Source organism: Abramis brama, assembly GCF_963993115.1.
Source record: "Abramis brama genome assembly, chromosome: 15".
Lineage (NCBI taxonomy): Eukaryota > Metazoa > Chordata > Actinopteri > Cypriniformes > Leuciscidae > Abramis > Abramis brama.
This window is the reverse complement of record NC_139977.1, coordinates 35,979,313-36,040,492: the sequence shown is the minus strand read 5'-3', so window position 1 is coordinate 36,040,492 and position 61,180 is coordinate 35,979,313. Positions and strand designations below refer to the sequence as shown.

At 39.7% G+C, this 61,180-nt stretch overlaps 2 long non-coding RNA genes across 2 annotated transcripts; both read right to left on the bottom strand.

The window, feature by feature from the left end:
* Positions 1-2,628: 2,628 nt before the first annotated feature.
* On the bottom strand, positions 2,629-7,717 carry LOC311096848. The gene is made up of 4 exons (XR_014609152.1): positions 7,684-7,717; positions 4,225-4,431; positions 3,757-3,803; positions 2,629-3,658 (listed from the first exon to the last, which is right to left on the bottom strand). It is a non-coding gene; the product is annotated as an uncharacterized lncRNA (long non-coding RNA).
* A 13,405-nt stretch (positions 7,718-21,122) lies between these two features.
* On the bottom strand, positions 21,123-24,420 carry LOC311097687. Its single transcript, XR_014609300.1, has 4 exons — positions 24,262-24,420; positions 23,873-24,081; positions 21,868-21,916; positions 21,123-21,769 (listed from the first exon to the last, which is right to left on the bottom strand). It is a non-coding gene; the product is annotated as an uncharacterized lncRNA (long non-coding RNA).
* Between the last annotated feature and the right edge of the window lie 36,760 nt (positions 24,421-61,180).

Here is a 61,180-nt window from a genome sequence, read left to right as displayed (position 1 = left end):
AGACACAAACAGAGTGACCCAATTCCTTCCATAAGCTTTTCCACTGTCTGTCTGTCTGTCTGTGTGTGTGTGTGTGCGCGTGTGTGTGTGTGTGTGTGTGTACTGTGTACCCCCGCAAGTAGCAGTGGCCACCCCCTGGCCACCCCATGTATAAAACTCTAGTTCCGCCACTGTTAACCTGTGATTCTTTTCTTCCCGGTCTCTTTATCTTTTCTTCTTTTACTTTATTAATGATCATGTATTATGTGTAAACTATTCTAGATTCATTATGTTGGATGTGTGTGTGTGTGTGTGTGTCAGTGTGTCACATCAAAATTGCAGGCTTTCTAATAAAAATCAGTGTTTTTTGTTATTGTTGCTGATCATTGACTGTTGAAGATCTATTTCTGTTATGTATTTTAAGTGAAAAGGATTTGATGGATAAAGATTCAGACGAACACTGATCACAGATCACTCCTCACACACCATTGATCTGCTATAAGAGAGTCTGCATTCAGCTCTAGGATCAGAGATATGAACATTCATAATAACATGTATGAGGATCTGTATCATATTCCTGTAGTTCTGATCAACGTCAGTGTATCGACCTTTCAACTCAAACTCATTTTCATTTCCACTCTAAATCCTCTGCTGTGTTGAGTGTGAGAGTGTGTTTAGTTGCACAGAGACACATCTGAGAATGGTTTCATAGATTTTATTTGAATAACAAGTGTTTCTGCATCTCCAGGATTCAGTTTTAATGCAAACTGTGAGGAAACAGAACATTTAAACAGTTTAACAGTAAATCCTTTTCATTTTCAAAACATGTACATTTATAACACTATACTTTATTAAATTTGCATCAAATTACAAGAAACTAGTTAACGTTGGGAGGGTATTTCTTTCTACTGACTGGCTTTATCAATCTCTCTCTATTAATATATATATATTTTTTTTTTATTATATTTCTGAAAGCTGTGAAAACACTATTGTGGAGTTTCTTTTGCTATTTGAGCAAATCAGAATACAACAAAAAATACAAATTAAATGTAGTATTTACAGAAGCTTACCCAACTATAACGACTTATGCTTCTGAGAAATGTGGAAGTGTAACAAAAAGGGTCAATGGTGTGTATAATTATGAACCGGTCACACTAAATGCGTCTCTATAGCACACATTGTTTATTGTGCTATTTATACACGAAAATTAGTTTGAATGTGTCTTATACGTTTGGTTAGGATTAGTGATGTGTGGGGTGCGTGTGTATTACATGCAATAAAGTACATATCATATGCGCGCGAAAAACAAATTCATGCTTTTGTAGTTTACATGGAGACAATAATGGAATCATTATCAAAAACTTGCTCTTTGAAACCTGTTTTTAAAAGTTTACATTTTCATTTTGTCATTTTTAAGTGTGTACCAACCAAAAGAGTTTACAAGAAATGATTTTATTTTTAGTGTAATCAGTGAATGTTCAAACATGAGGAGAAATGTGAATAAGGTAAATATTTCTCTGAAACTTTGACAAGTTAATTTGACTTGTCAGAACAACTTCCAGTTAAATGTATCATGTAAAAGCATGTTATGAGTGATGAGTCGAAATGAATTTCACCATATTCTGGTTACTTTTGATTACGTACTTTTTTTCTACGTAAAGCCCGTAAAGCAGTGTCTGATGCTGTGGGTGTTTAATCCATCAGGGCGACACACAGCAATCCCGGTAAATTACTGTTGCAATAAAATAAAATAATAAAAGCTGCAAGACGTGTCTTAAATGTCAAAATGATCATCTAGCGCATATTTAAACAGATAAACTAGCTTACTGTAAACAGCACAGAGTAATCTCGTCATCTCCATAAGAACTTTATGATTACATCAGCGCGATCTGACTCGTACGTGATCATACCGGTAATCTTCATTCTGCGTTCACACACAACACATTACTGGTAATTAACCGGTAATGTTACAACTCCCCTTACTGGTACACACATGATCTCCTAGTGGTAATTTACCATAAAGACTGTGTGTGTGAAGGGGTTAAAGTGACGTGTTTTCACACTCAGATTCAACAGCTCTGTGTGTTTGTGACTGTGAATGTTCTGCTGGTGCCATCAGTGTCATGTTGATGTCAGTCTTCATTAAATATAGCTCACATCCTCAGACCACACAGATTTGATCAAAGGAGCTTTTGATGTTCATAACCATTACTGAGTTGCAACCTTACAAATTCAACAATGTCAGTGGAAAAAATGAGTGAATATCTCAGCATATTTTCATATTTCCATAAACTGCACAGACATGAGAAGTGTGTCGGTCAGCGGTGTCCAGTTCTGCTGATGAAGGATCAGTCACGCAGTGTTCATCTCCACACCTCAACACACGGGTTTCTGGTCATGAAGAGATGATTCACTGGTTTAGGTGTGTTTGATTAGGATTGGTTAAGCTGTGTTTTGAAAATGTGTCTTTTCTAGTTCTTAGGAATTAGATGTGGAGAGATGTGAATATATAACTTTTAGTATTATATAATAATATAATAACAGTGCCTTGAACTTGATCTTTCTTGATATTACATTATTATTATAATATCCCTATGCAGAGATGGGCATAAATACATGGAAATGCATTTAAAATACAAATACAAAATACTGTAGGAAAAAATGTATTTAAATACAAATACAGTATTTTGAAAATACACAAAATACATGTGAAATTGACCATCCAGTGCAGTATAGGTCACAGTGAATGAAGAAACTACACAGACCTACTGACTTATCATTCCTTATCACATCTTTCTTTCTTTCTTTCTTTCTTTCTTTCTTTCTTTCTTTCTTTCTTTCTTTCTTTCTTTCTTTCTTTCTTTCTTCCTTCCTTCCTTCCTTCCTTCCTTCCTTCCTTCCTTCCTTTCTTTCTTTCTTTCTTTCTTCCTTTCTTTCTTTCTTTCTGGCAATTACAAATAAACTTATCCATCTCTTATTTGCTGCCCTCACCATATGGATTTAAGTAGGGCTTAATCTCCCTGTGATTGTTTTGGGCTATTGAGCCTGGTTTAGGGGAAACTTTTGGGCAAACCACAATTCACCAAATTGCACAATAAATCAAACAGTGGAGAAAACAGTGATGTCATCACCTCAATCCGGGTCTCATCCAATAGTATAATAAGCTCTGAATATACAAGTATACTATACAAAACATTTCAACATTTCTGTTGTGCTGCATTATTCAGTCGAAACTCATTTACCTCGCTTGCTGATTTTGATAAAATATATTCAAATTTACACATTTGGCAGACACTTTTATCCAAAGCGACTTACATTGCATTTCAATCTACACATTTACATTCTTATCAGTTCTTGCTATCCCTGAGAATTGAACCCATGAAACCCATCGTACCACTCTACTGTTTTAGCCACAGGAAAGCATATTAACACACACAACCAGCAGTTTCTGTCAGGTTACAATCAAGATTACTGTAAAACTCAGATTCAGGTCAGATGTGTTCAGGAAAGGCTGTCCTATATTCATGCAGTCCAAACATGTACTATATAAATATAAAATCCATTCATACACATTCATCTTATATACAGTAACAGTGCATGTCTTATGAACTTATTATTTGTTGAAAAAGGAACATGATGGAGAATATTTATCAGGCTAGATGAATCACACTGCTGCTTTCTGAAAGGAGAAACACAGAAATATAACACAAAGATCAATATAACATCAGATTTCTGCTTCAGTTTCTCTCTATTTCTCTGTATTTGTGTGTGTCTTACCATTTCTGTGACTAAAACATCACAATGAATCGGTGAATCATGAGAAACTGTGAATGAAGAACACAAACATCAGATTATAGCAATTCCTCAAACAGCGACAATTAATAAATCAGTGTCACTGATGGAAAGATCTGCCAAAAGCTTACAGTTGTGGATATACATCTACTTACAAGTTGTAGAATCTCAAAATGTGAGTATTTTTAATGAAATTAATAAGAATAAGCTTAACAGACCTTAACTTAATTTCACGTGTGCTGCTAAAAGATGGTTTAATATATATGGTGAAATAAACAAAATAACTATATAAACTCATGACCACAACTGTAATTTGCTTCTTGCTTTTCCAATATAGAGTTAATGAAAATTCATAGTTTAGAATTGATTTTACACATTTTAGACACCCAGAGAAAATTAAAACTGTTGATGATGAAATATGACAGTTTGATATTAAACATCATAAATACTCACAGTTTGGTTTTCCGCTATTAATGCTGCTTTGTCTGTCTAGACTCGGCGTCTTTTTCTGTTTTGGCTCATTAGATTGTAACGTTTTGTCCTTTTGGTTCCCCATTCTTCTCTTTCTCTGTTGTCATGTGTAATTATTCTGTAGTTTGTGAAGCTCCATACATGTCCTCCCATGCTGTAATTTCTCATATATTTTGAGAATATTATTATCTGTTCAAAAGAATACAGTAGTTCAGTTCAGAGTGAAGTTTGACATTATTTAAAGCTGCAGTCCGTAGTTTTTCCTCTGTCGCCATCTCTGTTCGAAATCTGCAATTGCAGTTATTTGCGGAATTATGAACTTTACGAGCGTTGTGCATCGGCATGAAACAGCGCGGATGAATCCAATGTTTTGAGGAGAATGAGCGGCTGTCAGTCGCCGCGCCGGTGTGGATACGGGCATTCACAATCACAGAATATACTTTTTGGAAGTATGACCAATATTAGAATTTTCAACGGAAAATGACGTCTGAACAAGCATAACATCCACTTTTGGGGGAAAAAAAGCATTGCAGTAAATCGTGCTGATTAAATCTAACGATCGCTTATCATATCATGTCAAACCGTGCATATCATAGAAGAGCAGTTATTTGGTGCAATCATAGTGCTATGAAATAAACGGTGTATGAACTGTTATGCATAATATATATATATATATATCACATACATATACATTCTTTCACTTTCTTTCTGGCAATTACAAATAAACTTATGCATCTCTTATTTGCTGCCCTCCCCAATTATTTATAGGGGTTTAAGTAGGACTTAATCTCCCTGTGATTGATTTGGGCTGTAGAGCCTGGTTTAGGAGAAACTTTTGGCCAAACCACAATGCACCAATGTTCTCATTTACCACCATTAATATAATATACACTGCTCAAAAAAATAAAGGGAACACTTTTTAATCAGAGAATAGCATCAAGTCAGTTAAACTCCTGGGATATTGATCTGGTCAGTTAAGTAACAGAGGGGGTTGGTAATCAGTTTCAGCTGCTTTAGTGTTAATGAAATAAACAGCAGGTGCACTAGATGGGCAACAGTGAGACAACCCCCAAAACAGGAATGGTTTTACAGGTGGAGGCCACTGAAATTTTTTCCCTACTCATCTTTTTGGACTGTTTTTCACCAGTTTTGCATTTGGCTAGGGTCAGTGTCACTACTGGTAGCATGAGGCGATACCTGGACCCTACAGAGGTTGCGCAGGCAGTCCAGCTCCTTCAGGATGGCTCCTCAATACGTGCCATTGCCAGAAGGTTTGCTGTGTCTCCCAGCACAGTCTCAAGAGCATGGAGGAGATTCCAGGAAGACAGACAGCTACTCTAGGAGAGCTGGACAGGGCCGTAGAAGGTCCTTAACCCATCAGCAGGACCGGTATCTGCTCCTTTGTGCGAGGAGGAACATGATGAGCACTGCCAGAGCCCTACAAAATGACCTCCAGCAGGCCACTGGTGTGAATGTCTCTGACCAAACAATCAGAAACAGACTTCATGAGGGTGGCCTGAGGGCCCGACGGCCTCTAGTGGGCCCTGTGCTCACTGCCCAGCACCAGGGAGCTCGATTGGCATTTCCCATTGAACACCAGAATTGGCAGGTCCGCCACTGGTGCCCTGTGGTTTTCACAAATGAGAGCAGGTTCACCCTGAGCACGTGACAGACAGGAAAGGGTCTGGAGAAGCCGTGGAGAATGTTATGCTGCCTGTAACATCGTTCAGCATGACCGGTTTGGTGGTGGGTCAGTGAGGGTCTGGGGAGGCATATCCATGGAGGGACGCACAGACCTCTGCAGGCTAGACAATGGCACCCTGACTGCCATTAGGTATCGGGATGAAATCCTTGGATCCATTGTCAGACCCTATGCTGGTGCAGTGGGTCCTGGGTTCCTCCAGGTGCACAACAATGCCCGGCCTCATGTGGCGAGAGCATGCAGGCAGTTCCTCGAGGATGAAGGAATGATACCATTGAAGGGCCACCACGCTCACCTGACCTACATCCAATAGAACACCTCTGGGACATTGTGTTTCGGTCCATCTGACATCACCTGGTTGCACCTCAGACTGTCCAGGAGCTCAGTGATGCGCTGGTCCAGATCTGGGAGGAAATACCCCAGGACACCATCCGTCGTCTCAGTAGGAGCATGTCCCGACGTTGTCAGGCATGCATACAAGCACGTGGGGGCCATACAAACTACTGAGTACCATTCTGAGTTGCTGCAATGAAATTTCAGCAAAATTGACAAGCCTGCTGCATAATTTTTTCACTTAGATTTCCGGGGTGTCTTTGAATTCAATCCTCTGTAGGTTGATTATTTTCATTTCCATCAAACAATGTGGCATCCTTTCGTTCATAACACATTACCCAGTCCATATTAGTATAGATATCCAGCATGATTTTTTTCCCCATTGAGATCTGATGTGTTTTCAAAGTGTTCCTTTAATTTTTTTGAGCAGTGTATATATATGTATACATAATATACATAATATAACATAATATAAACATCTTATGACAGGAACATTTTCACTTTACCGATCTGATTCAGATCCAACACTTGACAACGGAGGAGGCGGGTTTGATTTTCTTGGAGTAGAGGTGCATTGCTCTCTCTCATAGCTAGCACAAAATAATATATTTATTTATATTTATTTATACATATTTACCATAATAGCAAAACGAGAAAGGCACAACAAAGGAAACTCCATAACTGTGTAAATTAAGCGAACAAGTGCTCTACTGTTACGTAATTAAACTATTGAAATGTCTTACCTATCTAGTAAAAATAAGCCGTATCTGCGTCCGTTGTGAACCCCTTTAAAACACGGAGTTCAGTGACACTGGTGGATTTCCATCTTTCAAAAGCCCTGCCGATGTCGATCCTTGTTTTCGCATGGGCCGGTTGCAGTCTCTTTTTTTCTCTAGCCACTCCGAAGTCTTTTGGGTTTTACAACGGGTGAATCTCCAGTTTGTCACTGGTGATTGTCGTTTGAAACATTCTGGATCCGCCATAAGTTTAATTATTTCAAGTGTTGTGAGAAAAGGTTATGAATCTCCACCTCGAACATCCTCACACTCATAGTCTACTAGCCGAGACTCTTCTTTATGTGTACAGATGTAACGTAATGACGCAAAGACACGCTCGAATTTCCCTCAGAAATCCACCAGTACCACTGGAATTAAAAACATTATTACAAGCTTACCGTTTTGAATCGAGCTATGGCAAGCAGAGAGTTTTGAACACTGGCTGGTTATGTTTTTTATTATTATTATTATTTTGGATAATTTTTAACACAGAAAAGTTAAGGACTGCAGCTTTAATGATTGTTGAGCAATACAGGTTTACATTTCAGTTTCACTATAATAGAGGATTTAAATTAATTAATTAATAAAAATCTCTTTACAAAACAATTAAAGATAAAGTGTTTTAGTTACCTTGTGATGAGCAGAAGAGAGGAGACATCAGTGCAGATCTGAGATCACACAGCTCAGCTTTTATAGTGTGAAGGTTACACTCCTCTTCTGGTGATATAGACTCTCAAGCAGTTTCACTTTCAGTATCAGCATGAGTTATTATAATCACTGGAATGTTTGGGAACTCATGCACAGTCACAGTCATATGTCAAAGTTATTCAAGCCACACACTCTCACCTCAATACTTTCTGTTTTATGCTATACTTTATATTTCTATTCTAAAAGAACATAATCTCTTTTTCTTATCTGAAGTTCCTCCACAGAATATCACTAAAAAAAAATAGTTTCATATCTGTCCATCACAACCTTCATGAAGTCCAGAAAATGATACTTGTTGTATCCAAAATGGTCAATGTTTATGATAATATCTTTATTCATATAATTTATTTTATTAGTTATACCTTATATATTATTATTATTTTAGATATTGATTTCTTTTATCATATATTGTCTAATATATGCTGTGATATGTTTGATTATTTCTTCTGTGCTGTAAGATTGATGTGTATTTTAATTGATTACGTGGTGCACCTGTATCAAAATATGTCTGTTTCCATCTCTACATAATGGATAAATCTGTTTGACCTTTTCTTATTAGACCAAAAACACAAGCGTTACGTCCCATGTGATTTGTGTTTTGGAGTTCCCTTTCGAACTTGCACTCCTCGATGACTCTTTGGGGAACGCCTCGCGTGAACCGGTGTCTGAAACGCGTATCTAATCACGACTAATCCTATAGGCCGGCGACAGCCTATGACGTCATCACTCGTGCGATCTGGAAGTATATAAGGGGAGTCTGGAGAACACGCCAACAGCTTTTCTTCTTCAGGGACGGTTTTGTCTTTACGCTTCAACCTGAAACTTTAAATGGTATTCATGGCTATATGAAAAACGTGTGTGGATTTGTGTCTAAGATATTTGACACCTAATGACACACACAGCTTGTGCGTTTACTGTTTGGGCTCAGAGCACATACGATCAGATCTCGGGGAGCTGATGTGCCACTGTGGGTTTTTCCCTTGAGAAAACTCCGCTCTCGTCTGCTGTCTTCTCGAGGGAACAGGACAGACCAGTCTGTACCAGTCGATTCAGGTCCCGCTCGCACTGAGCAGAGACTGGAACCGTGGGGTTTCAGAGGGAGCTCGCCGAAGAGTTTGAGAGAGTTGTTAATCTCCCACGCCACTCAGAGACTCACGAGTTTGAGCTGATGGATGAGCATGTGTTGTCACTAACATCCTCTGATCTGACAGCGAGTGCTCTACTGGATATAAACACAACCAGTCCAAGAGAAAAGGAGATGATGATGAGGATGAAGAGGATTTATAACCCGAACCCCCACAGCCTCCCTGCCCATGGCAGACTTGTTTCTTTCCAGCCATAACACTCCAGCTCTCATGAGCCTTCCATTCCATTCCTGCCCGATCTATACAATCAGATCGAAAAGGCATGGAAGAACTCGTATTCAGCGAGCAAACTACGCTGTGTCGATGCCCCAGTTGACAAGATGTTCACAAACTATCTTTCCATCTTGCATTAGTGCAGAGTTGTAACTAAACCTTGACTGAGAGACTAGATAATCATCGTCTTGTTTTATGAGGAGTGCCATCACGGCCATATTGTACTGGTGCCCACAGATGTTTCTGCTGGAAAGTGCGCGTTTCATTTCGTGCATGTGCATATGAATGCATGTTAATGCGCAACACGGTTCTTTCCCGAGCTGCAGTTTATAAACAAACACCGTTGTTCTTTGTCGTTTATCAAACATAAATATTCTATAGTTGTATACCATTCTCAATTTTTTGTCAGGCACAAAGTCACAGAGCACATCCCTGGAAGTGGCCGGCGTTAGCAAGCAAGACACAGACAGACTAGAGAGAGATGCACATCAACTTAACTTCACTGTTCTTTGCTGACATCAAACTTTGAGAGGAGAGAACACAAGTTTGCCTGATCACTGTTCCCGCAATGAACTATTATGGTGTTTTTTTTCTCTCTCTTTTCGTGACCAGCAGGATAGTTCGGTTTCATTTTCTCATCGATATTGTAAACATTGATTGACGCGCTTTGACATGACGGGGAGGCGGGGCCTTGAGTTAGTAGAGTGCGTATAGGGCTGATCGCCTGTTTCCCCTTTGCCCTGATCCTCTTGCTATTTAGATCTCATGTTCTTCTCCCATCTGTCGGTTTATTGTTTGTTCGTTCATGCCCGTTACAGACGCCTCTTCATTGTGATTTACCACTGCTTATACCATGGTCTGGGTGAATACTCGATTCTGATTGGCTGCAGGGTGTCCATTAAAATGTGATAATGTACACCTAGGAAAGGCGTCCCGTCAATTTGCCTGATGACAGTTCTAAATGACTGCGCTGGCTCAAACTCACTGATCAACTGCTGCGGTCGGGTCGCTGTGGCCACGCTTGGCAACGCCTGTATACGGGAGATATTAAATAGTGCGCTCGACTTAATAAATAAAAACCCTCACGATTTTTACTCTAAAACACATTAAAGTATTATTAATTGATTAAATATTTCTTTATTTCGTAAGTGACCATCGTAAGTGACCGTAAGTGATCGTAAGTGACCTTCGAGGTGTCCATTAACAGAAATGAATGGACTCCGCTTCGCGTCGGACGGTTCACGCCTCCGCGTCGTCCATTAATTTCTGTTAATGGACACCTCGTCGGGCATAATCCCTTACTTAATCTTGTCCTGTGTGTGTATGTCAGACGAGAGATATCACCTGTTATCCTGGGTCAAGCCTGCTAGTCTGTGCTGCTGTTTCTGCCAAGTGGAGTCAGTGCTTGTCGTTACCAGTGTACCAGTGTGCACTTTCTGAAAGCAACTACCTGTGCCTTTCACCCCACCTGTTGCAGCCTGGTCCATCTGAGTTTCTTTATCTGGTTCTGCGTCCGCCTTGACGGCTGGTGACCGGCAGACAGCCTATTTGGAACTTTATCTGCTTTTCAATAAACCTCTGTAACCAGCTTTCACTTTTGGTTCCTTACAAAGGAAAGTAAATATTTGAAAAGGAAACTTCCGGTGTATTCCTTAGATTTCCATAATCATTAATGTGGGGGTTTCCTTGCTAAAATACCAAAAGGTTCAACAGGGTTTCCCCAAAGAGTCACACTGCAAACATTTCAGATGATTCATTTCTAAAGTGCTTTCACTCCTTGTTTGGAAAGCAGTGTCAATAGAGTTTGAAGACATATCGCTAAAGATAAACATAATCTTCTTACTTAACTACAAGAGATACACTGCAGAAGCCAGATCAAATCAGGCAAAAACTTCTCCCAATAATAGCAACGATAAAAAATATGACAAAAATACATTAAAAAGATAGAAGAATATAATGATAAAGTCACAATTCACTTAAAACCAATGCCACAAAAATGATCAAACTGTCTTATTAATTGCTTAAAAGTTCATGAGGAATCCATTTAATTTGTATTTGTTTATTGGGGTTTATATCACTCTAAAGGTGTCACGGCTCCACCAGATCTACAGACTCCACCCACTCGTTCACTCTCCCCTGATTACTAATCACCGCACCTGTACCTCGTCACCTGTTCACTATATACATTCACTTGCACCACTCTTCATGGTCTGATCTCATCTCTCCATGGACACACAGACTCTACCTCGATCCTTACCTGTTCCACTTACCTGTTCCACTCACCTGCCATCCTTATCTCTCCTATCCCGTTCCACGAACCTGCTATTAGTGATGGTGAAATGAAGCTTTGTGAAGCACTGGGGCTTTCCCCCTCGACTGTCTCATAAAATGGTTCATTATTCGAAGCTTTTCAACACGTTGCACACTAACGACATCTTGTGGTCAAAAGGTGGAAAAGCTGCCTTTCTGTCCCAGAAGACCTTTTTTTTTTATTTTTTTTTTATAAATAACTTTCTGCTCTGTAAACCACAAAGCAATACAATTAATCCTCATAATTCAAGTGTTAGTGTTGATGTAGTTCTTATACAATGTATGAACAAACAACTGTATGAATTAACCCTTTCATGCATGAATTATGATAACCTCAGTCAGGATTTTTTTTCCTATGTGTTTTTATTGCTCTTAGGGCATGAAAAACAAGAATTGATTTTTATTTTATTTTTTTACAAATTTTTCAAAGAGATCTTCAGATGTCCACTTGAGTGGACAGCATGCGGTTGGTTTAAACTGAAGATATACTGTATTAAATATAAGACAATAATCAAACAGATAAAGTATGTGAATTTAACAAACTAATCAATGCAGTTATATCAAATAATGTGAAAACTATAAAATATATACAAAAAATATAAATGCAAAATATTGCAAAGGCTTCATACAACTTCATACAAGTTGCACTTCGCGTATCTATGATATCAGAACATGAGGACGTGATTCCATCAGAATTTTCTACAGTCTGTCAAGGTACAACTGTGGAAACCACTCAGATGCTCCCTCCAGTGCACCAGAGTATGGAGATTTACCCTTATTAGCTGATAATTCTGATTATGTTCAAGATGGACATGCACATTTCTATCATAGCCCTCCTCTGAGAAAACCTAGCGATACGTTTTTTCAATCTCATCTGAAATGATCAGTGTTGGATGTAATGCATTACAAGTAACATGCATAACCCATTCAGATTACTTTTTTGATGTTACAAGTAAAGTAATGTGTTACAAGTAACATGCATTACCTAATCAGATTACTTTTTGATCTAACAAGTAATTAACTACAAGTAATGTGCATTACCTAATCAGATTACTTTTTGATGTAACGAGTAAAGAAACGCATTACAAGTAACATGCATTACGTAATCAGATTACTTTTTGATGTTATGAGTAAAAAAACACATTACAATAACGCACATTACATAATCAGATTACTTTTTGATGTTATGAGTAAAAAAACACATTACAATAACGCACATTACATAATCAGATTACTTTTTGATGTTATGAGTAAAAAAACGCATTACAAGTAACATGCATTATGTAATCAGATTACTTTTTGATGTTATGAGTAAAAAAACGCATTACAATAACATGCATTATGTAATCAGATTACTTTTTGATCTAACAAGTAAAGTAATGCATTACAAGTGTCATACATTATGTAATCACATGGCTTTTTTCGATGTCAATGAAAATTGCATTCTAATAATACAAATACATTTATTTACAGTAGAAAAAGTCAATGCATATTAAGTTTTTAAGTTTTAAATTTCAAAAACAATATTCACATTATAATTATGAATTGTAGCTGAAATATAGCCATTGCATGCATGACGTCCACTACAGTGGACATGTGATTAATCAGAGTTTTCTCTCAATCTAAAATCAAAACTTGGAAAATTTTACTGTGATATGACTCATTAGATATTGCTTTATGCTGCAATATTTTTTTTACCTACAAGAGTCTCCTAGGATAGAAGGAATGGGTGGATATTCTGGAGCAACTTGGCAAGTCTGACTGACCCTTGGCCATCTTGGTTTGGAGGGAGAAAAAATCGAAACACAACGGCTTGCCACATGGTTGCAATTTATAGGATGATGCACCAGGGTCCAATGAAGAGATTGATGTGCCACTCTGCCATAAAACCCGTGCAAATTCAAGAAAATGCTTTTTTAATAGCTGTCCACTGTAGTGACCACTATGCGTGAAAGGGTTAATTTATGAAAAAATAATAATAATAATAAATGGGACTAATTCACTTCTGAAACAATTCTTATGAATCTGCTTTGATCTACAAATGCAGCCTTATTCACATAAACTTTAGCCTCAGTCCTAATCCTACGAGTTCATATGCAAGGCTCATGTAGGCATGCAAGGCCTAATCAAAAAAAAAAAAAAAAAAAGTGGTGGAATGGTGAAGTGCTTGTGAACTGGGAAGTGAAAGTGCTTGTGAACTGGAGAGCTGACATTTTATTTTGTGGGTAATTTAATAAATTAATGTTTTTTATTAAGGAACAGGACTTGTTCAACAGTCCAGAGGGCTAAGTCTATTTCTATTTAAGTGTGAGGGCTAAGTCTATTTCTTTTTTTTTTTTACTATTTAAGTTCAATCTGTCTTTGTCTTACATGACCTTTCAGTCGTCCGGTGTTAATCCCTTGTACTGGTCCCTTGTACTGGTAACTGGTCCCTTGCACTAAATACGGCACAGAATACAAATGTTGAAGATAGTGTGACATGGTAGACAAAGCGCTGTGATAGTCCATCATAAATTTCTTTTTTAAAATATTTAAACATTTATAAAAATCTCTCTCTTGAGTGTAGAAGTCAACTACTTCATCAGGGTTATAACATATCAGAGGTGTTACAAGCTGCTCATGTCTGATCTGATCTAGTAATGGCAGAAAGCTCATGTCAGTTTTAAAGGTGCCCTACATCGGTGAAGGAGATTGTGCTATAGTTGCTACAGCTCATTTAATAGAGATAAAAGAGTATTATAATTGCTCAAACAAGAATTGAGGAGAAAATGTTCAATACACTTTCCCTCTCTTGATCTTTGTTCATCTGCTTTTAGGTTTATGATCTAGTGGTTTCATTTCAGTTTGTTTTAGAGTTCTATGGAAGAAGGAACTATAACTATCTTAGATAAAAGTTTTTACCATGAACTACACACACACACACACACACACACACACACACACACACACACACACACACAGATTGTTTTAGCTGTACAGTACACAAGATCAAAGATGAAAGCTGTTATTCTGCCTCTTCTGAACTGCAGTGCATTTACTGTACAGTGTTTTTACACATGTTTTTCCACTATACTGTCTGTCTGTTTAAACATGTAACTTAATATCTTTATCATGTAACTTTGCCTGCAACCCAAATTGGGTTGTTTTTAACCCAGTGTTTTTTAGTGTTCATATAAAAAAAAAAAAACTGAATTCTGTTTAATGCAGTTGCTATTCTGTAGTCTCGATTTAATAAAATCTTCAGAATTGACCAGAATTCGCTAATTATGTTCCAAATACAAACTTAATAATGCAGGTTAATTGGATTTTTTTTTTAACCCTAATTAAAACGAAGGCGAAGGGATGTACGTCTCCGTTCCCTCCTTCAGGGAACGAGGGTTAAATGCATAACAGAGACGTTCCCTTTCAGTCGTTCACTCTCTACGTAAGTCGACGACGACTGAGGGAATCCCTACCAAAGCGCCACAGCTGCTGCCCTCTTCCAGCGCCTGATGCATGTCTTAGCGCAGCAAGCTGACACAAGCCGGGTCCACTCAGTGTCTTCTGCCCATTTGAGGCGAGATCACAGGAGGAGACCGACTCGACATGTAGGCTATAATTTCTAGCGAACGTGTTAGGTGTCGCCCAGCCCACAGCTCTACATATATCTGTCAGAGGATGCAATACTCCTAGTAGAGTGAGCTCGCAACCTGAGCGGGCAAGGCACGCCCTGTGCTTGATAAGCCAAGGCGATGGCATCCACTACCCAGATCCACCATCCTCTGCTGGCCTCCGCAACAGACGAAAAGCTGGTCTGAGGTCCTGAGGCTTTGAGTTCTGTCCACGTACAGACGCAGGGTGCGGACGGGACAGAGCAAAGCCAGGGCTGGGTCTGCCTCCTCCATGGGCAGCACTTGCTGGTCCCAATGTCTTTAGAGACATAATTCTCAAGTCTACTGATTGCAAGGGCTCAAATGGGGCATTCTGGAGTGCTCTGAGCACCAGAGACAAATCCCAAGAGGGTGAAGAAGGAGGGCGGTGGATTTAATCTCCTCGCCCCTCTAAGGAACCTGATGACCAGTTCATGCTTTCCAACTGACTTACCCTCCACCAAGTCGTGGTGAGTTGAGATGGCGGCAGCATAGACTTCAGGGCGGAGGGAGACAGCCTTCGCTCCAACCCCTGCTGCAAGAAGGAAAGCACGGCTCTGATCAAGCACAGAGATCCAGGTCTAATATCATCAGAAAAATCTTGTATTAAAATGAAGAATGTTTTCCATGCCATTAATATTCCAACATCATTCTAATATGTCTGTGTAACCGCTCAATGATTCCTTCTGTCGACCCTTCCGGAAAGGACCACACAGAGACGTAGCCTGAGCTCACCCATCGCGTGTTTACTGGGAATATGTGAAATGACACCAAACAGACATGAAATACAGCTCATCCGCTCATGTAACTGTCAAAAATAAATATACAGTAAGTTTCTTGTGAAAATAAGCAACGAGAGATACAACGGATACCGTGTGCTCCTAATGTACTCAACAGTGAGTTCGATATAAAACATCAATTATCCATCAACTCTATATCTCTTATGACTCAAATATGAAATAAAATAATTTTAAAAGAACAATTTTGACCTTAAAGAGAAATAAAATCATCTCTGACAACATTTTATTTCTGTTTGACCGGAGAGAGATTTTCCACCTACCATTCTCCTCGACAGCTTGCCTGAGACTGAGGAGAAATCCCTTTCTTTTAGATGCACTTAATACATTATATTTAGTGAATATCTTAGTATTAATCTACAACATGAACAAACATTTTGGCACAATTCATTACAAATTTATTTTACCCGTTACATCTGGATGTTTTACTTGCCTGTTTTTATTTTTGAAAAATATGCATAAACGCAGTACAATAAATAATGCCATGATATAAAAAAAAATAAAAAAAATTACATTAAAAAATAAAATGTAGGGGTCATCACTATGTCATAATGCAAAAAATGCATTTATTATTATTATTATTATTATAATTATTATTCATTTTGGTTTTTAGGGTAAATTATAACCTGGACACTCTTTCTATTAATTTCTCTCACTCTTTCTATTAATTTTTCTCACTCTTTCTATTAATTTCTTTCTATTAATTTCTCTCACTCTATTAATTTGGGTCTGGATCTGTATATTCAGTTAAGTCTAGTTGGGCTTTTTCTTCAGCGTGGCGTAGTCTACATGTGACATCTTAGGTTGCATCGCCAATGATTATTTGTGTGTGTTTCAAGGTTCAAGGAGTCTTTATTATCCCCGAGGGGTAATTTGTTATGCAGCAGCATGTGACAAGTAACACACAGATTATACAAAACAGCAACCATACAATCAGTAAAAAACAAAATAAATACATACTACACAGAAGTCCACAACTCACATTGACTTATTAAAACAACCTATAGCAGCAGATTTTTTATGTCTATTTGTCCTGCATTTCGGCAGACTGAATTTGCGGCCCAACGGCAACAAAATTAAGCAGCTGTTCATGGGGAGACTTGGGTCAGCCAGGACTGATTGTGCCTTCCTGAGGGTCCTTGTCTCATATACAGAATTTAAGTCAGTCAGAGAGTTGTGGGAAATTTTGCCACACACATTAACTATATATTGCAGCCTATTCTTGTTTTTAAGCGTAAGGGGGCCAAACCAACTCACAAGGGCAAAAGAAAGAATGGATTCAATAAAACAACAAAACATCCTCATGAAAGTCTTATCAACATTAAAATTGCAAAGTTTACGATAAAAAAACATGCGTTGATGTGATTTCTTGTGGCTCGAAGGTGAGTTTGTCATCGATTATAATACCAAGGTATTTATATTGCTTCACCACCTCTATAGCTTGATCATTAATAAGGGTAGAAGAGAGGGTGGGGTGGGGGGGTTCTTTATAAAAATCGATCAACATTTCTTTTGTTTTTTCCACGTTAATGTTAATAAAAGACGACTTACACCACTCTGTAAAATCATTTAAAACAGCGCCATGCTCAGGGTCCTTGTGTGTCAGCAGCGACACTATTACCGAGTCGTCAGCAAACTTAATGATATGACGCCTAGTGTGCTGGCTTTGGCATGCGCTTGTATATAAAATAAATAAGATCATGGAGAGGACGCAGCCCTGGGGGGAACCAGTGGAGGAAAAGAGGACATCAGATTAAATACTATTCAGTCTCACGCGTTGAGACCTGTTAGTTAAAAACTTCATCAACCAACAGATAAGACAAGGATTGATATTAAGGTACTCTTTAAAATCCCTGCTAAGATATGTGGTTGGATGCAATTAAAAGCTGAAGAAAAGTCAATAAAAAGCAGCCGCACAAAGATGTGTATAGATCAGGTTAAAAAGAGTACATGCTGCGTCTTCCACTCCGCAGTTCGGTCTGTAGGCAAATTTAAACGGATCTAGTAGATCCTGGGCAGAGTTCAAAAGTTCATCCTTCACAATCTTCTCTAACGTCTTCATAGTGAGGGACGTGAGCGCCACAGGCTTAAAGTCACTAAGAGACACTGGAGCTTTATTTTTAAGCACCGGGACAATTATTGAGTCTTTCCAAATGCGAGGAACAGTGTGGAGATGTATGGACATTTTGGAAATAAAACAAAAAATGTCTACCAGCTGTTCAGCACAGATCTTTAATATACGGCCTCCAATGCCATCGGGGCTGGGACTTTTCCTTTCCTTTATACCTCTGAATATTGTCAGGACCTTGTTAATGTCAACCTGGACTTTACCTTGCCCAGAGGCAACGTTATTAAAAACTGACAGCTCCTCACTAAAATCATGAATATTAAAACAATTATAAAAAGTGTTCAGGTCATTTGAGAGGGCAAGGTCTGACTTGCCGTTTAGGGAAATCGGACACTTCTTAGGCTGCATCCCCATCATGGCCCATCAGTTACCTGTGCTCAGCATGTTCTCAACTTTGTCCTTATAATTAAGTTTTGCAAGCTTGAGTTCCTTTTTAGCTTGTTTTTGAAGTACTTTGTATTGAGTCATGTTACCTTGATTGAAACTAATATTTCGATGATTAATTATCACACCTGCAAACTTGTCGCTTTTTGGCGACAATCGCCGTTTTCTTGGTCAATTGGGTCATTTACGTGAATCGCGTAGAACCGGAAAGTTTCTGGGGGGGTTACTGTTACTCACAGTAACATTCCATGCAGGCTAGAATTGCGAAACATTATTGGATAATTCTTATAATTTATATTTCTCTGGGCCAATCGGATTCTTAGCACTTTTTCTCTTGGCCAATCGGAATCTTAGCACTTGTGTCAGAAGCACACAGCGTCAACTGAGCTCGCCATTGGATGAGACGCCTGGCTACTGTGCGAGTCTAATGGAAACTCACGCATGAATTTTCCTGCATTGAACTTGTTTTAGCGCCCGCCAAAGTTAAATTTTGTCCCGCCAAAGTCTTATTTGATCGGTGAGTAATGTAGATGAACTGCTGCGCTTGTGACAGGGCGCATGTTTAACTGAAAGAACGAGCAGAGAGAGAGAGACGGTCGCGCGAGCGCACTCTCTCTCTTCGGAGCCAGGCGAAAGTGTAAACAAGACTTCACCGTCTCCAAACTAAGCGCTGTCTTGCTCTCTCTCCCTCGCACATATTAATCAAAATAAATCGACACGGTGGTAAAAGGTCGGAACACCAAAGTTTCATGTGGAGCATTCGGAGATTTTTTTTCCTGAATTACCGCTGGTGTGAATTGTGCTAAATAAGTTGCCTTATCTTCTCTGAAAAGCATTCCGGACATTCAGCTGACATAAAACAACACTTTAATTAAACGAAAAAACTATCCAGTGATGAAATGTTTTCTGTGTTGACACAAATCTTGGATGTCCACATGTCCTAACTGCTGGGATAATCACAACGCGCACGACACGTCCGATTCGCGAACTAATGACTCATTTGAACTGATTAATTTTAATGAATGGTTAAAACAACTGATCTTTCCAGTGAACAGTGAACTCAGGAGACGTCTGAATCGGTGTATAACTAATCAGTAACACTTTACAATAAGGTTCTATTTATTACATAAATTACATAAAAAGTACAGTTTGCTTACTCAAGCTTAAGCTTTAAAATAAATAAAACCACTTGTGTTTTTTGAAAAGTATATGACTACATTCTTCCACACAGTGCTATCAAGAATCTTAGCTGTGCAGAATGTAGGATTTGTAAGCACCTTTGACGGATCCTTAACAGAGGTCCAAACTTTTGGTCTGTTGTGTTGCGCAGGTGACATATTGATAAAAGTTACACAGGGACTTCCCTGGTTTACAGTTATTAAAATCGCCCATGGTGAAATCCCCTGAAGCCGCTGCACGCACTTCGCCATTGCCTGAGTTGCTAAATCTGCATTAGCCTTCGGGTGAATGTAAAGAAGTGTGACGAATATCTGTGGGAATTCCCTGAGTAGATAAAAGGGGCGCAAAGACAGACAAAAGTTCTATATCAGAGGTACACAATGTTCCTCTGATGATCACCGTATTTCACCATTTCTTATTTATATAAAGACATAAGCTAGGGCAGTGGTTCCCAAACCTGTCCTGAAGGACCCCCAACACTGCACGTTTTCTTTGTCTCCCTAATCAAACACACCTGATTAAACTCATCAGCTCATTAACCCATGTGATAATGAGCTGATGAGTTGAATCTGGTGTGTTTGATTAGGGAGACAAAGAAAACGTGCAGTGTTGGGGGTCCTTCAGGACAGGTTTGGGAACCACTGAGCTAGGGTGACCATACCTCCTCTTTAACCAGGACAAATTGCCCAAAATGTCCGGGATTATGCTTTTGCTTTCTACAGTCACCATTCATTATGTTTACATTGTTACATTATTTGGCACTGACACATACGTGTCAGCTTTGCAGGTCATGCATTCTGCTTCACACGGATCCCGACCGAGACGAAACGCACATCAACCGATCACTTGTTTAGCGTTCATGTAAACACTACATTCAGATTCACCAATCGGAATTAATTCAGTCCTATTGAATCAAAAGGTGTGCATGTAAACAAAATGAATGGCGATGATAGAAAGCAAAATATGAATCCCGGATATTTTGGGCGATCTCGAAATCCCGGCCGGACATGTCCTGGAAAAAGAGGACATATGGTCACCCTACATAAGCCTCCACCGAGTGATTTTCCCGTCACTGTGGAGTCTCTGTCAAGAGGGACAGGTTCCCCAAACCCAGCTCAAGATCAGATAGTGGATCCTGTTCTTTAAGCCATGTCTCTGTCAAAGCAAGGAGACAGGCATTTCTATATTCCGAAAGGAACTTTACTTTTGCCTGGAGCTCGTCCACTTTATTACGAAGAGACTGGACGTTGGCGAGGATGATTGAAGGAAGAGGTATCCGACGATGGCCTTGTCGCTTCAGTCTTTGCCGTACGCCACCGCGTCTCCCCCTTTTCCTCACTCCAATGATTATCGGTGTGCGTTTACACTTGCTTTAGACACCAGTCATGCTGATGGTGTTCCCCATAGCAAATCATATAGTTGGAAATGATGCAACATTTACTTTAATTACAAGTTTGATTTTTGTCTCTTTGTATTAAAAAGTTTTGGCGCCTCTGCAGGACAAGACACAGATCGTTTTAAAGCTTCACAGTCATAAACAGCAAAGTAATGATCAATGATGCAAACACAATTCAAATCTGCTGTAGATCAGCTTTAGACATATACAATATTTTAGTTGAATTCAGTTCAGTGTTGATTCAGTTCGGTTCAATAATGTGTAAAGATCATCAATTATAGTTCAATAGTTCAAATCAGCTCTGGAGAAAACAGTGATGGCATCATCAGCTCAGTCCGGGTCTCGTCCAATAGTGTCATAAGCTCTGAATATACAAGTGTACTATACAAAACATTTCAGCATTGCAGATCAAATATATTTACATTTACACATTTGGCAGACACTTTTATCCAAAGTGATTTACATTGCATTTCAATCTACACATTTACATTCTTATCAGTTCTTGCTTTCCCTGGGAATCGAACCCATGACCTTGGTTTTGCAAGCGCTAACACTCTGTTTGAGGAAAGCATATTAACACACACAACCAGCAGTTTCTGTCAGCTTACAATCAAGATTACTGTAAAACACAGATTCAGGTCAGATGTGTTCAGGAAAGCATGTCCTATATTCATGCAGTCCAAACATGTACTATATAAATATAAAATCCATTCATACACATTCATCTTATATACAGTAACAGTGTCTGAACCATGAACTTATTATTTGTTGAGAAAGGAACATGATGGAGAATATTTATCAGGCTAGATGAATCACACTGCTGCTTTCTGAAAGGAGAAACACAGAAATATAACACAAAGATCAATATAATATCAGATTTCTGCTTCAGTTTCTCTCTATTTCTCTGTATTTGTGTGTGTCTCACCTTTTCTGTGTCTCTAAAACATCACAATGAATTGGTGAAACATGAGAAACTGTGAATGAAGAACACAAACATCAGATTATTCATACTCAAACAGCGATAATTAATAAATCAGTGTCACTGATGGAAAGATCTGCCAAAAGCTTACAGTTGTGGATATACATTTACTTACAAGTTCCAGAATCTACAAAATTTGAGTATTTTTAACAAACTTAATAAGAAATACGCAGGGGTGATTTTTTTATTTTTGTGTGCCTCAGTCCCCAATGAGGGTAGGCTATGATAAAAAAAAAAAAGTAACATTTTAGTTTATGGTCTAATTTTAACCTGCATATTAGCATATGGGAGAGTTTTATAATCCCTGAGGTCCCGAATGTGAGGTAGTCAGGGAGTAAGGGGGTTCCCCAAGAAAATGTAGATTTTTCTGATCTACATATGTGCATTTTAAGATGTTTTTGAAGGCCCCCAAAAACTGGCTAACAATAGCTTTCAAACAAAGATTTAAACCATGTCAGGGGGACGAAGATTATTTCTCTCCGTCACTCTCTTTTTCTCTTTGTTTTTCTCTTGCTCTGTCTCTTCCTCTTAGAGGGATAGTTCACTTTGAAATTAATTTTTGATATGTTTTAGCTTACCTCAAGGGCATCCAAGATGTAGGTGTCTTTGTTTCCGCAGTAGTTTCAATTTTGATATTTTTAGGTCAAACCGTTCTTGTCTGTCAGTCATATAATGCAGGTCGATGGTCACTGTCTCAAAGAGCATGCACAAAGTCCAAATTAAAACAATTCCCCATCGTCTAAATGAAACAATTCCCCATCGTAAGTACACATTGATGGCCTAAGACACGAAACGAGCGGTTTGTGTGAGAAAACGAACAGTATTTATATCGTTGTTACCTCTTGAACACAGCCGCGTCCAAATGATCTGACGGCGCGGGCGGGTATAGATATATACACTAGATGTCGCCTTCGCTACTGCAGTTCATTGGAACGAAACCGTAGCCAAGCGACATCTAGTGTATATATCTATACCCGCCCGCGCCGTCAGATCATTTGGACGTGAGCTGTTATCAAGAGATAACAACGATATAAATACTGTTCGTTTTCTCACACAAACCGCTCGTTTCGTGTCTTAGGCCATCAATGTGTACTTATGATGGGGAATTGTTTCATTTGGACGATGGGGAATTGTTTTAATTTGGACTTTGTGCATGCTCTTTGAGACAGTGACCATCGACCTGCATTATATGACTGACAGACAAGAACGGTTTGACCTAAAAATATCAAAATTGAAACTACTGTGGAAACAAAGACACCTACATCTTGGATGCCCTTGAGGTAAGCTAAAACATATCAAAAATTAATTTCAAAGTGAACTATCCCTTTAAAGCTGAGCTTTTTTAATTTACTGAAGCTACACATTGTATTATATTAATTCTCAATATGTACATATTCACTATTAATCTTCTTATGCCTAAAATGATGAAAATGGCTTTGTTAATGTTTTTTGTCCCTCACAATGACAGTAAACTAATTATTACATTATACGGAGTTCAAAAAAAAGTTCAGTTCAAATGGCGAAATTATGACAAATTAAACAAATTTCATATGTTTTAAAGGGTGCTGAAGCGAACATGAATTAGTGTAGCCTACACTTGATCACACATGTTTAAGGGAAGGTAGGCAGAAGATGGACCCAAGAAAGTGCCTATAGTGACGCCCATGAGAATAAGCATAACAGGCTTGATCTGAATTTCACGTAGGCTAATAAAATATGTTTTCTTAAAGTTTGGTGAAATAGACAAGAAACAAAAATTAACATCTTTTTAATTAAAAAACAAAAACAAAACAACAACACAAAACAAACTTATATGACCACAAAGTTGCTTGTTGATTATATACTGTGTAGTGAATTAAAAATCATAGTTTTGAATTGATTTTACACATTCAGACACAGAGAAGATGAAAACTGTTGATGATGAATGATATTAAACATCATAAATACTCACAGTTTGGTTTTCCGCTATTAATGCTGTTTCGTCTGACTAGACTCAGCATCTTTTTCTGTTTTGGTTCATTAGATTGTAACGTTTTGTCCTTTTTATTCCCCATTCTTCTCTTTCCCTCTCGTCCACATGTGTAATTATCCTGTAGTTTGTGAAGCTCAACACATGTTCTCCATGCTGTAATTTCTCATATATTCTGACTTTGGTAATTTCTGTTCAAGAGAATACAGTAGTTCAGTTCAGAGTGAAGTTTGACATCAGTTAATGATTGTTGAGCAATACAGGTTTACATTTCAGTTTCACTATAATAGAGACATAAATGTCTGGATTTAAATTAATAAATTAATAAAAATCTCTTTACAAAACAATTAAATATAAAGTGTTTTAATTACCATGTGATGAGCAGAAGAGAGGAAGCATATCCGGCAGATCTGAGAGATATAAACCACATATAACCCGTCAACACTGGCTCCTGCTATAGTCTCTGATGCAGAATCATAAGTATCAGTCCTGCATGAGCTGATAAACACTGGAATAAATCTGTCACAGTCACAGTTAATCAGGCCGCACACTCCCACATCAATACTTCCTGTTTTTAACTGACAGTGCAGAATCTGTTTGCTTATTATCCTGCTTATCTAATCTGTTTGTGAAATGAACTTATCATTATCTGCTCAGGCCATGACCACAAGTAAAATGCTGAACACTCTTTTCTGAACAACACAACATTAAACTAAAAAGGCACTTAAAACAACAAATAAATCTCTATATTTCTCCTCTGCTCTTGCTTGTCTCCTAATAGCTTTCTAATAAACCTGATATTATATTCTATAAATATTGTGGCTTTGTGGCAAATTACTCGTCATATTCTCATTTGTTAGTGGATAAAAGCATCTGTTAAATTAATAAATGTATATCTTATAGTACAGTATATTTACAGTATTATTTCTGTGCTGTGTTTTTATTTAGTATTTTGTTGTTTATTTTATTTGTATTTGTATTTACTCAGTTGTTCATCTTTAGTGTGTTTGTAGTTGTGTGTATCATGACTAACTGATCTACAGTAAATATTGATTTATTTCTCCTGTTTTAAGATATAACCAGATGCTAAAAGAGTCAATAATGTGACACAAATAAGTCATTTTATTCCATACAATTTCATAGTTCAGATCATTATCATATCAAAACACAATTTTTTGTACATTTTTTATTTAATTTTCCTTTTAAATATTGAAATTTGTAGCATTCACACTTTTTAAATAAGAATAATGGGTAACACTTTACTGTAAGGTTCCATTCATCAACAATAGTTATTAGTTAACATGAACTATACTTCAGCATTTAATAATCTGTTGCGTCGGGATGTATATCTTATTTTGGTTATGTACATGTGAGTGAGATACAGTATGCCACATGCTTGATGTTTTGAACTTTGGTTTATCACCATTCATCAACACATGTGACATGCTGTTGATCTGCTGTGATTCGCTCATGTAGAAAAGCACAAGTTGTTCACATGCACAGACTGTGGTTCGCTCATGTAAGATATAAAAGGCACAAGTTTCTCCACACCTCATCAGAGGGAAGTTCTGTCTTGCTGGTGAATGTCACTCTGAACAGAGAACTGTTGAGTTATTTCTGCTGTAAAAGTGTGTGTTGTTAAGAGAGTTATTGAACTAACAAGCGCTTTCTTGAATATCTTTAAATTATATTTAGTGGAACATTTCTTTTGCAGATAGATGAATTCCAGTTTATTGTGTGTGCCCTTCTTTTCTCTCTTTTTTTTTTTGGACTTTTGATTTGAAAAGTTGTTTTCTAAGAATGATAAGGAACGCTCTATTTTGTTTGAGCTGACATGAACATACTTACTGTAAAGTGTTGCCATTTTTTTTTTTTTGAAAGAAATGAATAGTTTTATTCAGCAAGGATGTGTTACATTGATAAAAAGTGATAGTAAATATTTATATTGTTAGAAAATAAATGCTGTTCTTTTTTTTTTCTTTTTTTTTCAATGAATCCTGAAAAACGTATCACATTTTCAAATAAATAAATAAATAAATAAATAAAAATATTAAGCAGCACAACTGTTTCCACAATGATAATAAATCATCATATCAGAGTGATTTGTGAAGGATCATGTGACACTGAAGACTGGAGTAATGATGCTGAAAATTCAGCTTTGATCACAGGAACACTTTACTATATATTCACATAGAAAACCATTATTTTAAATTGTAATAATATTTCACTACTGTTTTTAAGAATTCCATAACCAGAATTTATTAAAATACTGGAAAACATGACTTTATAGATATTAATTCATAAGTTTTATGGAAAATCTACAGTAATCAGCCGTTTATCTTTCACCTTTAGTGACATTTGTAAAATAAACTTCATATGGGATTTTAGAAACTGTCAATAGACAGAAAAAATGATCTGTCACCAGTTTCATTACCACATAATGTGAACCCTGATGGAAAATCCTTATGGCCTCTGATATCATATAACGGGGAAACAAAAACTATAAAATTTGCGTTAATAATCAAATCACAATTCAGAAATCATATTTTTGGTTCAAAATGAACTACACTGTAAAACCTAACAGTAATTTGTACTTAATACAGTTGAGTTCACAGCACTCAAATATTACCGAAACTTGAGTGACTGAAACAGAACTGAATGAATTATAGAACATTTCTAGATCCCAGAATGATAATTGTATAATTAAGTGATTAATTAAGTGACGATTGAGCATTAGTGATGAGCACCTGCTGTTAACAAGCAGAATCACTGAAGGAAAGAGAAACACAAGAACTACAACTGACCTCCAGCCACAGCAAAATCAACTGGAGATAAAATACGACATTAAATATCTCAAGATCTCAAGAGGATTAAACAACTCCACAAACAGCATTACAAGCTTCACTTATTATTACCACTTTGACTTTATTACTGCCATTCGTCTACAGAAGTTCTTATTAGAATTAACAAAGGTTTAGAAGTTGATGATTTGAGTTTCATTTAAGGTCATCATGATGGAGATCGGCGTTTGCTTTAGTTGGGCTCTTGAGATTCTACAGCATAATAGCTAGCCATGTTGTGACCATCAGATAATATGAAGGATTTTACAAATAGTTGTGCACAAAAAGTTTCACAGAAAAGGTATTGCATTACTAAGACTCACACAGACATCAAGAATCAGCATATGAATCTCAACAATGGTAACCATTAAAAAATGATGCATGCTGGGTACTAGCATAATACAAAACTTATCCATGGCTCCCAGCATGCATTGCGGCATAAATAATTTTTTAATGGTCACCATTGTTGAGATTCATATGCTGATTCTTGATTACTGTGTAAGTCAGCATGATACCATAGAGGTTTTTAAAATCTGATTGTCACAACAATGGGCCTTACAGCAGAATCAGTTCTGTTATAATGAATAATACAAGTAATACATCACCTGTCTAATCAGAGATTAGGCTCTGGAAAAGATCAGAGAATCAAGTCACTAAATGATGATTTTTATCATTTAAACACAACCACATGCTCATATTTTCTTTTGGCGTATGTGCATTAACAAATGTGTTTTATAAACACTCAGTTACAGCAGCCAGAGGAAAAACTGGTGTTATAAAGTCAAGGGTCAAGAGCCCAACTAAAGCAAACACTGATCACTATCATGGTGTCTTTAAATGAAACTCAATAAATCATTATCATCTAACCCTCTGTTCACTCTCAATAACAACTTCTGTAGACATGACAAAAGTCAAACTGTTTAGTAATCAGTGAAGCTGGTAATGCTGTTTGTGTAGTGGTTTAATCCTCCTCTGCTGAGATCTTGAGAGATTTAAACGTCTCTTATATTGAGCTGATTTCATCTAAGGCTGTGGCTGGAAGTCAGTTGTAGTTCTTGTGTTTCTCTTTCCTTCATTGATTCTGCTTGTTAACAGCAGGTGTTAATCACTAATGCTCAATCACTTAATTAATCACTTAATTTCTTGACTGCAATGTATATCTACTTTTAGTAAACTCAACTGAAATAATTGCAGAGTACTCATATTGGTTTTTGTAAAATTAAAAGAATTAAGGCAATCGGTGTCCTCAAATGTAATAAGTTAGCTTAACTTATTGAATTTGACTTTGTGTGTGACATTGTGAGCTAACAGTAACTGCAAGTGCTCTGAGTTCATTTAAAGTTTGTCATTTCACTGTTTTTACTCAATAAAGTGAAGTTTCAGCTCTATAAAGTATTTAAAGGAACACTTCAACTTTTTGGGACTTTAGCTTATTCACCGTATCCCCCAGAGTTAGATAAGTCCATACCTTTTCCATCTCTGTGCGTGCTGTAACTCTGTTTGACGCACCCACCGCTAGCCTAGCTTAGCACAAAGCCTGGATGTAAATGGCTACAGCTAGCATACTAATCCCAATAAGTGACAAAATAACGGCAACATTTTCCTATTTACATGTTGTGATTTGTATAGTCACGGTGTGTACAAAAAACAAGGTCACATGAGACACAGCCATTTTTTAAACGTTTAAATGCTGGGAACTATTTTCTCAGAAGGCGAAGCACTGCTACTTGGGCGGAGTGATTACCGCAGCACCCGAGAAGCGCAGCACCCGAGAAGCGCCGTTCCGTCAACAAAACCAACGTGACTAACTAGCTAGTAGCGAACGTGATTTGTGATCATGGCTGACTTTGAGGAATTGTCAGAGGATTTTTATTTGGTATCAAACCAATATCCAGAACCATATCGTTTTGAGCCAGAATACACAGACGAGGAGTTACACACTTTGGAAGCTGATAGACAAGATGCCGAACAGACTGAGGTCGAGGGGAGAATCAGAACGGGAATAGCCTACTATTTCACAAACAAGGTCACTGTTTCTCAAAAATAAAAACTGCCCATCCCCCCTCCACATCATTAGCAAGTTGAAGGCTACAGTGCTGAAATTTACCTTTAGCGCCGCTTATTTGTTACTGGGGCGATAGAGCGTGTTTATGACAACACAATACTAACATTACGGGGGATACATGGAGCCCGGGAACAACTATAATAGTAGTGAGCACCCTATTCATGTAATAGTGTCACTAAGGTTACATTACATATAGCTAATAGCACTGTAACGTTAGGCTAGTCATCTAAAAACATAACGGAACACTTACCGCGGCCGCAGGTGATCCACTTTGTCCTGTCTTTACTATCGATGGGATGTCCGTATCCTTCAGCACACGTTTCATAGTCCGTGTGGCAAATTCCATTTTTTCAAAATAGTCGTCCTCAGTGAAATGTTCTGAGCAAACGCGATAATCCTTGATGATGTTTACAGGTGTGTTTGGATCTATATCCAGAGCAAGTAGCCATTGATTCATCAGGTCAGCGTTTTTGGTTGGAATTCTATGAAACATCATGGTATCTCCCCTGTTTATTGTCGCAGCTCTTTACAATACAGCGAACACCCATGATTGTAAACTTTGCATTTACTATCTAGTAATTGCTGACACTATTACTCCAACTCTGAGCGAACTCTCTGCTCCTCACCACAGCGCTTCTCGGGTGCTGCGCTAATCACTCCGCCCAAGTAGCAGTGCTTCGCCTTCTGAGAAAATAGTTCCCAGCATTTAAACGTTTAAAAAATGGCTGTGTCTCATATGACCTTGTTATTTGTACACACTGTGACTATACAAATCACAACATGTAAATAGAAAAATGTTGGCATTATTTTGTCACTTACTGGGATTAGTATGCTAGCTGTAGCCATTTAGATTCAGTCTTTGTGCTAAGCTAGGCTAGCGGTGGGTGCGTCAAACAGACTTACAGCACGCACAGAGATGAAAAAGGTATGGACTTATCTAACTCTGGGGGATACGGTGAATAAGCTAAAGTCCCAAAAAGTCGACGTGTTCCTTTAAATGCAGTGTAAAGTTTAATTATGTATTAAGAAATATTATTGTTTTAGAGGACTTGATTAAAATAAGTTCAGAGTACTCATAACTATTGTTTTTATAAACTTAATTGAATTGAGGCAATCGGTTTCCTCAAATGAAATGAGTTAGCTTAACTTGTTGGGTTTTACAGTGTATTTAAATAATGAGTCAATACATCATCAATCCTTCTTCCGAAACATGTTTTATCTTACCCTGATTCACTTTGGTAAGCACATTATACATGTAAGTGTTGATATGTTTGACCTGACGGGATGGTTTTCACTGGGGAATTGTGTATAGCCTTCGTTACTCGCCCGCTTGTGTCTCGTCATATTCATAAATAAAGATGCTCCAGATGATGTGTCTGATAACCAGACTCCGTATAGGACTCAAACCATTCCCTGCACATTATAAATGTGAGTCTTATAAGTCTTCTTAATGTGAGAATAACAGAAACAGTTGAACACGTGCTCTTACACTGTGAGGCATTAAAAAGAGAAATCAGCTTATGAAAAAATAAGAGATATGGAAATTAATGCCATTACAGTTAAGACTATATTTCAGAATATACAGAGTTACAGTTAAGCGTGTCTGATATTCTTCTAAAATATTGGAGGGATACAGATTTGATCAGGAGGATTTAGTTTTTTTCTCATTTAATTTAATTTACTTATCATATGCATACATGCGGAAATTCCGGATCCGATTTGAGCTTCTATAGTTCATATATAGTATACATAGATCAATATCTGAACTTCTGCGGCTAGACCGTATTCGACCGGATGTGATGTATTCTAATCCAAACTATATGCATTGAGGGTCAGTTGTTTTGTGTGGATATATTCATGCATGCATTACATTCATTAAAATCATTCAAAATACACTCATAAAAAACATCAGTCCATTATCCAGTATAAAACATTTAAAATATGCTGATAAAAAGATAACAACTCAGTTATGGATTATCACACCACTGTCATGAACTTCAGTGGTGTGAGGATAACCGCCTGATCTTAATATTAGCAAGACAAAAGAGCTGATAGTTAGCCCCCTTCCCCCCAGCATCTATTGTAATTCATAATCAAACAGATGAAATCGTGGACAGTTTCAAATATCTTGGAGTAACATTGGAAAACACACTTACCTTTGATCAGCACATTATGGACATTCCGAACAGAAGTCACCAAAGATTGTCAGTCATTCGAAAACTCCTCGATTATTATTTTTGCTACTTTATCTAAGCATCATTCAGCCAATTTTATTGTATTGTTCTGTTTCCCTTTCAAGGGAACTCGCGTTGTGTCGAGATTGACGCTATGGGAACGCATTGTGTGATTGCATCATGAAGCACTTGTAAAATCAGTCCAATGGTGTAGTCGGGTGACATCATGGCAGGAAGCTATAAAGCGCACCCAGACCAAACATTGTCAACTTCTGTGTCTTCAGCAAGTGCTCTCTGTGAAATCTGTCTCTGTCTATTTATTTTTGTTTGTCCACTAGGATATTATATATCTCAGAAATATAATGGCGAGCAAACAGCATTTTGGATTGTGTGTTCCTCCCCGCTCTCGCTTCATTACGAGTGGGGATACACGCGATTTATGTGTTGTTTGTTTGTGAGCCTTTATCTCACTGTCCGCCCGGAAGCATAGTGGTCGTGGGATGCTTGCCCCCTCCAAGGAGAGTCCTAGAGCAGTCAGTTCAGTTGTTCTATATCCAGAAGCCAGTCTCGGGAGGCTGGTACCTCTACTAGAATTTTTGACAGTGTGGAAGATGCTGCCAAATATTTCTTGTTGGGTCCTGCAGACCATAGAAAAGGGTTATCATCGGGTCTCGCCTGCAGGTTTATGGGGGTCCTATCCACCGTGGTGAGCCCCAAGCAGGTTCTGGTAATGGAACAAGTGAAAACCCTGTTGGAGAAAGGGGCCATAGAACATGTACCTCCCTCCAGTAGAGACACCGGGTTTTACAGTCGGTATTTTATCGTTCCAAAGAAGGATGGGGGGTTGAGTCCCATTTTAGATCTGACGGGTCACCATCTCACCTGGCACTTAATCACCTGGTGATGATGGCTCAGGCTCTACATCTCTGGGCACCAGATTCAGGGAGCAGACACCCTGTCGAGGCAGGGGCTGAGGCCCAGGGAAGGGCATGGCAGTACTGCATCTGTACATGGTTTCCCTGATTGTTCTACTTCCGGGAGTTCTGGAGAACAGAGTTATGGAAGTGTGGGTTTGGCCTCTGAGGGGGCCCAACTCATAGACTCTGGTCTCTCAACTGAGGTTGTTGAGGCCACGATCTCTCTAGAGCTCCCTGCACAGGAAACAAACCGGTTTCCTCCGTGGTGCGTTGGAGCAGGAGCAGTATGGCGGCTTTGTAGCCTTGTATTAGGGGTATCCCTACAAGAGGTGCGTGATGCGGCGGGCGGTTCCTTTCCGCACACACTCATCAGGTTTACAACCTACTTTTGGGCTTCACTCCTGTGTCCCAGGTTATTCTGTCTTTGTTGTGCTCGCCTGATTTCACACAAGACAGGCACTGCCTGGTCACTATGGTGGCGTTGGTATAGACGTTCCCATAGCGCCAATCTCTACGCAAAGTGAGTTCCCTTGAAAGGGAACGCCTCAGTTACAACTGTAACCTCGGTTCCCTGAAGAGGGAAGGAGCGCTGCGTCATCTTGCCATACTTCCGGCTCGCCTGTGATCGACTTGCTTCGACCAATCAGAAGTTGACAATGTTTGGTCTGGGTGCGCTTTATAGCTTCCTGCTATGACGTCACCCGCCTATACGCCATTGGACTGATTTTACAAGTCTCGACGCAACGCTCGTTCCCTCTTCAGGGAACCGAGGTTACAGTCATAACCGAGGCATTTTTCAACATGCTTTCTGTTAAAAACCGGACCAAACTTACAAATGTGTCTAATATTGCTGCTAAAGTTATAAGTCTTCCAACACTCAACCTCATAGGACTTAATAACAGAGCTATCACACGCATTGCTCTTTCAATAGAACAGGACTCCACACACACACCTATAGGGGCTTTCGCACCGGAGGAACCTTCCTAGAACTATTGCCGGAAGTTCCCGGATTTTGGCGCATTCGCACAGCAGGAACTACGAACGATTTTAGCCACTTCACCCTCTGATAATGGCAGAGCAAATTCAGATCTCAAATCATCAAACAAATGGAAAAAAACGGACACCAACAATTTTCAGAGTACATTTTGTTAGAGTGTTTAGATGTTAGAACTATGATTAGTTTAAAATACAGTTTACTATCTTATTTATTATAAAAAATCCATCACAGTTATTTTTTTCATCTTTGTTTTTTGTGTTATATAAAATTAGACAAATCTAATATTATTGTAATCTTATATCTGCTACTTAACAGTTGAGAAAGTTGTTTAAAGCTGATCTGGGGCAGTTATTACTGAGGTGGGGCATGTTGTCACACTGTGTTACAATGAGCTCCTATTAGAACTAGGATATTCTATTCTACTTTTATGAATGCCATTGAGAAACCATGAGAAAAAGGTGAATGAACACTGAGAGTCAATCTTCAGAAATGTTAATCATTGTATTGATAAAATATTTTAGTTTATCTGGTATGTTTTTTTATTAGATCAGATATCATTTTAAAGGGGTGGTATAATGCCCTTTTCACAAGATAAGAAAATTCTCAAAATAAGTATCTGATGTCCCCAGAGTGTGTGTGTGACGTTTTAGCTCAAAATTACAGTGGACGAGAGAGCTCAACGCACTGCAACTGAAGAAAGCACATGCAAATAGAAAAAAAACACATGCAAATAGAAAAAAACACATACAAATTAAGAAAACATCTTCACCAGTCTCACAACAATGAGCTGAAAACTAAAATAAATAAAAAATATATGAATCTATACATCAGTTACACTGTACAATTTTTTTCATGTTATGTTTAAATTTTCATAAAGAAAAGTTTCATATGAAATGTTGGGTATTAGGGTCCAAAGTTTTAAAGTTGAGACACTCACACACAGATATATAATGCAGTTACAGCTTTTAAAAGCTTTTTTGTAAAAAATAATATATTTATTTGCAACCGTTATGTTAACAGCATTATATTTCTGTCGTAAGAACAGATATTCACGTTGTCATGGGAACATCCCAGGTGAAAATAATGAGGAAATTACGTTGTCTTTCGTTGCTCCCTTCATCAAGTGCGTTCCAAACGGCTACATAATGGCACTTCTTAATTTGAGGGTGTTTTTTTCTATTTGCATATGTTTTTTTCTATTTGCATGTGTTTTTTCTATTTGCATGTGTTTTTTCTATTTGCATGTGTTTTTTTCTATTTGCATGTGTTTTTTCTATTTGCATGTGTTTTTTCTATTTGCATGTGTTTTCTTCAGTTGCTGCACGTTGAGCTCTCTCGGCCACTGTACAAAATACCCCACAGATATTTTTATAGAGCATGAACACACCGTTTTTGTGTCTGTCCATTTAAATGCAAATAAGCTGCTGCTCCTGGCACAGGGGGCGGAGCTTCAAGAGCTTGTGTGTGTGTTTGTTTGTTAGCAGGTCTGATTACCTCACACAAAAAATTTCAAAAACTTTCAGCCTTTTATGTTCAAACCGGAGTCAGACAATGATGGAGAGACTCAAGAAGAAGTGATGTCACTAACCCGGGAGGAATGTCGTGTAGTCTCTACCAGAGCCATAGAGAGAAAGAGTTGCGACACTCCCATAGACCTCCGTTGTAAAAAATGGCGGCGCTTTTAACCGCCTACTTCCGGGATATGAAGATCGGAATAGTTCCAAACACTGTCATTTGGGCGTTGGACACCATTCACTTACATTGCAGCGCGTCGAGTTGTTCCAGAGTTAAGTTGTTGAAATATCGACCTCTTTTGAATTGTCAACTGTCTATATTGTATCAGAGGCCCTTTGCGATGCTTATACTGGTCTTCATTTGTACATGCACAGCGTAATTATTTATATTTTATGTCGGTTGTTTCAACCAATTTTCAATCACTGCCTGCTAGCTAGTTAGCTAGCGCGACTTCGTCAGCTAAGAGTTCGGTAATGAATCGCTGCCACCTTTATAGCAACTTTTATTTAATTAATTTTTTTTGGGATATACTAACTTTTCATTATGTTTTATTGTCTTGAGTGAAGCGGCTTGTGAGAACAATGCTGGACCTCTAGGATTGTTATGGCCATCACCAGTCCTGTCTGTTTCATGGATCACCTGCCCCTGGTTTTTGTTTTTCTTGTTCACACACACTCACACAAGCACACATTTTTGTTGTCTGTCATTGTTTAATAAAAAATATTTTATTTGAAAACCTTCATTTGTATCAGCCATGCTTACATTCGTTTTTAATCTGTTATAGTTTTGATAATGTGTATGGCTTAATCTTAAAATAATATTATCTTAACATGATCATGTTTCACGTTGTGGTCCTGGGGGTGGCCACTTTCATCAGAAGAAGTGAGCTAGCTTCTAAGCGATTTCTGAACGGACCGCCACGGCAGACCTCTTCGCGTGATCACGAAGGTAGGCTAATGGCTGAATCGGAATTTATAAACAAAATCACGGGAATCAATAGCCTAATACAGCCCAGTTGTGCTAAAATAAATATCATGAGACGTCTATCATCAGATGAATGATATGGAAAAGTTAAGTTAGAGCCGCTAAAGCCAGTGCTACTACCCATGCGAACATGAACACTAAGCTTTTCCCTCCAAAAATATAGCCTAAAACTTATCTCCAAATGCAAAACTGACATTAACAAAATGCAATAATGCAATAACAGCTGAAAAATTACTTGGGTGTGTGTTTTATTTTATATTTACCGTTCAATAATGCAATCGCTGCTGTCTGTCCCATAGAAGAACATGACAGTCAGCGTATGTTTTGGAACTATTGGGGCTTACATGAACCACGTGACAGCCATAGCGGCGACATCAAAGAGTGTCGCAACTCTTTCTCTCTATGGCTCTGGTCTCTACCAGCCGTTTGTTGTAGTCCTTAAAAAGCGATTTCTTTAAAAGAAAATATCTCCCCTTGCTTTGAACTTTGAGCATCATAACTTTGCTTGTTTATGCTCAAACAGCAACATTACACACTAACTAAAGTTAGAAAAGTCAAATCATAATCAACCACCCCTTTAATGGACAGAAAAACTAAACCCTCTGATCAACTAAATTAAATGTTCTCATTAATTTCTGGAGAACGACAGAAATAGACTCGTTCAGTGTAGACATAATCACTAATTTAGTCATTTCGCACACGTCCGATGTAGAAAAAATGTAAAAAGCAACATATGATGGCAGAGCTTTCAGCTTATAGCCAGATTCCCTTATAGAGAGAGAGTGGAGTGCTATACTCAGTGCTATACTCAGTGCTAATGTGGATTTGTGTCTAGATATGTAATAAACATTTTGCAAAAGAAAACCTCCAAAAGGTTAATATAGATACAGTAAGACAGAAACTCATCTGTTCACAGCTCATTTTCAGCTCATTTTCATTTCAGCTGTGGGCAAAGGCAAGCGTGTTTCACATCAGCTTCTCCCGGGAGACTAGAGTTACAGTAAATTGATCCCTTTTCTTGGCGCCATATACTGTACATTAGAGAGAAAATCGAGCCGAGAGATCTCATAAAAAGCCAAGTCTCCCAATCGGAACAGACAGATATATGCATTTGTATGCACTAGGTTTGGTATTTTTTCATGCAGTTTGTAGGAGGGTTTGTATTTGTGAAATATTAGGCTCATTTATTTATATTTGTAAAACACAATACATATTTGTTACTCTGCGTTTTTGCTCAAAATGACCTTTGTACTTGCACATTGCTTTCTGTTTGTTTGCAAGTAAAGTTTTCCTTTGCAAAGCTGGATTTGTTTGTTTAATTATGGCACAAAATTCACTCTGTAGAACTCCACCTATGGGGCGTTGTCACATTTCACTTTCATTCTTTCAGGGTAAATCAAGAAAAAAGTATACACTTTATTAATAAAACAAAACCACATTATTGTAATAGACATGTGTGAAATTAATACGGGAAAAAATAAATACTCTGAACCCTAAGTGCATTACACAAACTGAGAAAGTCAAAAAGTGTTAGGTTGTGCTCCGCTCTCTCCTGTGTGTGTGTGTGTGTGTGTGTGTGTGTGCAGTAGGTGGTGCTAATACACTAACAGGAGGAATAGATGTTTCTGTTCTCTATCTTCAGTCAGTCCTGAACACAAACACACTATAGAAGAAGTATCTGTAGTTTCATGCTGGTGTTTGTCTGATGGAGTTTGTTTGATTCTTCACACACTCTTGTATTCCAGAACGCAGGTTATGAGACTAACCTGTAAGCGGATAAACTCAGCTTTTGGTTCACGAACCTGAGGTACATTTCAGGATAAGCAGCCATAGCAACTGCAGGTCATATTAAACAAATGTTAAACAAATGAGTGATGAATCGAACGGATGCAAATGAAGCATCAGCATCTGGTTCATGTGTTAGTGAATGTGCACACGATACAGCACTTGCTTTTACTACTAATATTTGTTCTGCTGGTTCATCAGTTTTCTTGATGTTTTGACATCAATCTTCACTAAATGTGGCTCACAAGACAGAAGTTATCAAACTGCGTTTCTAATTTTATAACATTACAATACTACAAACTTACAGTACACAGTCAGCAGTGTCATGACTCATGAGGAAGGGTAATGCCAGTCATTTACATTAGAGCAAAGGATGTTTAAATATTTGCATTGTGCTTTGCTGCTCTCATTTGTTATCTTAAAGCTACACTGTGTGATTTTTACCCCCATCTAGCGGTGAAATTGTATATGACTACCCAGTGAATATTAGTTTCTGTTCCTCTCAATTCCGAGGGCGTTTTAACTCCTACGGTGGCCGTATTATTCCCAGATTAACATGGCTTCCAGTTATCGACTTCGTCCATGACAATAATAAACAATACGTCTAAAATGAATAAAACTACAGGACAGATACATGTCAGGAGGTAAACGTCACCCTTGGAATCAGCTATCCCAGCATAATCAGATTAGGCTAACGTTACAATGTGTACAAAGTAAAAGCAATTAAAAATAACTAAAATTTACTGTCCTTTTTTTATGTAGCTTAAAAAATTGCGCCTTTAAAACTATTCATCACCTGTGATCCGTCGCAGCACAGATTTATGTTACAAGGTAAACAACACTTTTTCACCATTGACGCGAGGATGAAGTTATACTAGAGGTCGTTCTGCCGTTATGCACAACCATGGTTAGACAAGCAACTATAAAACTTTGAATTTACACAAATGAATTACAACAGGCTGGATTACCTGTCGAGAAGAAAGCAGGCAACCTCGGCGTCCGTTTTAAAATCTTTTCTCCTCATGAGCTCTTTCCATCTGGGAAAAGTTACTCCAATATTGACTATGGTCTTGCTGATTTGTCTGTCGCGTTGACGTTTTATTCTCTCTTTCAAATGTGAGTACGCACGCACACACACACACACACACACACACACACACCACACCACACTATCAAATCTGCCGGCACTCGCGAGCTCGCGAGTAATCTCCCCCTCGCATTCGTCACAGTGTCGCTGAGTGAAAAACGCAAAAGGCGAAGCTTGAATTTACAGGCATGTCCCTCTTTGGCTAATGTAGTTTCAAGATGGAGGGGCAACATGGCGACCGGCATTCGAACCCCTCACCCGTATGTACTTTCAATGGCAGATTATAAACTTAAGAGAATACTTTATTACATGAAAGAAGTTAATATACATTAATGAGCACATATATTTTTGAAAGAACTAAGTGTTTTTTGCTAAGAATCAACTAAAAAAGTTACACAGTGTAGCTTTAATGTTTTATGCATACACACATGTACTGTATGTACAAATTATTATTTTAAATGTAGTTTATTAAAGAGGAACTTTACTTCTTCTTGTTATATAATGTATGAATACAGAAGGTTATAACAAAGGGTTTTAACAGCAGTAGCTTGTTGCAATTCCAGAGGATCACAAGAAATAAAGAAAAGAGATGGGAGTAATCTTTAAATAACTTTATTCAAGAATAAGCTTTTGAGGAGCTCAACTCAAGTCTCCTTTATTTATATTGTGCTTTTTACAATAGAGATAGTTTCAAATCAGCTTTACAGTGATAACAGGATAATAATGCAACTAAATTTGTTTCTTCTGAGAGACAGACAACGATTTCATCTGACAGATCTAGAAGAAAGTCATTGTCTAAGTTTTCGATTGATTCATTTCTGTTGTCAAAATCATCAGGAGAAAACAGTGATGTCATCGTCCAGCAATGCTGTCAAAGCAGACAGATGAAAAATATGAAGAATAATAAGCTCATGTTTGATTTAGTCAAGAAACGTCAGTCATAACTGATTCCTGCAGATGTGAAGGAGTGTGTGATCATATGTGCCTCAAGTTATTAAAGTACAACACAAAAATAAACACAAACTGTTTCAGTAAACAAATATTATTTATATTTATTTTTATAAAATGTGTGAACCAATGTTATTTTTTCCTGTGGTAGTGCAGATGTAGATGCATGAAAAGTATCATACAGTAAGGTAACATTCTTCAAAGCTTAGACATTCATAAAAACATGCACACTATGAAGAAACATTGAATTTGATTAAATATTCTGCTGGTTATAAAGAACATCTGTGAAGATGGCACCCATGAAACTAAAGAATCCCCAAAACTGTGCCATTCGTCTGTGCTGATTTGTGCCACACAAAAAAATTAAAAATAAAATAAACGAATGTAGCAGAAAATAACGCTATAGTTTTGGTGATTGTTTAGTTTTATGGGTGCCTTACTAACCTTTCTAAAGAGTAAACACTCTCTCTGATGATATTACGTGTCTGCGTCAGTTCTATGAATATAAATGAGTATAGGAAAGTGTGTGTCTCACCTCTTCTGGGTCTTCATCTGAAACATCAGATTGAAAGTCTTCAGGTCCGTCAGTGTCAGGAGAAACTAGAACACAAGCATCTGATCATCTTCATGTTTATATAGCAGATGAAATGACAGTACAGGACTGATGTGACATTCAGACACCAGAGAAGAAGAAAGACAATAACAGTGTTTCATCTTTAAGACTCACAGTTTTCCACTGTTAATGCTGTCTCGTCTGACTCGTCTCCGGATCGGTGTATCTCTCCATTCATTAGTTTGAATCTCGTCCTCTTTCTTTGTCATTTTTCTCTTTTCCTGATGTTTAATTCTCCTGCAGTTCGTGATGCTCCAGATCTTCTGCCATTAAACATTTTACGCACAGTTAACTTCAATTCTGTTTTTGCTTTATAGGTTGAAAAATAGATATAAAGTTTAGAGTAAGAGTTTAACTCTTGTTAATGATTCTTGTGTTGTAGATTTACATTTCAGTCACACTATAAAACAAACATCAATGTCCAAAAAACAAACAAAGATAAAAGTGTTTTATTTAATTACCTTAAAAAATACCGAGCAGAAATACCCACGAACTGAAGCCTGTTGTAAATGTCTTTGTCTATGACATTACCACTGCTGTCTGTTAAGCAAATTTTTTATTTGAATGTGCCTTTATTTGGTTAGTAACAAAGACTGTATTCTTCCATTCATAAAGCAGTGTTTGATTTCTGTAAAACACTTGGTACCTTATAATCTAGTAGTAATAATATTTAATAAAGTTCAGCTGCTCTTCTCTCTGATTTACTAATATAAATGCTCAAACTGTTGCTCTGAAATAATTAGATTTACATTTGTGTATCGTTTCATTCCCAGTAATGTATAGTAATTCAGTAATCAGTAGATGTGTGTTCCCTGAATCAAACCCACAGTGTTTGTGTTTCTAGCTCATGATCGAGTTGAGCTGTAAGAAATAATCCTGTATTTGTGCAGGTGAAGCTCACAGAAATCTGCTGTGATTCTGAAGATCACCTGTAGAGGGAGACACTTCACTGTATCACTGGCTCAGTCCAGGCACTGACACACACACACACACACACACACACACACACACACACACACTGCAGATCTGATCTAATTTAATGAGGAATAGAGGAGAACCCTAGACACTATTATCAAAACACTGTTCATCGCTGGTGGAGTTTATGTTTGTGAAGTGTCGACCGTTCTATCTGCCGCGGGAGTTCACGGCCATTGTTATTGTCGCGGTTTACATCCCCCCGTGTGCAAACGCTAAAGACGCGCTTCGTGAACTGTATAGCGCCATCAGCGAACAACAAACAAATAACCCCGACGGCTTTTTCATCATAGCCGGTGACTTCAACCACGCAAACTTAAAGACAGTTTTGCCAAAGTTCTACCAACATGTGAACTTTTCAACAAGGGGAAACAACACACTGGACTTTGTTTACACAACCATAAAGAACTCTTACAAGGCTGAACCCCGCCCCCACCTCGGGTACTCAGACCACATCACTGTTATGCTAATCCCAGCATATAGTCCACTTCTCAAACTCACCAAACCGGTTCAAAAGCAGATCACAGTATGGCCAGACAATGCCACCTCAGCACTGCAGGACTGCTTCCAGGACACAGACTGGAACATGTTTAAAGAGGCAGCCACCTACAACAACAACACAGATCTGAATGAGTACACTGAAACTGTGACTGCTTACATCAAAAAGTGCACTGATGATGTGACAGTCACCAAGACCATCACCACACGTGCAAACCAGAAGCCATGGATGACAGCAGAGGTTCGTGGGCTGCTAAAGACCAGAGATGAAGCATTCAGATCAGGAGATAAAGCAGCCCTCAAAACAGCAAGAGCCAATCTGTCCTGTGGCATCAAAAAAGCAAAACGGTCCTATGCCCAAAAAATCAACAACCACTTCACAGACAGCAGAGACACACGGAGCCAGTGGCAAGCCATTCAGACCATCACTGACTACAAGCCCCCGCCACAGGCCTGTGATGAGGACACATCCCTCCCCGATGCACTCAACTACTTTTATTCACGGTTTGAAATGCAGAATGACACACCTGCACAAAAACTGCCCACACCTCCCAACGACCGGGCGCTCTGTCTGTCTCCGGCAGACGTAAGGAAGACCCTATCTAGGATTAACCCACGCAAGGCTGCGGGTCCTGACAACATACCTGGCTGTGTTCTGAGAGACTGTGCTGTACAGCTGACAGATGTCCTAACAGATATCTTCAACACCTCGCTGAGCCAGGCAGTCGTCCCCACATGTCTCAAATCCACAACAATCATACCGGTACCGAAGAAATCACCGGTGTCCTGTCTCAATGACTACCGTCCCATAGCGCTGACTCCAATCATGATGAAATGCTTTGAGAGGCTAGTCATGCATAACATCAAAACCAGCCTCCCCAACACACTCGACCCGCTTCAGTTTGCATACCGTCCAAACCGCTCTACGGATGATGCAATTTCCTCCACCCTCCACTTGGCTCTTACCCACCTGGAAAATAAAGACTCCTATGTTAGAATGCTGTTCATTGACTTCAGCTCGGCATTCAACACAATAATCCCACAACAGCTCATAAATAAACTAAACCTGCTGGGCCTTAACAATTCCCTGTGTAACTGGATCCTGGACTTTCTAGCTGGAAGACCTCAGTCAGTCCGTGTCGGCAACAACACCTCGAGCACTACAACACTGAGCACAGGTGCCCCACAAGGCTGTGTGCTCAGCCCGCTGCTCTTCACACTGCTGACTCACGACTGCACTGCCAAGTTCAGCTCTAACCACATCATCAAGTTTGCTGATGACACAACAGTGGTAGGTCTCATCAGCAACAACGATGAAACGCACTACAGAGAGGAAGTGGCACGGCTGGCTGAATGGTGTGGCACAAACAATCTGTCCCTCAATGTGGAGAAGACAAAGGAGGTTGTGATGGACTTCAGGAGAAACTCCGTTGACCACCCCCCACTGACCATCGACAGCTCAACTGTGGAGAGAGTCAGCAGCACTAAATTCCTGGGGGTGCACATCACAGAGGATCTCACCTGGACCACCAACACCATGTCACTCTCCAAAAAGGCACAACAGCGCCTATACTTTCTCCGCCGGCTGAAAAGAGTAAGTCTCCCTCCACCCATCCTCACCACATTCTACAGAGGCACCATTGAGAGTGTGCTGACTAGCTGCATCACTGTCTGGTACGGGAACTGCAGTGCTGCCGACCGCAAGACCCTCCAGCGGACCGTGAACACAGCTGCAAAGATCATCGGTGCCCCTCTCCCCTCCATCCTGGACATTTTCCTTACACGATGCTCCAGCAAAACCAACAGCATCGTGAAGGACTCCACCCATCCCTCCCACAGTCTCTTCCAGCTCTTACCATCAGGAAGACGGTACCGGAGCATCAGAGCCCGCTCCGCCAGACTGCTCAACAGCTTTTTCCCCCAGGCTGTGAGAGCCCTGAACTCAAACCACCCCGCCCACCTCTGAAACCCCACGCAAACCCCTACCTCCTGAAACATGGACCACCCCAAACCTTACCACACCCAAGAAAAAACTGTATGGACACTTTACACTATGTGGACACATAGAGGACACTTTACACTATGGACACTTTACACTATGTGCACTATGGACACTTTACACACACTGCTGCGGGTACACAATCCCACAAAAGACTCAGCAATATATGTATGTTTACATGCTCATGCACTTCAAATCATCCCGCACTGTTCCCCAACCAGCTGCTGACTCAAATGTCTCTATTTGCACATGTACAGTATTTGTGATTTTCTTCTATCTTTTAGTTTGTATAGGGTAAATATTTATGTGAAGCATTGTATAGTTTGTATTTATTATCCTTTATTCTTTTAGTTTGTATAGGGTAAATACTTACATATATATATTATATATATATATTTATATTATACTTATAGTTAAATCTGTCAGTAGGTTAGTTGTGTATAGGTTTACAGTGTTTTTTTACTTCATTGTTGTATGTCTGTATTTATGTAGCACCGTGGTCCTGCGAGGCACGACATTTCGTTCCACTGTATGTCCCCACATGTAGCGGAATGACAATAAAGCTCAACTTAACTTAACTTAACTTAACTTAACACTTCCAGACAGGACTGTAAAAAAAATATGGACGTAGTGTCCGTGACGTCACCTGTATGTTTTTGAGGAGCATTTTTGAAGCCAAAAGTGTTTATTTAAAAAAAAAAAACAACTTTAGTTTTATATTTCCACACAAAGACGTGTCATATAGAGAGGGATGTGGGACACGAGCAGGAAAGAGACGACCTTTTCGACGACCATCTCTTTTCTGATATCTTCATGTTTTCTACTTGTTGTAGAAGGTCTGAAGAGTGAATTTTATCCTCCACAAGGGCGAAACATTTAGGCTGTGTTTGATTTTGTGCTGCCAGAGAAAGTGAAACTAAAATCACCCACGCATGTGAAACGCGCTTTACCAAGTCTAATAACAAGGACAAACGGTGTTAAAAATAATTTGACATGCAAGTACAAATGTAGGTTATCCTACAGTGTTTTTCTACTTTACCACAGTAAAGGATGCGAATATAATCAAGCTTGGGAGGGTTACTTTAAAAATGTATTCCATTACAGTTACAAATTACTTCATAAAAAAAATATTCAGTAACGTAATCCAAGTACTATAATATTAAAGTAATGTAACTGATTACTTTTGGATTACTTCAAGGTCACGGATATAAATAAAGTCAAGCAAGAATAAATATTATTTAAAAAAAAAAAAACGTTTATTTGATTTATTTGGTCCAGTGTACAATATTTGCACAGGCGTTAGCCTCATAACATAATTGCCTAAGTCATTTTTTGTTTCTTCTTGTTTTCCAAAGACATTGAAATATGACTTAGGCAATTATTGTCACGGTTCATGGATTCATTGACTCGCCCTTGCTATGTGTGTGCGTGTTGTATGAATGGGCGCGGCTCATCAGCACGGCTCGTTATCGCTGATGAGCTGATCAGCGCCAGCTGTTTTGAATGAGAATGTCCTATATATTGTTTGTCACCTCGTCTTGTCTTTGTCAGATGGTTGTGGAGGTTCTCAGGCTCAGCTCACAGTCTTCTCTCCCTTGCTCCAGTTCCTGTATTCCTGTTCTGAGACTCGTCTGCCTGTTCTGAGGATCGGACACAAGTTCCTGTATTCCTGTTCTGAGGATCGGACACGAGTTCCTGTATTCCTGTTCTGAGGATTGTCTGCGGTTCGTCCGTTGCTGTCTGCCCACTGAGCCCTGCGTTGCCGAGCCTGTTATTCTACTGTTGCCTGATATCTCTACCTGCACTTCCTCTTCTATTGTGTTAATAAACACCAGTATTCACTTGCTATTGAATCCTTGACTTTTCCTTCGAGCCATGACAGAACCATCTGACCAGATCATGGATTCAGCGAGTGCAGCCACATTAATCACGCCCGCATGGACCGTCAGGATGAACAGATCGTTGCCTCGGGTCGGGCGATACAGGCTCTGGTAACGCAGGTGTCCGAGCTCACCTCTCAATTACAACGTCTGAGAGGTCCCACTGTGCCAGCACCGCCCCCGCCTGTTCCCCCGGAAAGTCTCAACATCAACCGGCCAGAGCCGCGCATCCCCACCCCCGAGAGGTATTCTGGAGAACCGAATATGTGCCGAACTTTTCTAACCAAATGTTCGATTTACTTCTCTCTTCAGCCTGTGACGTTTTCCTCTGAGGAGAGTAAAGTGGCACTAGTGATGACACTGTTATCTGGACGCGCGGCTCTGTGGGGAACAGCGGTGTGGAAGAATCAACACGCATGCTGCTCCTTGTTCCAAGCACTCGAGCAAGAGATGAGCCGTGTGTTCGATCGCGCGGTCGCCGGACGCGAGGCGGCTCGCCAACTTGCCGATCTCCGACAGAACAACAACTCGGTTTCCGACTATTCCATCCAGTTCCGGACGTTGGCCGCCGAGTGCAAATGGAACGAGGAGGCGCAGTGGGACTTGTTCCTGCATGGGTTGGCTGACCGTGTTCAGAAGGAGATCTACACGTTGGATTTACCCAAGACTCTTGATGAACTGGTTGAACTGGCATTACGAGTCGATGCACGATTACAACAGAGAGCGAATCGATCGTTCCAGACTCCAGTGGGGGATTTCGCTGAATTTCCCAGTCTCAGGGGAGTGAACACGGTCAGCCCCTCGAACGATCCTGAACCCATGCAGGTAGGTCGAGCTCGGCTCTCCCGGGAGGAGAGAGAACATCGCCGTTCGAGAGGTCTGTGTCTCTACTGTGGAGAGGCCGGCCACTTCATCTCCACCTGTCCTTTAAAAGGCCAAGCCCGGCGGTAGGACGGAGGCTACTGTAGGGCGGGATATCCATGGCCAGACCCTCGAACGCCACCCTCCTCCCGGTGAGACTCCAGTGGGCAGGCCACGCCTTCAACGGCCAGGCGCTGGTGGATTCGGGAGCGGAGGGGAATATGATGGACTTTTCTTTGGCTCAGAAACTTCACATGCCCATCACACCTTTGGAGCACTGTATCACCATCCACGCACTTAATGGACAGGAACTTCCGGGCATCACTCACACCACTGAATTCATCACACTTATCACTTCGGGTAACCTCACTGAGAGGATCTCACTCTACCTCACTCAGTCACCTCACGCCCCCATTGTCCTGGGTCATCCGTGGTTGGTGAAACACGGACCCAGGATCGAGTGGGGTCAGAACTCCGTGTCCAGCTGGAGTAATCAATGTTATGCCTCATGTCTTTCGTCTGCTGTTCCGTCTGTTTCTTGTTCTGTGTTGCAGGAGGAACCAGTGAATCTGTCTAACGTGCCACCAGAGTATCTCGACCTGAAGGAAGTGTTCAGTAAGTCCCGGGCTGCTTCTCTTCCTCCGCATCGTCCCTATGACTGTGCTATAGATTTACTGCCAGGTACGTCTCCGCCTAAGGGCAAGTTATATTCGCTTTCTGTTCCAGAAAGGGAGGCTATGGAGAAATATATTTCTGATTCTCTAGCAACTGAATTCATCCGCCCTTCCTCTTCTCCAGCGGGGGCGGGGTTCTTTTTTGTGGGGAAGAAGGACGGCTCTCTGCGACCTTGTATTGATTACCGGGGGTTGAACAGCATCACGGTAAAGAATACTTATCCTTTGCCGTTGATGTCTTCAGCCTTCGAGAGGTTGCAGGGAGCATCAATCTTCACAAAATTGGATTTACGTAATGCATATAATTTGGTTCGCATCAGGAAGGGGGATGAATGGAAGACCGCGTTCAACACCCCCAGGGGGCACTTTGAATATTTGGTTATGCCATTCGGGCTTTCCAACTCCCCAGCGGTCTTCCAGGCACTCGTCAATGATGTGTTGAGAGACATGGTAGACCAGTTCATATATGTTTACCTGGATGACATATTGATTTTTTCTTCGTCTCTCCAGGAGCACGTTCAACACGTCAGACGAGTGGTTCAGAGGTTGCTAGAGAATGGGCTTTTTGTCAAGGCGGAGAAATGCGCTTTTCATGCACAGTCTGTTCCTTTCTTAGGGTACATAATTTCGTCTGAGGGAATACGAATGGATCCTGAGAAGGTTAAGGCTGTGGTGGAGTGGCCAAGCCCAGATTCCCGTAAGGCCCTACAGAGGTTTCTGGGGTTCGCCAACTTCTACCGGCGTTTTATTCGCAACTTCAGCCAACTAGCCGCACCTCTGACTGCCTTGACCTCCCCCAGAACGGCGTTCAGGTGGTCAGACACAGCTGAGGCTGTGTTTGCTAAACTGAAAGGCCACTTCGTTTCAGCCCCCATCCTTATAGCCCCTGATCCATCACGTCAGTTCGTGGTGGAGGTCGATGCGTCAGAGGTTGGGGTAGGAGCAGTGCTATCCCAGCGTTCTCCCACAGACGACAAGATGCATCCCTGCGCATTTTTGTCCCATCGTTTATCACCTGCCGAACTTAACTACGACATTGGTAACAGAGAGTTGTTGGCAGTAAAGTTAGCGTTGGAAGAATGGCGTCATTGGTTAGAAGGGTCGGGGGTACCTTTTATCGTCTGGACCGATCATAAGAACCTGGAATATATCAGAACCACCAAAAGATTGAACTCCAGGCAGGCTCGGTGGGCACTTTTTTTCGGTCGTTTTGATTTTTCTCTCTCGTACCGCCCGGGTTCCAAAAACATCAAACCCGATTCTTTATCGCGTATTTTTGACCATTCCGATCGCCCGTCTACTCCCGAGTGCATTTTACCCGAGACCCTATTTGTCTCCACACTCACATGGGAGGTCGAGTCGAAGGTTAAAACGGCCTTAGAAGGGGTAACGCCTCCGCCCGTTTGCCCACCGAATCGTTTGTTTGTGCCGGAGGGATTACGGTCCGACGTTATTCAGTGGGGTCATTGTTCCAACGTAGCTTGCCATCCAGGAGTAAATCGTACTAGTTTTTTAGTCAAGCAACGGTTCTGGTGGCCATTGATGGCTCGTGACATTCACAGTTTTGTTTTGGCTTGCTCGGTTTGTGCCACTGGTAAGACTTCCAATCGACCCCCAGATGGGTTACTTCAACCGCTGCCTGTCCCTTCGAGACCCTGGTCCCATATAGCGCTAGATTTTATCACCTCCCTCCCACCCTCTCAGGGCAATACAGTCGTTTTGACTGTGGTGGACCGGTTCTCGAAGGCGGCTCATTTTATTCCCTTGCCCAAATTACCCTCAGCCAAGGAGACAGCGTTGACCGTTGTTAATCACGTCTTTCGCTTGCATGGCCTCCCGATAGACGTGGTTTCTGACAGAGGACCCCAGTTTGTGTCCAAATTTTGGCGAGAGTTTTGTAAGTTACTGGGAGCGACTGTCAGTCTGTCCTCAGGGTTTCACCCCCAGAGCAATGGTCAAACCGAGAGAGCCAACCAAGATTTGGAAAGGGTGTTGCGATGTTTGGTCTCCAAGAATCCTTCCTCCTGGAGCCAGCAGCTTTCAATGGTGGAGTACGCACACAATACGTTGCCAGTGTCGTCCACGGGCCTATCTCCGTTTGAATGTAGTGTAGGTTACCAGCCACCAATTTTCCCCAGTCTGGAATCCGAAGTCGCGGTCCCCTCCGCTCACGCCTTCGTCCAGAGGTGTCACCGCACATGGACTAGAGCCCGTGAGACTCTACTCCAGGTGGGGGCGCGCACCAAGGCTAAAGCCGATCGCCACCGGTCTAAGCCTCCCGTATACGTCGTTGGTCAAAAAGTGTGGCTTTCAACCAGGAACATTCCTCTCCGCTCCCTTTCTAATAAACTTGCTCCCAAATTCATTGGCCCGTTTACTGTCACCAAGATCATTAGTCCGGTGGCAGTCCGCCTCAACCTCCCTCCAGCGTACAGGAGGATTCATCCCGTCTTTCATGTGTCCAAAATAAAGCCCGTATTTCGTTCTCACATTAATCCGCCTGGCCCGGTTCCCCCCCCCCCCCCGCCGCGACTCGTAGATGGGGAACCTACTTATTCGGTTAATCGTATACTGGACTCAAGGTGGAGGGGACGCGGATTCCACTACTTGGTGGACTGGGAAGGTTACGGTCCGGAGGAGAGAAGTTGGGTTCCTGCTAGGGACATCCTGGACCACTCCCTTATCGATGATTACAATCGACAGGTAAGGGTGTCTGGGAATGCCAGGCGGCGTTCCTAGGAGGGGGGGTACTGTCACGGTTCATGGATTCATTGACTCGCCCTTGCTATGTGTGTGCGTGTTGTATGAATGGGCGCGGCTCATCAGCACGGCTCGTTATCGCTGATGAGCTGATCAGCGCCAGCTGTTTTGAATGAGAATGTCCTATATATTGTTTGTCACCTCGTCTTGTCTTTGTCAGATGGTTGTGGAGGTTCTCAGGCTCAGCTCACAGTCTTCTCTCCCTTGCTCCAGTTCCTGTATTCCTGTTCTGAGATTTGTCTGCCTGTTCTGAGGATCGGACACAAGTTCCTGTATTCCTGTTCTGAGATTCGTCTGCCTGTTCTGAGGATTGTCTGCGGTTCGTCCGTTGCTGTCTGCCCACTGAGTCCTGCGTTGCCGAGCCTGTTATTCTACTGTTGCCTGATATCTCTACCTGCACTTCCTCTTCTATTGTGTTAATAAACACCAGTATTCACTTGCTATTGAATCCTTGACTTTTCCTTCGAGCCATGACAATTATGCTATGAGGCTAACGATGTAAAGGGCTATACAGACATCTAGTGGCTAATGTATGGTATTACAGATTATTTAGTTTTATTTTTCACACATTTTTAACTAAAAAATAAAAACACAACATTTAAAATTTTTACACAATCTACATATTAGTTTATTTTAAAATAGGCCTACATGTTGACTAAAGCCGTGATCTTTCTTAATTTGCCTGACTGAACTTGGGGCGTTGGCAGTGGGAGTTCCCCTACGTTACCTAGACAGCGAACATCCCGTTACGTGAGTAAAAAGATTAAGAAAGGACATTTTGGGTACTAAAAAAGCTACTCTCCTAATTTCTACAAAATAGCAGCAGAATTTCCATGAATAAAAACAAATTTACCCGCAGGCAGCATCGTTTCTACTAGCAGCAGTGATTCAATCTGCGTCTATTGTAGACAGCTGTTATTTGCGCATGCACCAGCGCGTGGCGCACGTGAGTCATTACTGTCAACAGAACCAGGAACTACTGTATAATCAAGCCGCGCTTAATATAGTGTTATTATGCCAAAATACTGATTTATTTAGTTTTAAATGAACCATTGTAATCCTGAAAGTATTACCCCTTTTTCAAAATTTAACTATAATCTGATTACTACGTTTTTTGACGTAACTGTAACGGATTACAGTTACTGGACTTTTGTATTCTGATTACATAACGCTGTTACATGTATTCCATTACTCCCCAACCCTGAATATAATAGGCCTAATTAAAAGTGAACCAGGAAGAAACGTTTATAATCCCTTTAAAAAATGGGTGAGACGTGAGTGAAGATTTGGGAAAAGAAACAAGAGATTCCATGGTGGTGATGACTTTCAACATAGCAGACGTGTTGTAATCATTTGGTCTGCATGTCTGATCTTGTCCAGATTTCTACAGAGATTGTGTCTATCGGTTTTCAAGATGCTTTAGTGATAAACATGTCTTGTCCAGATCTCTACAGAGATTGTTTTTTATCAGATGCTTTAGTGATAAACATGTTCAATCAAAACACATTTACAGATAGGCTACAACATGAAATAAAGCAGTTTAACTCAGCTCAGCCTTTTTTCATAGAGCACATGTGAAAACAACAGGAGTTGAACCAAAGTCCTTTACAGTACAAATTCAATCATAATACTCTTCTATACCAATAAATATAGTACAAAACCTAAAATCTTATATCTATATTTACAATTGATTCAAAAGCTAAAAAAAATTTTTCTTAAAGTGTCAAAGGCCATTGCACACTGAGTCCGAAATTCGCATCCGAAATTTTCGCACGTTAAAAAAAAAATTCGACCTCACGTTATGTCAATCACGCTTGCACACTGTCTACGAAACTTTCGTCCGTAATAAAAAAATTCGGATCGGGTTCGATTTACTGCGTTTTTCGCATCCACAGCCAGTATTTTGAGAGGTTTTTTGACAATTCAGAGCCACCTCCCCTTTCAATCAGATCGAAATTTCGGAAAATATAACCTGTATACAGCTGTTCCGCCTGCCCAGCGCTTCCGCCGGCCGTGTGTGTGTGTGTGTGTGTGTGTGTGTCCATACCACAGACTGTAAAAAGGGTCCATACCTAGACATACTGCCAGTCTCTGTTCAGGATCGATTGGTTCACGGAAATTGGTGGTCTTCTTTTTAATATGTGGCTCCAGTATCGCTAGCAAAGCATCAAACTGTTCCACTGACATTCTGAGGTAAATTTTGAATCGCTCGGGATAATTTCGCAACTCCTTGATAAGGAGGTGAAACTCTCCTTCCTCTCGGCGCAATCTCAGGATTGGATGGACCCAATATTTCCTCATTTTATTTTTCTCTTTTTAAGAAGAAAGAGGGCAACAAAATCATCCTCACTGCTTGACGAATCCATTTAGTATTTTTTGCATTTTTTTCCGCAAAGGTTTAATAAATACGCATCGGACTCAGTGTGCAAGGTTTCTGTGCGTGACGAATTTTAAGGCTGACGAACACGAAAAAACGCATGCGAAACTTTCGGACTCAGTGTGCAATGGCCTTAACAGCTATTTTTTTTGCATTTTTCTTCTGAAGTTTGCAGAAAACAACGGAGATGACGATATCTTCGACGCCTAATGCTGCGTTCACACCAAACGCGAATAGAGCGTCTGGCGCGAGTGATTTCAATGTTAAGACGCGTTTACGCGCGTCTGGAGGTCTTGCGGCGCGAATGAGGCGTTTAGCGCGGCGGACGCGAATTCGCCTCATTCGCGCGTCCACTTCGCTTCAAACTTTTGCTTTTTACACGCGTCATATTGTTAACGAACTTTAACGATTTTTTTGCAACCGTTTCTTTGAAGAACATGACCGTGAACACTAGATTGAATGTGACATAAAGAAAATGATTATTGGCAGTCATGTTGCCTCTGTAGCCGGTGTATGCAGGTACATTTCTCATACCCCTTCGTTTGAAGTGTGGTCCCGAAAAATCTTCGTTTCAAGGGCTATCTGGCCCTTACCCCTCCCCCTCCAACCAAAAGAGAATCGAGACAGCCCTACCCCTTCACGGGAACGCGCAAAACGGAGGGGTAGGGCCAAGGGGTAGGGGCTAGGGGTGAATTGGGATTGAGCCTTATTCTCTCCTGGAGCAGTGCATGTTTATTATAGTGAAATGTCATTTAAAACATATTTATTTACAATTAATTTTTGTTATAATTTTAGAAAATACTGTCTAAAATGGCTGAATACTTACAAACAGTAACAAATTAAAAATTATATTGTGATAAGAAATTATTAAAAGGAAAGAAAAAAAAATAATAATACAAAGCATATCAAAATCACAACACCACATTATATAAAAATACATATACATACACATATTCATACAATATATATACTTTCAGTGGCTCAGTGAAAAAATCGCATCCAAAAATGTAAGAATCCAACATTAAAGCAGTGAATATATCTGTGTTTACTGTAAAACTATCAGATTTATTTAGAAAAACATGTGCATTACATTTACATTTTCAGCAGATTCATTCATGAGATGTTTTTGTCCATATCGACTTAATGAGAAATGCAGCAAGCGATTTATTTTAATGTGCTGTGGCATCATGAGAGGACGTGTTCTAGAGGACATATGGTGCGTTCAAGTCATCTCGTATAGATCGTACGAGTTGACAATGTCGTAATACCATGGGGAGCTCTGGATTTACTTTAAGCCCCGATCTTTTCGAGTTGTGGGGTGTCAGTGAGAAACATGGCAGAATACCATAATACTTAAAGGTGATGTTGTCAGGCTTTTCTATTCACAGCGCAGTAAGCTATTGCCTGCACAGAATATGATGGCATTTTAATATAACATTGTAATATGTAACAATAAAGTTGTCAGTGGCTTCATAAATTAATAAAAAAAAATAAAAAAAAAAGTACACCTGATGCACATTTTATTTGTTCTTTATTTTCTAGAGCTATAGAGTTGTCACAGTTTCCAGTTAATCCACCTCCTCACTACATTTCCCATCATCCTCCCTGGCCCTCACCTGCATGCACTTCCCAATCACAGATCACAGTCACCCGTCACTAATCATCTCTGATCATCATACAGCACTATTTAACACTTCCCTCGTCAGTTCACTGGTGTCTGATCTCGTCTATGACAAGTGCTACAGACTACTCACCTGAGATACTGTCAGTCCTGTCTACTTCCTGAAGTACCCGTTCTTCCCGTCATCGGCAATCTTCATCTTGGTTCTTCTCTTCGTCATCTGCCTGCTAAGATATTCATCATTTCTGTTCAGCTAAGTCTTCACCATATCCACGATCAGATATTACCGCTTCTGCATTCCTTCCCTGCATCGCTCGCCCTCTGCACTTAATCTTAAACAATAAGTCTTGTTGTATTCACCTCAACCTTGTCTGCCTTCTTCTGAGTGTGACAAGAGTATACCTTTCTGTATTATTGTGTAATTAAGAGAAAGTACTCCGCCATCTTACTCTGACGGAAATGACCTGAACGCACCTGTCGTTGTAAACACGACTTCCCACCTCGTAAATACGAACTTCGCAGCAGGACTAAATACAACGTTTCAAACACTGACTAGAAGAGTACAGGCTTGAGCAAGGAGGAATACAAGACATAGAAAGCATATAAGATTTAAAAATGAATAAAGTCAACATCAGCAGGACGCCGGTGAGTGCTCACAGCATGAGTGCTCACGAAGATGAGTTTTCAGCTGTTTCTTAAATGCTGTCAGGTTTTGCTTTCCTGGTATAGTTAGGAAGATCATTCACCAATGAGGAATTGTGAACGTGAAGGTTCTGGAAAGTGATTTCTCGCCTCTCTGTGATGTAGTATACTTAAAAATATAAAATTCATTCATCTTACACCGTAAAAGCCTAACTATGCTAGCGTTCACACCAAAGCATGATAATATCGTTCTGTTTATTATAAGCTCTGCAGTTTTGTCGTCTTTCACTTTAAATGCTCAAGCGATTGGCTGTCAATGTTTTCATCGTTCAACAGCTGGAAAGAAAAAGTGATTCCAAACCATGTCGTTATAACCATTTTTAGAGCTATATCTTTATCGTTATCATGAATGGGCCTTAAAGGAGACATATCATGCTTTTAAATCGTTCCTTTTTACATATAAATCATACATTTGTAGTCTATGTAAAGCGGAACTGCAATGCTTGGGTCTGAATTCCTCATTATTATAGCTCCACAGGCCCCTTTTCTACCCCTTTTCTGATGTGCGTCTGAGAGCAACTCGTTTTGGTGCGGCCTCTTTAAATACAATTGAGACACTTCATACCCCGCCCCCTCTCCAGGTTGTAGCGGTGACACTCGGTTCAACTCCACCCCGTTCGGCCGTTTTTGTAGTTTGATAGCAGAGATACGATTATCTAGCGGCACAGAAACTTTTTATTCACACGTTATTAACAAAATGTCAACAACGGAAGACTTGTCCAGCCAGCCTTACATGTTCGAGCCAGAGTCGGAGCCGGAGCGAGATGAAAATGAAGACGACGAACCTGTAGAACAACGTCTTCATATGGATGTATCGCAATGGTGTGTAAGTTACTGTATTTACACATGAAACTTTGGTCTTCTGACCTTTTACCACTGTGTCGATTTATTTTGATTAATATGTGCGAGGAGAGAGTCTAGTTTGGAGACGGTGTCTTGTTTACACTTTCGCCTGGCTCCGAAGAGAGAGAGAGTGCGAGTGCGCGCGACCGGGGTCTCTCTCTCTGCTCGTTCTTTCAGTTAAACATGCGCCCTGTCACAAGCGCGGCAGTTCATCTACATTAGACGGTGTAATGAAGCGTGTGGGTTACTACATCCAACAACCGAACATTTTAACTTACCCTCTCGTAACTTCTGCATCTTTTAGCTTGGACTACAAAATTGCATCGAGAAATAAAAATGGCGGATTGCTCGAAGTGTTGGGCCGGAAGTCGATGTCCTTATTTGGCAGATCCGCTGCAAATACTGTGACGTAATAGTTCACAAAACGTCATAGATAACAGAAAAATCGGAACAGGTTGAAAAATATGACCAAAACAGAATATAAAGATATCAACGAAGCACCTGAAGAGAATCATTTCAAATTTTCTGTACTTCTAAACACTCCAAATATACAACAAAATGCATTTAAGGGCTAAAAAAGTGGATTTAGCATGATATGTCCCCTTTAAAGTTATAGTTCACCCGAAATTTTTAATTGTCATCATTTACTCTATTAAGTTGTACTGAACCTGTACGAGTTTCTTTCTTCTTTTGAACATAAATTAAGTTATTTTGAAGAATATGGATAACCAAACAGTTTCTGGTCCCCATTGACTTCCATAGTGGTTTTTTTTTTTTTTTACTATAGCCTACTTTGCAAGTCAATAGGGTTCAGAAAATGTTTGGTTATCCACATTCTTCTTAAGTTATTTTAAGTTCCACAGAAAATGAAAACTTCATCCAGATGCAGGTTCAGAACAATATGAGGGTGAGTAAATGATGGCGCAATTTTGAACTGTGTGTGAACTAACCCTTTAACACAATTTTAAATATACACTTGCCATTTGTTTATATATTTAATAAAACTGAAATAGACAATATAAAATATACACTACTTGATCATTGACTGAACATGTTGAGGAATTTTTTGGTTTAGACGATAGAAAACACACACACACACACACACACACACACACAAAATAACTTGCACCATACAGTTTGAGCTTTCATGTGCTTAGTGAGTGAGTGTCTCTGAATCATCATGAGTCAATCTCTGCGAATCTGTCTGGAATCTGGATCATGAGAAACTAGACAATGAAATCACAAACACAGACTAGTTAAAATCCTCATTCAGTTAGAGTAAGTTCAAGATGAAATCTTGATGAGGATGAAATATGTGTAACAGTGAACCATTCATTCATTCATTCATTCATTCATTCATTCATTCATAACAGTGTTTCATCTTAAAGATCACACTCCAAGAAAAACCCGCCCAAAACTTTAACTGCCAAAGTAATGTGATATAATTGTATTGCAATTTCAATCAAGTTTGATAAGCACAATTTTTTTATCTCCTTAAAACAAAATAATGATGATAAAATACAAAATAAATAAATATGGGAACCTGCCCAATCTGGTGTGAGTGCTCATATTTTCTGAAATAATGCTGATATAATTTAATGATGGCTAAAGACACAAATTGCATTTACTCAAGTGACTTAAATGTGTTTGTGCATTGACAGAGAAGAACAGTTTTTCTTTATATTTTAAATTACCAAATATTGTTTGTTTCATGTAGTAACTATTTACACTATATACTACTATCAGCTTTTGCTTGATTTTATAGCATATTGTATATTTTTTTTCTTCTAGTTTTTGTTTTACAGTATTTGTACTTCATTGTTCATATTTGTATTTTAAGGAGCCCCTAAAGGGACGTGGTGGTGGGGACATTTTTATGCACGTCCCTGGGAAAATTATTGAGGCTGTATGTGTTCATCATTTATACTGTGGGGGAATGTGAATAATGGCAGTAAAAAAAAACAACAACAAAAAAACCCCCACAATTCTTAGAGAATAATGGAAATTAAATAGCCTAGAAATCTAGACGCACCCTAGCGGCAGCAACATGTATTTTGCAGCCAGTGTAGTCTAGCAACTCTCCGTTGACTTTCGAGCTGGAAAAGCCAAACTCAGATCAGGCCAATCACATCGTGTATATAGTCGGTGGGCGGGCTTAACATAATGACGACAGAGTTGTGACGGTTCTGCGTGAAATCCCTGCTACCTGAAAACAAAGAATGGCTGCTTCTGCTGACGAACAGCGGTCTTTCGAATCAGTTTGGCTGCGACTTTGGAGGACTTGGAGTTAAGCTTTTCTTTGAGAAAAGAACAAAGAACGGCACTTAAGTCATTCTTAAAAAAGATGTGTTTGTAGTTTTGCTGACCAGATACGGCAAAAGTTTAATATACTAGCTTCGCTGTTGGGAAAACGCTCTGGTTGGTTGAAGCGCTGTCCTATTGCGTGCAGAGGGAATCTGAAAGACAGCCGTTTATCCCGCCCCTCGGATTGATCTGGCGAGTTGCCAGACCCAACATCTTGATATAGGTCTGGCTTGCCAGGCTAGAAATTAAACGTACCTGTAAATGGAAATGAAGAAGTTTGCTTGTGTCATGTAAACATCTTACTATGTTTAATCCTGCCATCATGTGCTATTGGGAAATTTTCTACTTCCTTCTGAAGTCCTAATTTTGAGTTTGTCATGTCCCAGTGCTTTATTGTTGGCAAGAACAGGAATCATGGAGAACACCAGGTTTATTCTTACCTTCTTATTGGGAAAATCTCAATAAAGCAATATAAACATTCACAGCTCTATCGAGAAAGTCAGCTTTTTGGCGAATCTGGAATTTCTGTCAAATACATGCTATTTTAGCTTGGTGTACAATATGCTTTAAATGGTTATTCATAAATGTTAATATGCACTACTATAACGTCAGGATAAGGTGATGTAGCGGTTGTGGAAAAACTAATAAAGAACCGCAAAGCATCAATCGCTCTCCCCTCCGTCCAACTCGGAAACTCAGGTATCTAAAGGTTTCCCAGTGATAAATAAGACTGGGAGTTCATGTACAATTTTAACAAGGAAACCCTCATTTATGAAAATTCCAATAGTATGTGAAGCATTAGTCCTGATTATTGAATATAGTCGCATTATGGGTGCACATGTAAACTTACTCAGTGATTCAAAGATTTGATGAGGTAATAAAACTGTTCAGCAAAATTGACAATGCATGTCTAACTTGTATGTATGTATGCATGCATGTATGTATGTACAGTATGCATGCATGTGTGGCAGCTTTGACTAGAGGTACACTAAAGATTTAAGAAAGTTACAGACTACGCCACCCGGGGGCCTCTTTCCGGGGAAATGCCCTTTAATTAAATAAGGCTCAGAGGTTCGTTGATCAGAGTCAGATATCAGACATGGAGTAGAAAATCGTACAAAACTTTATTTTCTCAATAAAAACATATCAAATTTTATTTAAGACAACACCAATAAATCAAAAATAATCTGAACACAAAATTACACGGACGCTCACCTCAGAATGGGGAGCTGGCTCTCTTTAGCAGAACGGATATAGCGATCATACGTGCACTCTCACTTCACACCTCACTGTGAACACAGCACTCAGGCAAAAGAACCCACCACAATCGGGAAGAGACGCTTATTTTCTGCTACTGGCTGCCCCAATTCTGAAGAGAGAAGAAAAAAAATAACGCGAAACACACACACAATATCAAAAACATTAAACAGAGCAGCTGGCAATTTAAGACACAATGTTAAAAGAGTTCACCACATCAGTTTGGCTCATCAAATCGAGGTGCCGCGTCCGGTCACCCCTACAATGCTGGGTGGACAGAAATGGGCACAACAGCCAACAATGTTAAAATAGAGAAACACCTCTTTTGGGCTGCCCTCAAGGTATCCACACAAGAAACATACATAAACTTGGTCACACACAAATATATATATATATATATATATATATATATATATATATATATATATATATATATATATATATATATATATATATATATATATATATATATATATCCAGCAAACTCAAATCAATGGAAAAGAAAATATATATAAAGTTAATCCACAACACAATGAACTCAAGAAAATTATATAGTGTTTAAAGAAAACAAAATGTAGAAAAGCTGGTGACAATTAAGTGGTTGATCTGATACCTGGGCGCCACTGGAGGTTTATGACTCAATTTATTTGCTCACAGCACAGTTGATGAGGTACCATGCCAACGACCCACAGTCCTCGGACCAGCTGATGGAGCACGCGCTGGACGTAAACAATGGATGTGGCGAGGGGTCGAGCAGCAGCCGTTAACACGCGAACTGAAAGAGTCAATGAGGCTTGTTAACCAGTTCAGTAGAACAGACACACTCGGGACAGCCCGTCTCACTTTGAGTTAGAGTTGTAGTCACGGTAACGAGTCGGATAGAGTCGGAAAAGACAGCAAACACAATACAAACAGCAAAAGGGAACATCCACACAGCGGTTTAGCTGCTATAACGTTATGAACCCAGAGAAAGCCCACTGTAACGTCTTGCGCACGTTGGCCCGCACCTTAAACATAAAATAAAAAATATTAATTTACCCGGCTACTAGCAATCATGTGTTCGTCAGCTGTTAAAACATACCTGTAGTGCGATTCCCACGGTACCCAAACAGCTTTATATTAAGCACTCATTAAAATCACGATATCCCACAGAGTTCCTCTGTCCAACCTTTAACAGATAAAATCATGTAATCCCTGTAAGACAAGCCCACAAACAAACCATGCTAGTGTTGTCACTGCCAACAGCTCTTACCGTACAAACATTCACGCGTCCCGCCGGAAAGGTGTCTCGCTCAAATGACGCAGAGAGAGAACGCACTCCCATAGCGACACCCTTTTATACGGAAGGAACGCAATTAAAGGGCACTCCCCCTTGATAAACCTGACAGAAATAAACAGTACTGCTACATATGTATGTATGTATGTATGTACAGTATGCATGTATGTACCAAGAGCTCCTGAAAAAAACACAACACATTTCTCGTCTGTTTGCACACACTTGACGAATAAAGCTCATTCTAATTCTGTACTGTATAACTTTGCCCAGTTTACAGTGGGTCAAAGCTTCACACAATATGGCTGTTCTTGTTTTTTTGTTTCTTATTTGTATGCCATGTATGAGAGTCCCGTGGGCCGGTCATCAGAGGCTCGAGAAATCTTGTGAGCAGTTATTCAAGACTTGCAACACTGTAACTCATGTCACACTCACGCTCCCACCATCACTTTTTATCATTCTTATCAGTCCTTGCTTTCCCTGGGAATTTAATTGAATTGAAACCATGACCCTGGTTTTGCAAGCGCCAATGCTCTACATTTGAGCCACAGGAAAGCTTATATGTTTAAAGGTTACCAGTAAAGTTGTCAATATCTGCTGAGGCCAAAAACAAGAATTCTATTAAATAGGGAGACTAGCTATGGTTGTAACATGGGGAGAGTTGGTTTCAAAGAACATGTTGAAAGTCAGTGGTGAGGATGTTTGTATGGCACATTCAAAACCAAAGGAAGAAGTGTGTGTAAAATGTCACTGGGCCCACCAAGCCTGGTCAACAACATATGTCCCCATTCTGACTTCGATGGAGAATATTCACATATTGACAGCACAAACTCCTGAGTCAAACAGTAAATAGATTTGAGTTATGATCTCAGAGAGAGGCATTGTTTTAGGTCTTAGTTCTTATGGATTTTTAATAAACCTGTTTTCGAAGCATTTTGCATGGTGTGGCCTCTGTTTTTTTTTTGTGTTTTTTTTTTTTGCTTCGTTTGTTTTATTATTACAATTTATCTGTAAAAAATCTGTAAAATATATAGGGCACAATGTACTGTGTTAATTTGATGGATTATTATTTTTTTTTTTTAAGGTTTTTACCTGTATTTTGAACTTCATTGCGTTGTGTTTTATAGGGTTAATGGAAATGTCCGGGTAATAAGCTGCCAGAACTTTTACTGTTATCTAACAGATTTATATTTTACAGTGTGTATCCTGTATTCAGTGAGTATTGAATCTCTTCTGAACAGCTTCAGTTCAGGGGTCAGTGGCACTGATGAGCTGCTGACTGAATCTGCAAACTGAAAAAGCCAGACGCCTGTTCCTGTTGCATGAAGCTAGTTGAACAAA